The 72089-nt window shown below is 38.4% G+C and overlaps 2 protein-coding genes across 3 annotated transcripts; one reads left to right on the top strand and one right to left on the bottom strand.

Moving 5' to 3' along the window:
- Positions 1–14942: 14942 nt before the first annotated feature.
- On the bottom strand, positions 14943–22597 carry htr7 (5-hydroxytryptamine receptor 7). The gene is made up of 2 exons (XM_011484254.3): positions 20474–22597; positions 14943–19637 (listed from the first exon to the last, which is right to left on the bottom strand). Exons 1-2 carry the CDS (start codon positions 21052–21054, stop codon positions 18734–18736), a joined length of 1485 nt encoding a protein of 494 aa, XP_011482556.1. The 5' UTR covers positions 21055–22597; the 3' UTR covers positions 14943–18733.
- A 2762-nt stretch (positions 22598–25359) lies between these two features.
- arfgef3 (ARFGEF family member 3) lies at positions 25360–61518 on the top strand. 2 transcript variants are annotated; one of them, XM_023963249.1, is made up of 42 exons: positions 25361–26199; positions 27924–27975; positions 29910–29991; positions 30124–30264; positions 30780–30848; positions 32672–32788; positions 33140–33185; positions 33991–34075; positions 34305–34409; positions 34725–34846; positions 35895–36142; positions 36304–36416; positions 36532–36664; positions 36946–37529; positions 37690–38042; positions 38415–38581; positions 38667–38832; positions 39346–39453; positions 40336–40551; positions 40982–41092; positions 41835–41985; positions 42058–42372; positions 44521–44654; positions 44940–45085; positions 45497–45676; positions 45769–45910; positions 46010–46132; positions 46447–46550; positions 46657–46801; positions 46876–47004; positions 47173–47349; positions 47644–47758; positions 49084–49186; positions 52675–52806; positions 53290–53420; positions 53863–53871; positions 55758–55976; positions 56100–56271; positions 57766–57867; positions 57939–58327; positions 58405–58906; positions 59165–61518. In XM_023963249.1, the coding sequence occupies exons 1-42, from the start codon at positions 26115–26117 to the stop codon at positions 59354–59356; spliced, it is 6915 nt and encodes a 2304-aa protein (XP_023819017.1). In that variant the 5' UTR covers positions 25361–26114; the 3' UTR covers positions 59357–61518. The 2 variants fall into 2 exon arrangements, with proteins under 2 accessions (XP_023819018.1, XP_023819017.1); XM_023963250.1 differs by lacking the exon at positions 53863–53871 and having other exon boundaries at positions 25360–26199.
- Positions 61519–72089: the final 10571 nt, after the last annotated feature.

Genomic DNA, 72089 nt, shown 5'->3' with positions numbered 1-72089 from the left:
GGTCCCCACTTTATTGGCTTACTTCTGGTGGAGTGTACTGATAAAACTAGTCACTCCGGTCCTCTGTGTGTTGTTTTTCTTTTTTTTCTTTTCGTCACCTGTTTGATTCCATGTGTCAAATGAATGATCGCTGTCAGGCCGACTCTATCAGCACCATGCCCACAATTAACCTAATTCGCATCCGCTCGTGGTTGAAACTGGTCTTTACAGATTTATTTTATTGTTTTTCTTTTGTTTGATTTGATTTTTTTATTTTTCTTTATTTCTTAATTTGTTTCTTGTTCTATGTAACTTTAATTAATGAAATTGTGCCGAGGTCTGGACTGGTGATGCATGCGTATCCTTAGTGGTGGCTGCTGAGGGGCACAGAGCCGTTGATGAGTTTTGCCCTCCCTGACAGCTCAATGAATGTTTCACACAGACGGTATAAGTTTAGCCCTGGAGGTTTTCGCATCAACACTCATGTATCACCTACCACCTCTGATATGCTCATTTCTTCAGGTTTGTACCTTCCCCTTATAGTGTTCATGACGTGTTTGAAATGATAAAAAGGGAGGGATGTTAGAGTTAAATAATTATCATTTGCTTGCACACTATAATCTCTATAAAATGTTAGTCTCATTTCTATCTTTCAGTAAGAAAACAATGACTTGAAAAGCTCTGATTATACGAGAATATGATGTTCCTGTTGTTTCTGATTAAATGACCCACATTCATGTCTGCAACCTTCAGTTTTCAATAAAAGAAGGCTCCATGCACTAGGATGGCGGAACTCCTCTGTGACAGTTCGCGCTGTCACAGACCGATTCTCCTTCTGCAGAAGTCTAGCAAAAGTTCTCATCTCCTGTGTGGTTCTTCTCTTTATTAAGGAAAAAGTCAGAACCCTGACAGTTCAGTCTCAGGCTTTAGATTTAGTGCATACTATTTTATAAAGGCATTTAGTCTGGACACCTAATATTCCTTCGACTCTATTTGTCCTCATTGAGAGGATTTGTACTTTTTATTACTCGGGTTTGCATTTAATCATGTTGTTTTCACTAGGTTACAACTCTCTAAGTTTAAGAAGGCTGACAGAAAAAGATCTCAGATTTCATTACAGGGGAAAAATGTTTCCCAGAATACAGCTGCCTTTAACTTGCACAGCAACTTTTGCAAGGCATGTCTTTGCAGACACTTGTTGGCGATCCAGAGAAAGGAGACATTTTTCAATCTAAATCCTTAGTTTCCTTCTATCTTTCTTTCATATTTTAAAAATATTTAACCACCCATCTTTCTGTCAATTCTTGATTTAAAAACGGAATTTCTTGCAAAAATACCTTCAGAATATCAATTAAAAAAAAACTTATCTTGAAAGTTAGCTTGTTTTTGTGTTTTTTGAATTGACCAGAAAGGAGGTGAGCAGCTTAATCAAAAAAAGCTAAACAAAACGTAGATACTTAGCTTTTGCTTGCCTGTCCTTGCTGGTCATCCGGTGTATTGTTTCCATATACTGGTTCCTGGGTCCTGTTCACTAATATCTTTATCTCTTTCCTGGTTCCTGAGGGAGGTTCTCTTCTGTTTGCCTGAGGGAGGGGGGAGTATTTGAGAGGTATTAAAATAAACATTGACATCATAACTGAAGCCAAAAAAGTATTACCATTAGTTAATTTTTTGAGCCTTTGATTGATTGATTGAATAGTTTGATTGTGAGGTAAAGTAACTTTAACCCTTATTTTTATTATATTTCTGAAATCACAAAACGTAAATGAAAATTGCATTAATGGCTTTGACAGACAAACAACAGCTTTTCAAAGATGATTGCTGCTTCTCAGAATTAAGGTACCTGAATTTTTCACACCAAATAAGCAACATTCTTTCTTTTTAAAAGATTTTATCACAGAGAGAGGCCTTAGCACTCACATCATATATTTCAGTATTTTCTGCTCACTATAGAAGTTGAAGCTTCTAAAATGGTAATTTATGTCACCTGTTTTGTCCAAAACAGGTTAGATCCCAGAATTCCAATGTTAACCAAAAAGCAAACAAACACACTATGAATAAGTGCAAAATGAGAAAATTACTTATATAGAGGACAATAATGAAAACTATTGTGTCTACAAATGTCAATTGCAGCAGATTGTGCTGTCACAACCTTGGCTTTTGAAAAGGTCTATGAACAAAACAGGGAAAGAATCAATCAGATTCATAATTCTTATTCAACAGAATTCTTATCACACACATTCACACAGCTACTGACCCAGTGTGAAGTGCGGCAGCTGATGTACGATGCTGGTTTAAGGATGATCTTTCTTTTCAGATGATATGATTGTCTTAGTTTGTGGTTCTGTAAGAGGGTGGTTTGTATTTAACCACTTTATCCTACTAACATAACAATATAGATGTCTGCTTTTATACCGTTATTCCTGTCAAATAGAAAAATAATATTTTAACTCAATAATTGAAATAAAAGCAGTTGTATGAGCATGTGAATAGCTAAAGACTGGAGAGGAAATTGCATCACAAACTCCTTTTAACCCTTTCAATTACCTTTCAATTTAAGTCTTCAACCGTTTATGCAATTAACATAATTCCAGTGGATTCTGAAGCACATATAACTGAAGCAGAGATACGCAACACTTTATTGTTTTGAAAATCTTTACCATTCAATGTAATTCTGTTGTGGAGAAAAGCGGCTTTGTGTTGTTATGCAACACTTTATGTTAGTATTGTGTCGCATATTTATGCAAAAGTCACTTTTCTCTGTGTCAGAATCCGCTGATCGCATAAATGGTTGGAGAGTTACCATGTTTCAAAGAGCGTGTGTTATTTAGGACAATGATGAACATGAGAGACCTCATCTTTTTCAATAGGACAACTTGAAGAATCGGGGATTATGAAATGTTTTATATCTGTTTTATATTTAAAAGGGGAAAAAACTAAAGCAAATATTTATTTTGGAGAAACTCTGACAGTCAACAGTCAGGGTCATAAGGAGGTTAATGTTTCCCTTTGACGTGGGAGTGCTAATGTGCATCTTTGTCATTTCTTTATGAATGAGCAACCCAGATAATTAAATAGAGATTCAAAAATCAACAAAGTACCAAAATCAAAAGATTATAGAAGTGCTGCAGATCTTATTATCTCTTCTGCGCTAATAAACAAGAGGAAAATCCATCCATCCATCCGTTTCCTGTACTCGCTTCATCTGGTTTTCGGTCGAGGCAAACATTACTTTCTGTCTGTGCCAGTTTTGGAGAAGTCGGAATGACGCTTTGGAGCGACTGACAAGCGATCTACTGCATCATTCATCATGCTGTCCAGTAAAAGACCTTTTTCATAAAAAAGAGATGAACAAGAGAGCTTTCGGAGCATGCAGCTCTAACCTTTCTTTTTCGGGAAAATTGATTTTTTCTTGTGAGTAATTGTTTTTCTCAAGGACGACATGATAATAAATATGTCAAAGTGCCTGGAATTTGCTCTGTTAGTGTGAATCTGTCAGCTGCTTTTAGAAAGTATGTCACATAATCTGACTTTGTTGGCAAAAAGGCAAAAAAAAAAAAAGAAAATCCGCCGCAATGAGTAAAAACAGCATCCTGATCATCTATTGCGTTCATACGCTTCCATCTTGTAAGCCTGTCACAATCAGCAATTACTGTGTGTAATCATCATTTGAGATCATTCTGATCTTATTTGCATAATAACCATCATTTTCTTTTATGGAAAATATCTCAAATGCTGTATTTTCATTTTTATGTTTTATTTTTTTTGGGTGATGACAAAGTGACAGATTGGCATCTGTTTGTGCTGCTTAGTTTTCTGCTGCGTGTCACACATCTCCTTCAAGAGTTTGGAATTTGTTTAGCTTCTTCTTTGAAGAAACTTAAAAAAGTGAAGCACAAGACCATGAACTTCTTTGAAAAAAAAAGCTACAAGAATATAAGCAATCTGTAAATGCAGGTTCTCAAATCAATTCTATGTCCTGTTATGGAGGTTATACGGTAGTTACAGTGCCATAAAAATTAAAGCTGCCAAAATCATTAAAGACAAGTATTTGCGTGACAAATCATTATTTGTCACATTTTTAGTTTCAGGCTCAGTGAGTCACTTTCTTTGTCAAATCATCTATTACTGTAATGGCAAGCTTAAACACTAACAATAAAACCAGTAGTTCAGACATAAAGATACTGCTGAACATGGAGAAATGAAGGACCACAGCTATAAAGTAAAAACCTGCTGACCAGATCCTATCCAACAGGGATACAGGGATGGATTTCATTCATATGCTGATGTAAATGTTCTTTCTTTTTCTTTTTTTGTCAATAATAATGTATGATTCCCCCTACATATAAAATAAAATATAGATGTTTTGAGTCGTTTTAAGCGAGCAAAATGCTAAAATGTACAATGACAATGATAAGCTCACACATTCCAAAATTTTATAGAAAAAAAAGTAAGTTGATAGATACAAATTAATGTCAGATTTGGTGAGGAAGCCGAAATGGCAGACAAGATGGAGGGATAGTTAGAATAGGAGAAAAAAAAATCTTTTAGTTCTAGTTGAAAACACTATTATTTGAGCTTTTGTATTCTGGAAATGGTAACATGTTCAGGGCCAAGGTAAGTTCAGTGGAAAATATTTAGAGAAAAAAAAACCATAGCCTTCAGTCAGGAATCAATATGAAAACCAGTTGAGATGTTTAAGGAAATTTTTTTTTTAATGTCAGATCTATTCAAACTATGTGTGTTTTGTTGATTTCAGTATAGCTTTAAAAAAAGGCTGTCAAACATTGTTGGATTATGTTTTTAGAGTCTCTATTTTTACTCCTTTGCAACCTGTGGTCTACCTTAACCTCTTAAGATTGGAGCTAATATTTGAGATAACCTATAAACATGGAGTAACATGGCCCTACTTAAGCAGAATTAACTACTGTATTAATAGAACCCCAAATGTGATGTTCCCACACTACGTCCCAAGAGGTTAAATAGGCAGAATTACTTTGTTTTAAGGCTACCCAAACTTAATTTTATATGGCAAACTTTTTCATCAGAATTCTTTTTAAGAATCGTATTCATTGTAATTATGTCTCCCACATTTTGGCATAATAGTCTCTCAAAAGATGCCCCTCTTGTTATTGTGTTCCTTCTTTTGCTTAGCCTCTTAAAGCTGCATGTGGGGGCTGTTATTGTGGGCTCTTTTCTATGTCAGCTAAATTTTCTATACGCCATTCATTCACATGAGTAGGAAAGATAAAAACATTTTTTTTGTTGTTCAGTCAGCAGAGTGAGGCGTTTCATTTTGCAGATAATGTGTTACTGTTTGCTTCATTAAGCAAGGACCCTCAACATTTACTAAATATTTTGTGAACCAAAAATGAACAGGTTTGGTGAAATTGTTTAAGAGCAAACAATCAAAAAGGGTTGCTTTCAAACAAAATTGATATGGATGTCAATGTGTGTAAATGCAGATCAGGGCTCACAATAGAGTCCTAGTGACATTAAAAATATGGTTGGTTTAAACATGAACATCTAGGAAAGCAATCCACATTTGACAAAATTGACATTTGTGTTCTATGTGATTTTAGCCATGAGTGATGTGAGCACAACATGGTTTTGTTAACTTTGTAATTACATAAATGTCTTTAGGCACATCACCATTGACCTAAAAAATAATAGTTTTCTAAATATTATGAATTGAAATTGGAAAAGAAATTGAAAATAATTTCTTAAAATGTGGATCTTGAATAGATTCTGCTGGAACGAGCTTTGTTTTGTTTCTTAACACTCGTCTCAGGCTGTTAAAAGAAGGCATTGGTGAGTGAGAACGCCGTTTGGACCCCATCCAGTGCAGGTGGTTTGGAAGTGTTTCACCAGTTGGAGGTGTTGGATTGATGACACGTTGGAAGGAATAATTAGCAATAAAACATTACAAAAAGACCTGAATGAGGGCTGTGAATGAGGCAAAAATGTTTATTGCAGTTTAATCTCAAATAACTGGAGGTAAATGAACATTTTCTGAATTAAAGATTTTTTTCAGTTTTACAAAAAAACATAAGCAAAGAGGAATTGGTTAATAAAAGAGGGCTTTTCATAAGTTTGTAGCTCTGGTCTTTACTTTGGTTTAACTCTGAAATTTTACAGTCATAATTTTATTATTCTAATTTACATCCAAAGGCTAATTAATTTTTACATAAGTGATAAAAAGTAATGCTTAAAAACTTGAATCTATCTTGTTGCTTCTTAAAGTCTGATCTTGAAGAAATTTAGTGTGCAAGACTTTCAAACCAAAGCCAAAACTGTTTTTCTTCCTAATTATTTTGCTGGATGCTACTTAGTGCAGACAAGCCTCAGATCCCTGGAGACATCCAATATTTTGCTGCAATTTTAATGGTTGACGGATCTCATCAAAACCTGTGGTACTATATCCTCAAATCTCTAGGGGAAGTACTATTCATAATTTGAATATAGTCACTAATCAGCGTCAAATGGAAAACATTATATGATGGTCATTAAAGACTCTTTTATAAATTTCTCTGCGGGGGCCCCCAGGCACCAGCATAGCAGGCAATCACGCATGGATTGTTTGAAAGAATTTATGTTTCTGTTCATATGTAAATTTCTGAAAAAGAAAACTTTTCGTGTAGCATTCAAGTTCAGAATGTTGTGTGTGTTTATTCTGAAAATAAGAGGAAAGTTGAAGATGTTTTTTATTTTGTGGGTAAAGATGATTGAGAAAGAAGTTTCGTATTTTTTTACTCTCTCTGAGGAGAATAACATTGTTTTTTTCAGGTCTTACAATAAAAATGGACATATAAACTACAGAAAGTCAAATCAACTTTTTTGAAACCATTTTACATTGAATAAAAGGAGTCTCGAACACTGAACAGAATATTCCTTTGGAAAAAGGCCTCATGACCAAATGGACCTACATTTTTATTCTTTAGCACACCATCTGCCAGTGACCAGTTGTCAACATTCCCAGTTCAGCCACATGACACTTATGTTTATCATTTCTTGTCTGTTGCTCAGGACTTTAAGTGTGTGCATGTGGGTGTGTGTTTGTGCGTAAGAGAGCAACTGTGGCAGACCTGAGAAGAAAATGTTTTGTTTATTGTGTCCTTTTTGATGCAACAATTTTCTTTTTGAGTGTAACGCCTGAATGAAAGTGCTTTATCTGAGCACCTAAACGTTTTAAGGTCTTTTTGCTTTCCGTTTTTTTATTCACAATAAACCAACCGACACTTTCTGTCCCAAAAATGAAAACATGTAACCCAATAAAAGCTAAAGGGAAAATTTTCAAGAATGCTGAAGACGTTTCACATTAACTGGCTAATGTTCAAGCGCAGGTGACAACGTGGCATTTAGCCGTTTAATCAAATCTCCACCTCCAGGGTTTCTATAAAGCTTTGAAACCAAATTTATCTCACAAGTCCTGAAAACGATTCTGCTTGACTCATGCACGGAACAAAGAGGGCAAGTGACAGCACAAAAATCTGTTCTGAGAACTGAACAATTGTGGTCCAAATCCAAACAGAGATTAGAGAAAGGTCAGGGCACACCAAAGGTTGGCAGGCTCAGACAGGGTCATGTTCAGAACACCTCAGCTGGTACACACCCAGGCAGGCAAGTGAGAACAATGACAGTCAGCATGAATGTACAGAAAGCAAATTACTTTATGGTAACAAGGTCAAACTTTTGTTTTAATGCTGAGCCTTGTAGGTGAGGTTCTTGAAGAGAGTAAGTTCGTAAAATCTAAGTAATTGATCTGGTTGAATTAAGACCATAACACCGTAAGCATACACCTCAATTAAAAATGTTAAGCTTGTTTGAGACACACGTTAGGTTGCTGTCTTTGTTACAGGAATTAACCTACCTGTAGTCCAATTGGTTTTGATTGGCTGATCCAATCAGAGGTCGTTACCTGCAGAGGTCAATTACAATATAATCAGGGGCAGATCTAAAAAATGAATAGACATAAAAAGTGATTTTCTATTTTTTTTTTTTTTTACCTCTAATGAACCTTTAGAAAACTCAAGCTCTCAATTATGTTCCCAAAATGATTTCTTTTTTTTTTTTTTTTTTGGCAGAAGTTATTTAATTGATATACTTCTCTGCAATACACTCTTTTTAATGACTATAATACACAAGCAGTCACAGAGTGTTATGACAGAAAGTGAGGAATTAATTCATGCATATAGTAAAACAGAACGTGACTTGAGAAAGGCAACCAATGCACTTCATTAACACCAAAGTGTTACGTTTTTTCTTGAAACAAAATAATGTCTACTTCCAAAAGCAAAGCCAGAAGCTGATAGGAAGAAAAAAACTCTGCCATCCATTCAGCTTTTGAAGCATTCATTGGCTTGAAGCCCATTGAGATGACTATTGTTGTAAATACTGGGCTATATGAATAAAATTGAATTAAATTGGTAAGGAATGAGGAGTGACAAACTTGACCAGACCATCTTCTGCATCTACTGCCTTTCTTTAAAAATGTCAAAAATCCACACTTTTTGTAATCCCTCAGCAATTTCCGTCTCAGTGCCAGACAGAGCACATTTAAATTTAGCAAATATCTCTTATTGACTCGTTGCCTCACGGCTCATTATCAGACCAAACAGGCCAGCACAGAGCAGCTTTTTCAGGTTCACATCAATCTGTAGAACAGTGCAAGGAGTGGATAGAAGAAAAAAATGTGAAAATGACTCTCAACTTTTTTTTATGTGGGGTTACTGCTTTCTCGGCAGTTCTTGAGTGTGTTATTCCTCCAGGCTAACACAGGTACCTGTTCATTCAGAAATCGACTAAATGACAAACTAATATTTCTTCAAGCTTCAGCTCTTTCTTGCAAACACTGGATGATTTATTTTCTTTTATTTGACATACAGTAGTTTGGCCTTATGGACTTTTGGTAGGGAAACTGCTGACATTGCAACAATAATTTACTGAGGTGAGGATTAGTGTAGCAAGCAGCTCATCACAATGTGGATAAAGTTCAGACTGCTGAAAAAAAGAAGAGGGGAAAGGGTAAAGAGAATTTGTAAAAAAAACATTAAAAAAAGAAACACTGTTTATTTGAGCTTACATGGTGGTGCAGCAGTACACTGAAAACTACTGCGTGAACCACGGTATAGGAGAGGAGATGATTTTTGGAAGAAAATGAATTGAATAGGATAAAACAAGAAGCAATGATACCTAAAAACAAAAGAAGACACGACAAAAAAAAGAGCAGATCTACGCAGAGACAATAAATGTGAATGGAAATGTCTGGGCATTGACAGAATAAGTCAGAGAATAAAACTGGGACAAAGACAAAATGAAAACAGATAAACAATTACACCACAGGGAAACATGACAATGTGCAAAAAAAAGAAATATAAATAAAACAAAAAATATCACAAAAGTGAGCTAACAATCAATGGAAAAAGATCTGAATGATGGAGAATGATATAGTCAGGTGCATTAGAAAGGAAGGAAGACAAAACTGACATCAGTACGTTAAAGTGCATGCAATCGTTTGGAAATTTTAAAGTATTATAGCAAACCCAAAAAAACAAACGGATGTTGACTTGTTTCATGACATTTCTTACCTGAAGGCAAGTACAAACGGACCAATTTGTGGTAAAGTTTGAACAAATAATTGTAATGGTAACAAGAAAAACGTGAATGCTAGTACATTTTCCACCACCCTGTGCCAATCGTGTGTTAATCTGTGCATAAGTGTGTTTGTGCTTTGAAGAGGGGGAAGATGTAATGATTCAGTAAATGACTCTTGAAACATAAAGCCACAGAAATTATGAAAGGAGTCATAAGGAAACTTGTGTAACAACATTTTGTGATGCATTTGGCTGAAAAATGAAGAGGAGGCAAGCTGCACTTTTTTATTTTCTCTTCTTTGGGGGTTGAAAAGAGCAAATGGAAAGTCTGCTGACATTTTTCAACTATGTCAAACAGAAAAGCTATTTGTTTGGGTGGCTTTTTTCAAGCATTGCTATTTTTACAGAACTTTATAACATATGGAGGAGTTGAGGGATTAGATGCAGCAGTGGAAGTGTGATCAAGTGACATGGAGAAAACAAAGTTCTTTAGAATAAACCAACTCAGTGTAGAACACAATACCTTTTCTTCACAGTTTTCTGTAAGCCCTGTGTACATCTTTACAAGACATTCACCTGTGTGAGTAATTAACGTGTTCAAGTTTAGGTCGTGAATAGAAGACATCCATCCATCCATCTTCCTCCGCTTATCCGGTACCGGGTCGCGGGGGCTGCAGACTGAGCAGAGATGCCCAGACTTCCTTCACCCCCAGCCACGCGGTCGAACGCCTTCTCCAAATCCACAAAACACATATATATGGACTGGGTAAGCGAACTCCCACAATCGCTCTAGTACCCTAGATAGGGTGTAAAGCTGGTCCACTGCTCCGCGACCAGGACGGAAACCGCACTGTGGTCCACTGTTCCTGAATCCGAATAGGAAAATTCTAATGACCGAGCATTCCACTGGTATTTAAATGCAGCACTTACGGACAAATTTGTGAGACGTGAAAACAGTCTCACGGTATATCCGTGCGTAACTTTGGCTTCGTGTGTGCATAACAAGGGATTCGTGCATGTTTTTAAAAGATTTGTGTGTGTAAGTTGTCATGATTTGATTTTGTTGTCTTGTTTTTGGTCCTTGTTCTGTCTTGTTTCTGTTTCCTGTTTTATTTTGAAAGTCTCCTGTCTTGTCTGTTTTCTTGAGTTTTACTTCCTTTGGTCCCCATCAGCCCTGATCGTGTCCACCTGTGTCTTGTCTGCCCTGTCTGTATTTAAGTCTTGTCTCTGCCTTCCTCCTGTGTTGGTCCATTAGTTACCCCTGTTATGGTGTTCATGCCATGTTCCTCGTCCATGTTTCATGCCACGCCAAGTAAGTTTTTGTTTCCTTTGTCATCCTGCTCTGCAGCGCTTTTGTTTGTGGTTGTAATTAAAACCCACTAGCCCTGATCCTTGCCTCCTGCCTCTGCATCTGGGTCCAACCGGCTCTCGAGCCACCTCACCGTGACATAAGTAGTTTCAAGCTGTTGTAATCTTAATTTGTGCATACGTAAATTGCATTTTGTATATTTTTCATTTTATATTTTTTTAACTTATACACAAAACGTATTATGTGAGTAACAAATCACGCACAAATCCAAATTTATGCACAAATCCTAATTTACGCACGCACAAAGCAAGAATATGCTTGCAAAAATCCTAATTTACGCACAAATCAAGAATTACGCACGCACAAATCCAATTGAGTCTAATTTCTCTCCATAGAGCTGGCATCTGGCTCATAACTGCACACCTGGATAGCTCCAATATTGCTCGCCATTTTTGCTACACCACTAATGTTAGGTTGGTGGTGTGAGGGGCTGTAAGCTAGTGGGACAGCGTACAAACATAGAGCTCTCAGCAACAGGGAGTGGAAAGGCAGTCCCCCTTACAACTCAAAGGAAAATTTTAAATGAACTACTGCCGATCTGCAGAAACCATGTCCTAGAAAATGACAGCTTTTTTGGATTGTGGCTAAAAATGCCATAATATTTAAAAGACCTCAAATGATGATGGGAGTGGGTCTTTAAATACAGAGGTGGTCTTCTTTCCAAATTAAATAGGGAGTTGGTTTCACAGAAGAGGACCCTGCTCAACTCTCTATTCTAGTTTTGGAAATTCTTGAGACGATGAATAATCCTGCAGACTAAGAACAGTGCTCTACAGTTGCAGGATTTTTTATGTGAACCAAAAAAAGGGGGATTACGTGGTGTCCATCTTTCACTCCAAACACAAGTATTTTCCCCTTGCAACCCCTGACTCCAGAACACTGTCAAAATTGTGGCCAAAATCCCTTTTATTTTGCTGCCACCTTCTCATACACTGACTCATAACCATCAAGTTTTTTTGACTAATCATATTAACATTGCTAGTTGGCTCACAACACAATAATTAACACTAAAAGCCAATGATTCAGTCTCAGATAAAAGGGATGTGCCGCTCTCCAAATGCTGCTCTTCCTTAGTCAGTCCTTCATTCACTTGCTGCTCTAATCATCCTAATTGCACTTTTCATCCTATTTTATCTGCCTTTGTTGCCCAGCATGCCACCACCTCCTGCTCCATAGCTCTTCCTGCAACTCCCACTCCTTTTTTCAATTCTTCGTCACTTTCAATTCTCATGTTTCTGTGCCCTCCCTCTTCCTTCTCTCTTTCTCACTCCTCGTTTATCTCTCACCAGGCACACACTCCACTCACTTTCTGACTTCCCACTTTCTAGCCCACATCAAACATCGCAAACTGAAAACAAGACTCTACTAAGTGTTTTTTTCTTCCAATAAAATGGCAGAAAACTCAGTTGGAGCTATCTGAGGGATGCAGCATCTCCCCTGAAGTCCACTACTGCTCCACATACAGCAAAATTCAATCTGTATTGTGTTCTATTTTTGAGCATGAATCTATGAAGCCTGAATTGATAGCTGTCTCTGAAATGTAATGCCCCGAGAAATAAACAATACAGGTCAAACACCAAGCTACTTCATCATAGATATATATCACAGCTCTCTCTGATCAATAAAACAAAGACATGCATGTAGCTCTCAATCACATGAAAACACTAAACTGCACCAAGAAGTCACAGTGTAAATGTTACCTGCAGCCATTTATTACAGTTTACGTTGTTTCAGTTGAAGCGTCCAACTTTTTCCATCAAGACATTCTGGAGCCAAGATCCTCAGGAACAAACATACAAATGTAAACATGAGATTTTTGGTGTTGTTTGTTAAAACTATTTTCATGGCACAACTGTCACAATAAATCCATCTTTGGAGTATCACTGGTTTCTATTTGTTAAAATCCTTTTTTTTTTTTTTTTGCCTTTGAAGTCAAAGGCTCTCATTCTCTTTCCTCACTGGCTCTTTTCTGCCAAAAAAAACTTTGCATACATTTGATTTTGTTAGACAAAATTCAATTCAGCTGTCAGTGCAGCTGCTTTAGGAAAGTAGCTTGGATTTTTCTTATTTAAGTAGAAATGGAAAAAAAAAGATGCCATCATCCTTTGATCTAACTAATGGCAAAAAGCATGTATTGCCAAAGCAACATTATTAAATTGTGTGTTTGTGCTGATTAAAGCTTTCTTCCAATGGACATCAATCCCCACATTACTGTAAAAATGCTCAAAAGAGTTCGTTTTCAAGCCTCTGAGTTAGTCTGACTTGCAGAGCTGCTTATGTGCCCTCCTTACATTTCAAGTGATCTCAGTTGGGGGTGGTCATGGACAAGAAATCAGCACAATATTGCTGCCAGGCACCGCAAGCAATTGTCAACTCTTGAAGTTCCTCTAGGTTCAAACAGTTGAGGCAACAAAAGTGCCAAAGGAGCACTTGAATGGTCAAAAAGTATTGTTTTACCCCCCTATCAATTTCTTTTAGTCCTTGTCAATGTGCTGCTACAAATGAAAGTTGATTAACCTTCACTTCTTCACAGTTGCAACTTCTTGTGTGGCAGCGGCAGAGTGAGTTGAGCACCTTTGGCTCATGCTAAATTGGTACTGGTGCTGAAAGCATCCAGTGCAGAAAGTATTTCTTCAGTTAAATGAGATTCAGCTCCCTCAAATTGCAGAAGGATATTAGGAAGTTCCTCTGTTGAGCTGCATGTCAAACACTATGGATGCCACAGCTTTATTATTTAAGTGTATCCAGTTTTACATTTAGATATTTTTGATTAGTTATACAATTTAAAATTTAATTTCCAGTGAGTTTGTCTTAAATTGAAGTGGATTTTCCCAGTTCTTTGTCACATCTGAATTGCATTTTTAGTTAGCACAGCTGTCTTTCATTTGTCATTATAGCATTGTGTAATAATAAATGTTGACATGCACTTTAAACTGGGGATACACCAAACAACTTTTACATTCTCATAGATTTTTGAAAGACTGCAATACACATGAACAAATTGCTAACCAGATTTTTGTATGATGAATTGAAGAACACCTTTATAAAATGGACCTTATGAAGAATCATAGACTATCTGATCTATCATACCACGTAAGCTAGCCGAACACGGCAAAAGGGGCAGGCGTGGTGCAGCGGTAGGGGGGTTGTCCTCTGATCGGAAGATTTCAGAATTGTCGAAGTGTCCTTGGGCAAACCCACATTACGTCTGGTAGTTATAGGTTGGTGGCAGCGATTGGCAGCAGAACCACCATCGGTGTGTGAATGTGTGAATGGGACAGTGAATGTAAAGTGCTTCGGTCCTGTAATGAAGGTGGAAAAGCGCCATACAAGAATGCGCCATTTACATTTGACCATTTATTCAATCACTTTCTCCACCATTTTATGAAATAACTTACATATGACCTCATTTTCCTTTATATTACCCAGCAGATTTTAAGAGTTTTGTGTCATAATTATAAAAAACTTAACCAGTATATCAATACATACAAAATAGAAAAGATTTAGATATTTGTTTTGTACTCTATCCTTAAAACCCACTCCCAAAAAATTGTGCTTTTGGTGTTTTTAGCATGTCATTGCCGCATTTTTCTTATGATGAAGGACAAATGTAAAGAACATTAAGATTAAAATTGTGTTTCTGAGTATTTCTTTATTCAAATTGTTGTGAACCGGGAGCAGACAAAAGAAATGCTGTATGAAAAAGAGCTTATGTTATATAGAGATGCGCTGGATGTGCCACATGCTTCCTGTTCTGCTCCGTGGCGGGAAGGGAGGGCAAGGTTGATCCACACCAATGGTCCCACCCACAACTCAGAGGGAAATTTCTAATAACTACTGCCGCTCTGTAGAAACTATCTCCCAGAAAATGACAAATGGCATAATCATAATTTTAAAAAACACTGGGAGGCCTTTTAAAACAGATCAAAAGATGATCAGAGTGGGTCTTAAAGTTGTCTGCCTCTTGTTTGACAGTACCAACAACATTTGTACATACATCATAATTCAAAAACAATTTTATTATACGTATGCTGTAATTACAGGGTAATTCAAAAGCACTAAATCAAAAAGGTGTAACAGAGTAACATTTAAAAAAAGAAAACTGACTACATTTATCTGTGATAAACCGCTATAATTGAGCTGTTCTCTGTGTATATCTGTGTATTAGTGCACCCCAGACCGACAAAGTGCAGCTAGGTGCAATTACACACAGTTCCTTCTAACTGGCACAGAACATACAGTCACATTTGAGTCTCAACCTTGAATGCAGCCTGAATGACACTACAGTGCACTTTCTTTTTTGTTTACAGTTGAACACCTTTCTCTCGCAGTTCACTGACTTAACACTAATAAATTATTTTCTGAAATGTAGATTTGTTTGCATGATCAACTTCTTCCTGAATTCAACTTCTTTGTCTATTATTCTTTCTTTATTTATTTGTCTTGTAAAATATCTTCTCAGTCACTGTACTTCCAACTGTGCTTGCATTTCTTTCAGACTTGTCCCTTTTAAACTTGTTCAACTCTCTTGGTTGGAGAGTGTGCTCCTGCTCACATCCACTTGCAACAATTTGCCATATTGTCTATGACAGGACGTGGAAACCGGCCATTATGGCACCAATCCCAGAGCAAGGACTGCTCAGAGGCTTTGAAGCATGACTGCACAGAACCACGACCACAGCAAGCCTCAACAAGATACTTCTTAACAACATTCATGCTCACACCTTTGACAATGGAGCGTCTGAAGCGCTGACAATACTTGGCATGAAGGGAAAAGTTTGAGTCAGAGAATACAGCATGTCTTGTTCCAACACAAGCTTCAATAGTGTGTATGCATCTTTAATTCCACACAGAGCAGTTTTAATTAGTTATTACAGACTATAAAAGGGATGGTCACAGTGCTGACGCTTCTTGACATTTTGAAAGTTACAGTAAAGGAGCAAAGTTCCACATCCTTGGATCAAAATTCACAAAAGCTATACGGAAATCATGTGTTGCACTTACATTGCAAACATTATATTATAAATGGACCATTTGCAACATCGGGCTCAGCATGGATTTGCTTTAATTTCTTTTCAGCAACCGAGCATCTTCTTTCTTTTTGTTGTTTATTTATTTTTACCTAAACTCCTTCTTATTACCTTTCCTTTATTAATTCTTTGAACCACATGCTCTAATCTGCTCTTCTTTTTTAGCATCAAAATGTTAGCAGCTCAGTTCACATCAGATTATTGCTCTGAAATGTAACGTTCAGCCTAATTTCTCTGTTAGCTCAGTTTGTGATCACAATAAACAGGATAATACTAGATGACAAGGACATGCCCCTAAACTGCTGCCAAAACCTGACAGCCTGCTGGTGACCAACCGTTCATTAACACTGCCAATCATGTGATGGAATTTACATTTATGTTCCCCATAAAATCTTTCAGAAACCAACTAAAGAGCTGGTCAACCAAGGACACTAACACCAGATATTTACAATAGCTGTGTAATAAAAGTGGAACAAAATATTAACAACAAAAATGTCTTTGTGCTGCTGCCAAATATCATATTATCCAAAAAAGGACAATGGGCTGATCACATTTTGCTGCTTTCAGTTGTAATACATAATGGCTCCTGGTGGTGGCAGTAAACACAAATAAAAATGCTGCCACATTAAATTTGAATGATTTCTGAAATATTCCGGACACCCAGCAAAGACTCTTATATTTTATATAGTTATAGTATTACAAGTATCCCACATTATGTGATGAAATGTGATTTGAACTCTCCTAATGTGCATATAATAACCTGGGTAATTCAATACAGGAGAGGATAAAAAGCTTTGCTTTCTATTTTTTATTGTGAAAAAGGGGACTAGTTTGGAGCTAAAACTAGTTCAGGAGACCTCAAGTCGTTCTGCTTCATGTCTTGCTTTAACTAACATTCTTACTTGAACCACATTTCCAGTAAATTGTAAGTTTGATTCAGTTTTGCACAGTTTATTGTTAAATGTTGTGGGAGAAAAAACAATAGATATTTCTGGTGCAGTTTTATTGGAGTACAAAGAAAAGATGTATAGTAGAGTTAAGGTGGAGCTTGCAGTGTGAAAAAACCTGCCATTTGCCAAACATTAAAGCCAATGCTTAGGTCAAGCACAGCCTTGTGTTTTATTCAAGTCATTCAAGTTCATGAAGTTTGAAAAATGCCCTCTTCCCAATCAGGTTTCTCAATATTTTCATTATTTGGACTAAAACAACGTTTCACAATGATAAATGTGAAAAATATTTATGAAAGTTGATTGCCAGCGGAAAAAAAAATACTGGATAAGTGCCTTTTCTGCAGGTTTTAACTGGCAAAAACAACAAAAAAGAGGCAGCTGATTCTCATATCCACAGGTTCGCTGCTTTATTTTGTTTAATCATTTTGTGAAATCATTGTCAGTGTGTTGTTGATCTTTTTTAAAGTAATTCTTTCCCACAGTTCGACATTAAAAGTTGAAAAATAATAACTATATATTAACAGTTCAAACCACAGCATTTTGGAGATGCTAGGCATTATTAAAATCACTTGGAAAAAGAATAACCAGATGATGGGATCATTTTGAGAGCTCAGACATTGAAACGTAAGTAGCTCCTGCTTTAATACTGCAAAGTGAACCATAAAGAGGTCAAAGGACCACCACACACTGTGCCAAAACCCAAACGTTAGGTTCAATGTGGAAATTTAACAATACTGCAATCCGAACTACAACGACTGTGCAGAAAACTACACAAGCACATTCAAAAAGTGTTCGCAAGAGTTCAGCTCCAGCTTGTCGGCATTTGCATCAACAAAGTGTGTGCCTTTACATCATCTTAGTCTACGTGTTGTTCTGCTCGTCAGTTGCTGGTCATACAAAAAAAGAAAAGATTACTTAATAAATAACATTTAAAAAAAACGCATCCACCCTTTGAGGCAAATCTTCAGCTCACTCAGCACAATGATAGGCTATAGATATAAAGATGTTTGAGGTACGACAAGTGTTAACAATTGTTACAAAACAGCAAAAACACTCAAACACACATTATTCTTTACATGTTGATAGTTTTCATGTTTTTTTTCTGTTATAAGAGGTCCACTTGGTGTTCTCTGAAGAGAATAAGTGTTCTACATGTTAAAGTATCATCACTGTGACAGCAGAACGTGGACGCTTTTAGTGTTGCAACCACATTAGAGTCACATAAAACTCCTCCATTCCTTTTCTCTTGGCACAAAATTAAATTAAAAAAGCAGCTGTAAAGGTGAAGAATTTCATTGTGTTTTAGAATCGGAGTAAAACATCTGCAAAGAAAATTTTGTCCAGTGTTCTTTTGTCCACGTTTGCCTTTGATTGACAAAGTTTTCTTAGGATGACCACTTGAACTTTGAGAAACATCTCTGGCCGTATCCTAAACTAGAACCAGCTCAAGAACCTTGGACCATATTTGGCCCTCATTATATCTGCCAGTGCAATGACTGAACCATTTGTGCCAAAGGTAGATCAGTTTTTCAAAAATGGGTCTGAGGTGAAGCAGACTGTGGCTTCAGCTGCACCAAATCTTTACGTTGTTGGAGTTCCACTTGGTTGCAGGAGTCAACAGCAGCTCCGTCCTTCATTAAACTCTCAGTCCTTGCTTATGCATTTTAATGCATCCACTCAGTAGCGTCCTTCCTCTTCTCGCTGTGGCATTCATCATATATGTTCAGGAAAATAATCAGTTTGGCAGCGCCAGTCTTTGCGCCGCACTCTGAGGTTGACTAACTGTTTTCCCATCATTGATGATTGACAGCTTCACACTTCAGCATCTGGCTTCTCCACTAGTTTCAGAGCCTCATGCATGCCAGCTGCCGACAGCTTGCGATTAATGTTTCTGTAGCGGCATCTCAGCAGGTTGCTATAGGTGGTCCTCAGATCCCGGTTGAAAAAAGCATAAATGAAAGGATTAATGAGGGAGTTGGCATAACCGAGCCACAGCAGAGTTCTTTCCAACCAGAGCGGCACACAGCTGCACTCCACGCCGCATATGAACGGCCGAGCAGTGGACACCAGGAAGAAAGGCAGCCAGCAGAAGGTGAAGGCGCCCACCACAATGCCTAGAGTGGCTGCAGCCTTCTGCTCTCGTTTAAAGATAGACTGGTTTTTCCTCTTTCGCCGCTGGTGATGCTCACCACTCTTAAGTAGACGGGAGACTCTCGTGCTGCACTCCTCCTCCACCTCTCGCTGGAGCTTCAACGCAGCTGCCACACAGTCTAAGCTCTCCTCTTCCTCCAGTTCCCCCTCTGGCTCAGCCTCTGTCCCTTCCACACTTCCCGTTTCTCCTGACTCAGATAGCTGAAGAGCTTTGTGTCCTCCCCTTCCCTCTCTGTGGGTCGCTGCAGCCTGGGAGTCCCCTAATCTGGGAAACCCAGTGATGGTGTGTTTGGCTGCACTGAGTTTGGCTGCTCTGAAGATCCTGTAGTACATGATTAGCATCACCGACATGGGGATGTAGAACGCCACAGCTGTGGAGTAGACTGTGTAGCCGAAGTCCTGACTGATGAGGCAGACTCTGCCATCGTTGACGTTCTGGGCCCAGCCGAAAAGAGGAGGGAGGGTGATGGATGCAGAAAGCAGCCACACCGACAAAACCATCTTGGCCATGCAGCAGCCGTTTTGCCGGACAGGGTATGTCAGCGGCTTTGTGATCCCCAGATACCTGCAGAAACATTCAGCCAGATATCAGTGCGAGGCTAATGTATTACACACACACACACAAAAAAAAAAACTAATTCATTTGTATCATTTAAATTGACTTTTGTATTAAATTTTGGACTCTGGGCGAGGTGCCCTGGGGCAAAGAGCTTAACCAAGGCCTGTGGTTGCCATATGCAACTCCAGATGGAAACTGGGCGATTTTATGAATGAAACTCTCTAATGAGAAGGACCATATGTCTTGAGCAGACGATGGAGTACAGACTAAAGCTTACGGCCACAGTTTTTGACCACAGGCAGCCACAGTAATCTGTGTTATCCCCACGCAGACAAAAACCTCACCTCAGACAGCACAGAATGTCATCCAACAACAGCTCTGGATAAGCTCTGATATTCTAAAACACTAAAAGCAACCTTATGAAAAATAAAATAGCCAAATAATTAATTTAGATTTAAATAAAAAATAGATGTTATGAGTTATTTGCAGTCCTTTGTTAGACTATGGTTTGAAATTTATGAATGTGCAACCATAAAAGAATCCAGTGATGCTATGCTAAGAGGTCAATCAGATTCTCCACTTCTCAGAGAGTGACCTTGAAGGAGACCCTGAACAAAGGAGAGCCATCCCACAACTGACAAATAAAACAGAAAAAAAGAAGATAAATGCAGGTTTACTGTTGGGTGTCAGAAGGAGGACTATACTATTTTGGAATTGAATTCTTCACATTGATCCAAAAGTTTAATAAATTATGTGAAAAAAGTTTTCTGAATTCTTTAAATCAACATTTCCACTCCAATTTCGGGGAAGATTCCAGCTTTAGGATGAATAAAACTTCTCACCTGTCAATGCTGATTACGCACAGACTCATGATGGACGCGGTGCAGCACATCACATCCATGGCGATGAAAACGTTACAGAAGAACTGCCCAAAGACCCACTGACCGCCGATCAGGTCCGTGATGCTTACGAACGGCATCACGGCCAAAGCCACCGACAAGTCCGCCACGGCCAGTGAAACGATCAGGTAGTTGGATGGCTGGCGCAGTTTCTTCACAAAACACACCGAGATGACCACCAGCATGTTCCCGCAGATAGTGGAGAGCGTGAGCATGGTGAGGACTCCGCCTATCAGGACCTTCTCCACCCGGCCGTAGCTCAGAATCTGCTCTCCGCAGCGCGTCCCGTTCGTCTCCATGACCTGTGGCTGACTGGAGGTGGATGGAGAAGTCGCTGCTGCCGCTGCTGCCGCAGCCTCTGCGGCGCCCTGCGCAATCTTCAGCAGCCGGGGCGCAAGAGCCTCAGAGATCATGGTGTTGGTGGATCCTCTCAGATCTCCGTCACCGACTTTGTCGTCTATCATGAAGGACGACCTCATGTTCCCACTACCAAAAGTTCCGTTACTCGCTCCCACAACCACCATCCTGCTGTCCTCTGTGTCTTTTCATCCATGGACTTGGAGAGACGTCCGGAGCTGGCATGGGCGCGCGCAGATGAACCAGGATTTGAGTAAATGAGTTGTAAATATCTTTCACCCTTAGATTCAGAGTTTAGATACCCTCTTTATCCTCATATGAAGCCTTAGTTGCTCTGTTTAGGAGCAAACTGCTCTTCGTAACGCACGTGGCACGCCGCGAGCACATTCTCAAAATACATGACCTATAAATTAAAATGTGGTTTCTTGTCTGCTGTGGCATTCCTGCTTAGCATCCTGTCCTTGGATGAAGCGAGACGGAAACTTGAAACCCGCCTTTCGCGCACTTATATCACAACAGTGCGCGTATGACGTCAAAAGATGCTTTAAAGTATGGACGACTGATTCTTTCATATTGAGCTACCAAGTCAATCTGCTTTTTTTTAAATTCATTTGAGCTCACTTTGGGCAGAAACTACGCACGGATGACCGTGCGTAATTGCGCAGAGGAACTGTTCTGCGCTTTTATTTGCCCGTTTTTGTGCTCTTATTCCTTTTCATTTTAACACAAGAGACACAAAAATGAAGATCAATTTCTGAAGTTAATTGATGAAGTCCAATTTCGACTTAGAGATGATTTCCATAATTAAGCTTTTAATTGGAATCTGGAAGGTTTTAGACTTGAGAAATTTCGCGTAATAAAGATAAGGCATATTTGAAATTTGGTTGAGCCTTTATATAATCGAGGAAGACCAGCGGGAGTGTTGCCACAACCCTCCACACAGGCACACACTTTCACCCACACACACGTGTGTGCACACTCAAACCCACCGTACAAACCCCATCAAACCTCTTTCAATCATGATCCCAGCTCTGCTTTGACCTGACTCCTGTCAGATATATAGCAATGAGGATTGGGGGCCTGACCTATAATTCAGCCTTCTACACCTTTTCTTCTCTCCTAAATCTGAGCCCAATTACTTTTGGGAACTCCAACACCAGGATCTATTGCCAAAGCGGTAGATGGATTAAGGTAGTACCACCCTCAAGCGGTCAATGGCTGTTACTGCATACCGATCGTCGCACAAGCAAATGATTCCCTTCATTTCAGTTGAAAATTTTGTGCCAGCCAAAAATAAAAAATAAAAACAAATGTTAATATAGATTAATTAATATAATCATGGCCCTTTATTTAGTGTTCCTATACCTAGAAAAATACAAGAATATTGTATTATTACATTTTTGAAGTTGGCAGATAAATTACTTTATCCAAGACCAAGTTTTAAAACACAGGAAATAGTTGGTAAGAAAGTGTTTGTGTGTGTGTTTTTTTATTGTGCTGTTTGAGTGTGTGCGTTTGTAAATTAGATCTAATTTTGGGTTTGCTTTTGACAATATTCAAAGCACTTTCTTCCTAATTTGTGTATGTATTGATGTTTTAAAGCATAGATTCACAAATGCAAATCTTCATCACACAATTCTCATCAAATCACATACTTAGAAAGATTGCAGGAAAAAGACACATATATTGTAACCTTTCATTTTTAGAGTTAGGAGTACAGAGTACAATCAAACAAATAAAATAAAAACAAAACTAAACTAATTGTTTATTAGTAAGTCTATTACTAAAAGTAATAGAAGTAAAATGACAAAAAATCTGCAAGACAAAAAAAAATATACAGAAATTTAACACTTTCCAATAAGTACTATATTATATATTTCTTTAAACTGATAAATATTTATAAAATGCCTATGCATTCTGGATTTCGAGTCTACGACATTCTGTATATTTATATTTACTTTTCATGTTCAATGCATTTTTTTAAAGTGTGGAAACATCTGGTTCATTTTGATATGAATCTATTTTTGCTTTGAAAACATTACACCTTTATCTCACAAACTTTTTTTTTAAACAAATAATTTGTTTTTAATATTACTCATTAGGAGGTTCCCTGTTATCAATCTCATGCACACAACTGTTAATAATTGTGTTTTTCCCAGTGTTTGACAGAATAACCAGATGCAACAATACATCAAAAGAAAATAACCTTTTTTTATTTTTTATAATTTTCTTCAAGAGAGCCCATGTTTTTTTTTTCTGCATCCTGTGAATGGTTATGATACACAAGGGCTGTACATGTTTAGCATGTTCGGAAAAATGTGGTTGCAATTGTCTTTATGGGTTAAGAGAACAACTACCAGCCTGTTTTTTTTTCCTCCAGTGAAAGTAAAAAGTTGGATATCCACACAAGAGACAATATTTTGTACATTTTAAAACCTGAAGTTATATGAGGAAGTAAGAAAAAAATATATATATGTAAATAATATATGAGCTATATAAAAACACCATCATATTGTATTCACTCTGCAATTTGGGGCACTTTCAAACCCGGATATTCATTTGAAGCTTGGCTTTTGTGCAGTTCTATAATAGACAGCTGTCCTCTCTGATTATCTTTCCAAAAATCTCACTCATTTCCTAATTAAAGTCATGCTCGAACAGTGGCTGACTCCTTTTTATCCATCTCATCTCTGTGCAGACTTCCCTCTGTTGATGTCCCAACCTTCGTGCATTTTTAATGTCATGTTCTATTTGTTACTTCCTTGTTTTGTTACCCTGTCTAGTAATATAAAATAATGTGTACAAATACGCGTGGGAGGGGGATTGCATATTAATGGGGAAATTAAACAATAGGTATAATTAATTTCTCTTCTTTAAGCATTTTTATAGTTAGGCTTTTGTCGTACACATAATACGAATTTTTGATTGCTTATGTGAAAACAGTCAGTTTTAAAACATCTATGGGTGTAGATCATACAGTAAAATTCTGCCACCAAAACTCCTATTCCACAAAATGATGTACGAACATGCCATAATTTATTATATGAGGTTTTGTTCTTTAAAAACGCTCACTTTTTTTTTTTTTTTATTTCTGGTTAAAAAGTCTAAGTTGAAGAAAAAATGCATTTTTTGCTACCCCTCTCAGGAGTCAAACTGCAAATTACTACACCATATGCAATATTGCTTCCGTCGTATAGCAGATGCCATTTTTGACCAAATCGTCTGCATTTTACAGAGTCAGAACAAGCACATAGAAACCATGGAAAGTTGCCTGTGTGGTTGCAGGAACTTGCAGCCCCTAGTCCTCTATCCAAGGACTAACCCGCCTGAATCTGTCTTAGCTTTTGACATAAGATTAAAGCAGGCATGTCTGGGGTGGCACAACAGTATACCGTAACTTAAAGGAAAGTTGGGTTGGGGTGGGGGGGCAATAAATAAAATTGATATGTTTGTCTGTTTAAGATGGAACAGTCAGATGAGATGATATTTCTGAACTAATGTCAGCTTAATGGAAAGGAACTAAATTATATTCCAGCCCCAACACAGCATCACTAATGAAATTAGTATACGACCTTATAAATCTGACAACGCATAAAATGTCAGTGTTTGCACCAGCAAAAATGTGGATACACGTTCAATGATCAGGATCAAGGGATCAAGGGCATAACAGTTGTAAAAAACAAAAACAAAAAACAGAGTACTGAGGACAGTCTGGACAATCAGAAACAAAAATAACATCAATATTGGCATTTACAATTGGAATTGTATATAAATGGCTTTTATTTTTATTTTGAGACCGTCTGATAGCTGTGGGGAGGAATAAACAACAGTGGCTCTATTTCTTATGATGGGGGTGTGACAGTCTGTTGTAGAATATGTTGCTCAGCCTCCACGGTATGGTGAAGGAGCTAGAAGAGACTATCCATGAAGGATGACGGTTTCACCAGCATCCTTCTTCCTGCTAACTCCTCTCTGGTGTCCAGTGTGCAGACCAGGACAGGCAGCTCTCTTAAATAACTTTTAATTTCTCTTCCTGTCCCTTTTACTGCCCCCCATCCCCAACACACACATACTGGAGTGTTTAGAATTCCTGAAAGACATCATGGTCAACTTCTAATTTAATCACAATGACTGAATACAGTATTGTTAGTTAGGGTGAATATAGAGAAGTTGGTGTATTTCAATGTGGGTGTCTGTCTGTTAAGTGATAAAATAAACCAAATTTCTCTTTTGTTCATCTTTCGCTATGCTATCTGTGCTTGTAAGTAACTGGAATAGAGGCCCCTCATTGAAATCAAGATATTTCATGTCCAGGGGCCAAACCTTCTCTAAAATAAATGACTTACATACATGTAAAACAAAAAATGCACTTAGTTAAATTCCTCAGAGGTCCATTCATTTGTCATGTTACAGTCTATTTTATAATCAGGAAAGTATCTGTTTGACAGTATTTTTTTTATGTTTGTTAATGAAGGTGTGTCTGTTCTGTTGGTGTGAGTGGAGGTGTTTGTTTTACCTTACCCTGCCTGTCTGTGAGGTGAGGGCTAAGCGGTGACTGGGTGAACCAGTGCGCATGTCTGCAGAGCTGTAATCAGCTGAGAGCTTCCTGCACCTGTCGCTGCTCAGATCCGGTGAGTCCAGTCGCGGTTTGAAGCCTCCCTTCTGTGACACGCTCGTCTCAACCCTGGAAACCGTGTTGCCAGATTTGTGAGAAACCAGCATTTTAGGCCCTTGCATTACTGGCTCCAATGCGCCAACTGACGGGGGATAGAGCAAACCGGATCTGGTTTCCGTGAGGAACACAAGGATCAACCGGAACGGATTTCATAGCAGGGCTGTAACCAACTGAAGAAGATGAGGTTTGGGTGTTTATTTATGCAGTGTGATGTCGGGAGGTTGGGGGACATCTCGTGGTGATTTTTCTTTACCACATGGCAGCTGATCTTTGCCGCTCCTGCTTGAAGCCGCACGCGGCAGGTTTGTGACCAGAAGCGCGGCCCCTTCCTCCTAGTTCTTCCACATCCAGAGGATTGACGGCCGGCCTGACATCATTGGCGATCTCTTTGGGAATGAATCATCGCTTTCTCCAAAGGGGAGTTCAGCGATGCTGACACTGTCGCTGCACCCGTAAACACCACCGCGCGCGCGGACAGAAAAACACCCAGCGCGGCCACAGACATTCTCTCTAGTCTCACCATTAAGCATTTGGAGTCCAATTGGAGCAAGGATGGAGGAAATCCTGCGAAAGCTGCAGAAAGACGCGTCCGGGCACAAGCACAAAGGCATCCGCGACGCCTGCGTGCACGCCTGCGGTGAGTGTGCGTCAGTCCTGAGGCGCTCCGGATGCTGGATCTATGATCTACCTGCTGCTGCTTAGGAGCCACAGCTGCTACAGAACCTCATGTTATAGAAACCATCCACCTTCCATATAGGAACAATCGATACGTTTAAAGAAGCTAAAAAAAGTGTTATTGTACCAAAGGAGGGCTTTTTAGATTTATATATCATTTTTTTACACCAAACACCAGCTGTATGTTTAACTATATTCAGAATATACATGTCGCAAAATCAATAAAAAGAAACAGTTCACTTAAGTATGAAATTACTTTTTCTTAATAGAAATATATAAACTCCAATGTAATGTATAGATAAAGTTGTACAGTCTTTCTTTATATAGTATTTCCACTCTTGCATTTGTTTCTTCCACTTGTATAGAAAGAAGGATGTGATAAAAGCAGGTTTATATGTGGTCTTATCCCATTATGCATCCCATTTATTTGTAATACAGTAGCTCTGCTTACTGTGCAGATTTTTTTGTTATTGAATGACTGTGTAGAATTTGTAAGACAGGTTGAAAATGCTTAACAGCTGTCTGAAATTTAGCTGACTCATAAGTGCACCCTTAGGGACCTTAGAAAAAAAAAAAGCTCAGCTCAATATATGGGGATGCCGGTTCTGTAGAGAACAGTTTCCTTATTGACAAGACGCTAAATCAGAATCAGTCTGCAGAAAAGCTTTTGCTTCAAAAGCTCTGTGATGCCACGTTGGCTGGTAGCTGCAAGGGTTTCCTGTCAGACGTCATGGACACCAGATCAGTAATAAGAGGTGTGATGTGCCGCCCTGACCTTTCAGCGCAGGGAGACTGGAGGTAGATGATGATGATGATGATGATGGGTTCAGGCTGTGCTGATGGAGAATCAAACACTCTTTCACAGAAACTCGGCACCAAGACCGGTGTAAATTCTGCTGGGTGTGTCTAAAGTGGAGACCCTTTGAAGCCTCACATCCAACCTCATTTTTATGCTACTCTGAATGTTGATAATGCTGGAAAAGTCTCTTATCAGTGGAGTGGCACATTGGCAGGCTTGTTCTTTATCTTTCAAACTACACCTGGACTCACCCTGACTTTAGTCTGAGTGCATTGTGCAACAAAGGGGTGACTTTTGCCTCACCCTGAGAGGAGGACTGAACTGTAAATTGTTGGTTTTTCATGAAAAACATTACATGCAGTCAGTCATGCTTTCTTTTGAACGAAATTGTAAACTTAACAAGTTAACTTTATAGAAAATAATATCCTTTTTTAGCCACTAAAGTACATTGTTTGTACAAAATTTAACAGCTCATGTAAATTACTCCCATATTAAAGTTTATCATACTTTTTATGTGAGGAGGAAGGAGATTTAGGTGCAACAGTAAGTCTGTTGACTTAAAAAAAACCGCTTTTTGTGGAGCAACAACATTTTCTAGAATTAAAATGTGCAACATATTACTAATAAAGCCTTTTAAATTGATAATTCCTATTGAAATGAAGCTTTTTGTATGTTAAATTTAAAAATGTCAGGTTAATCGTTCCTATTTTTTATAGCCCTGGCTATATTTTTTTGAAAAGTCTATACTTTAATAATTTGGGGGTTTCCACTAAGAAAAGTCTCTGTAATTGTTCTTAAAACAGAATGGTTCTCCTGTTTTGTGTGTTGCAGTTGCTCGTTTTGTCACCTTCTTTCATGATCTTTTTTTTCTTTTTTGGAAACTACAGAGACTCTGGAGTCTCAGAGAGGATCAAGTAAAATTTCTTCTTCTCAACTTCGGTGAGTTCAACCATTTTATTCCCACTATAGATCTCATTGGGTTTTGATTGGAAACACATAAATGACTGTGATGATGTGGAATACTTTCTGTATGCGTCGCCTTCTACCTTCTTGTTTTATGTACCTGTATATGCTAAGGGGAAAAGCATTTATCTTGCCAACTTTCTTCAGTTCAGATATGCTGAGACATCCGAGAAGAAGATTCATCTGATCAGTCACCAAATTGATTCTCTTGCCCATCCTGCACTGGTTGGATGGGATTCTCTGAGTTCCTTGTTTCCATTATTTATTTAATTTTAGTCCAAGTCTCTATAGTGTCCAAAATAGAACTTGTAATGATTATTCATGCCCTGTTTTCTTCACGTCTGGATAACTGTTATGGTCTATTTACTTGGTTTAGGCAAAATGACCTTTACCGCCTCCAGGGTGTTCAGATCTCTGCTGGTCGTCTTTGAACTCAACGCAGCAAAAGTTCACACATTGCTGCAGTTTTAGCAGCACTCCACTGACTCCCAGTTCAGTTTAGAATTCATTTAAACAGTGTAAATCTCTGTGTTCAAGCTCCACATCCTGTGTCCATCACACATTTTAAAAGTAGGGGGTTCGAACATTCCATGTGATGGATTCCTAACTCTGACAGGCTCTCCTTCTGTTCCTATTCTTCATTTACTCACCAAAAGCTGTAAATAAAGCAGTTTATTCATTCAAGGTTCATATTTCATACTGTGGGGTTTTGTGTTGGTAAGTTTTTGTAATTTTATCTTTATTTTATTTCTTGTTTTGTCCTGTTTTTGTGTAGTTTTTACCTGATGTGTAGGACTTTTGAACCGAATTGCCCGTACTTGCAACAAATACAAGTACAGGTACAACAATATCGGTCTGCTTCTATGGGGAGAAAAGACATGAGGAGAATCATTAACAGCCAAAAGAAAAAGCATAAATGTCCAGTCTGCTCTCACTGGTTTCTTTGATCCTTTTTGAATAAACTGAATAAACTTTGCTTGCTTGAACAGCAACAGTAAAATTCAAATTTATTCAAATGATCCAACAATTGCAGCATGTTCACAGTAAATGTTGCACTTAAGCTCTCAGCTCACACTTCACTTCTGTTATTTCAATTCCTGGGTTGAATTTTAGCATTTTTTTTTGCTGTCTAATGATCATTTTTAAAATAATAGTAATATAAAGTTGTGAATTACTATAACTTTTTTTTCAAACTTTGCTTTAACTTCTTTGGGTGCATTTTAAAACAATATTTTTACATCCTTTTTAGATTTGTAGTAAGGAATTAAATTACAAATCTAGTTTTTATCTTGTCTAAATGAGTTCTTATTTGCTTTTGCAAATGACTACTGAAAGCAAAACCAGCAAATGAGTAGTTTCTATTTTGGCCTCTGTCAGACTCCGTTATCCCTGATCTGCTGCAAATGTCCCATTTTTCCATGTCGGAAAGAATCTTACAAAGAATCTCTGTGGTCAGTGGAAGATGAGGACAGGCGCTCATATAAATCGACGCTGCCTCAGCTGTGATTTGATATCTCTTAGTTCAGTCTTATGAATCATCTCTAAGAAGAGATCAGCTGGGCTGAAGATGTCCTTTTCTCTGCTTACTTTTCTAGAATCCAGATTTGCAGTAAGCACCTCCATGGTTAAAAAGTAAAGCCTGCACATTTGAAAACAATTTAGTTTTATTTATTATTGCTTTTTGCTTGGATTTCCTAATTCTTTTAACCCATTTAAGCCATATTTTTGTTGTTGAAGAAAATAATTCCACGAAGGTTGTTTTTGTAATTGTATAAAATGTGATGATGTCAGAGCAGATCAAGGTTGACTTATCACTGAAATAAGACCTGAAAAACGATCTCTAGAAATGTTGGACACCCTGAACTGTTCTGTCATTGACGGCATTGATTCGTTTTTTTTTTCCTCTTCAGCGAGCGCTGCCTGCTGCCTCTTCAGATGGCTCTTGAATCAAAAAACACCAAGCTGGGCCAGGCTGCACTTGCTGGGATGCAGGTACTTGAAAATGCAACCCAACTCTTAAAAAAAAAAAAAAAAAAAAAAAAAAAAAAAAGGTCTTTGTTCCGAGCGTTTCCCTTTAAAGCTCAGTCTGAGGTGGAAACTGACTCTGTGTTTCTGTCCAATCAGAAGGTCCTGTGTGACGACAGGTTCATGGGGGGTGTTGCTGTGGAGACGGAGGTCCTGGAGAAACAGATGCTCAGCCAGATGTTAGAGGCCATCAGGGTCACCCCTTCTCTCCATGAAGATTTACAGGTGGAAGTAATGAAGGTAAACTTGCTCAACTCTTATTAAATAAAAATGTGCATTTTATTGGTCATTCCCCATGCTAACGGTGGCTTGGTTTTTTTCTTCTTCTGGGAATTATACTCTGCCAGAAGCATTAATGTCACATATTTGGCACTTTTTATGTTTGCCTATTGTGAATGTTGGCGTTTTCCAGACTCACTGAACTCATGACCTGCAGCTTTTGCTAGAGCACTTTGCAATGTGAAGTGGCCATGAGGAGGAGTATTTAGTAGTGTTTTTCATATATTTAATGCAGGACAAAATATTTTATAGACTAAAAGAAAAAACAGGTGGATAGTTGCTTGGATAAGCATAATCTCTTTCAAATGTGGCTTACAACTGGAGCAGTACTGGATTTATACAGGGAGTTACGGTAACTGTAATTCAAGATCAAGCACATTATGAAAACATTTCTACATTTTTAACAGAACAGATTGGTTGTTTTTACAAAATAGAGTGGGCTGTAATAAGATTGAATCTCTTTTCTGGGTTTGCAGGTCCTGCTGTGCATCACTTACTCACCAAATTTTGACATCAGTGGAAACTCCATCCTGCGGATCGCTCAGGTAGAACAACTGGAGTGCCTTCATTTTCTTCAGATGTTTTAGACTTTTAGTAGAGCAAAAAAAAACAACAACATTTTCACCAGTTTTGAAAAGTAGCAATTCTTATGTCTTATGAAGCTTCCATTGGATGTTTTATAGATTTGACATCCAGCTGTTTACATTTATTCACCAGATGTTCATAGTATCGGCTATAGTTTTCAGTTTAAGCTGACCTCTTACAATGTTCCCCGGTGAAAGCATTTAAAGACTGAAGTGGATGGGACTAAGCACTGAGCCCTGTGGTACACCATGACTGACTGCTCTATATAGACAAACTACTTGGTTGTCTAGAAAGAGCAACACAAAAACTGAAATTGCCACCAACTGACATGTTTTTGGGCCTCCATTGTGGAACAGGAACGATAGTCTGATAAAATGCAGTTTTAGGCTAGAGTCCTGTTTGAATGGTCCCTCTGGTCAAAAATGAAAAGACCTTTTTTTTTTTTTTTACTGATGTGTATCCAACAAATTCCTATTAGTGATGTCAGTGTGGTCACTTTGGAAAATTGTTGAACACATGACAGTGCTGGAGAGGTTTACAGAACTGTTATTTACACATAATATTTAATCATGACATCAGGACAGCAGAAGCCCCTGGAGGCAGGTGATGTTTGATGTCCATTAGCAGCTCATAAACTCGAGTTAATGCGCCTGGCCATCTGGTGTGTGTGCTTGTGTTAGATCATAACTCAGAGTGACTGAAAAGGTTGTCAGCAACACTCCATTATTAGTAAAACCCTATCCCATGCAGACATACACAAAGATTAAGTCAGCTTCATTCAATGATAGATTGAAGTTTGTATTTATAAGTCAAGTCTTTGCAATTGAATCATCTGTTAGATAATTTGCGCATCCTAAAATTTGTTCTCAGAATTTGTAAAATGTTGCCAACATATAGAACAAGATTGCTAAAGAGGTTACTTTAACTTAAAAAAATAGCTTAAAGCTGTTCATTACATTCTTACCTGAAGCTTTGGGGTTCGATGATGGAGAATGGATTTATTCTGATCAATCAGGATTAGGTGGTGTGATATGTTCCAGCAGCTGGTGTGATTTCTTTTTTAATGTTTTTAATCTAACCAAGATTGACTGATTTGCCTGTATTTTTGGCATCTTTGAGGATCTGGAGTTGGGAATAAACTAATTAAGCCACTGAGACATTCCAGAATGTTTAGTTTTTTCCTCTCATTGTGGCCTATACCTTGACTTCCGTAAAACATGATCGCTACGATCTTAACAAATCGGTTTTCAATCTTTCCTAAACCAAATCTGCTTTAATAAATGATCCACCGAAAGATTGAGTTTTTTTCGTTTTTGTACTCAGTTTCCACTTTAATGATCTTTTCATTTTGCTGTTTTTGTTGTAACCTCCAGGTTGAATGTGAGCTCTGAGTATCAATAAATTCTAGTGAGAAGCTACTTACTTTCACCTCTTCACCACCTTAACCACTTCCAGCCTTTGTAGCACTTAATGAAAAATGTGAACATTGGTATAGAAGGGAACCATTTTTCTTTTGGTCTGTGTATGTCGAATAGTTCAGATGTTCATGCTGTGATCTTTGGTGTAAGTGGAAACAGTGATGACGCATCACTTTACTCTCCCTGTTCCTCAGACATCACTATGGCAACCTGTTGCGCCATGGAAGCTTCACACGTATCTCCCTGACACATCTCGGTCTGGAATTCGTTTTCCAAGCCGTGCGTCACGACGGCTCCGTTTTTAAGATGTAGACACAGGAAAAGCTCCTCCTCTGACAGAGGTTTGCATGTTTCTGTGTGTACAGGTTTGTATCGAGACCTACATGTCCAGCTGTCACCAGCGCAGCATCAACACTGCCGTGAGAGCCACGCTAAGCCAGATACTCGGAGACATGGCGCTGCAGCTGCGGCACAGGCAGGAGGTCAGTCAGGACATGCAGACACAAAAGTAGTAAAACAAAAAAGTTTTTTTTGAAAATACTATGTCAAATTTAAAAAACCCATAAACATTTTTTTAATTTAAAATTTGTTTTCAGAAAAACAAATGCTGTTCTTTTAGTTTATTGCATGAGTTCATAATGTTTCTAATAAAACTTTGACTTTTTTCAGTTAACACAAAATCCATTCAGAATGGTTCCCCAGAGTGTACATGCAGCTCTATTTATTAGACAATAACACTCTACCTGGCAAACCTTTTTTGTGACGTGTTCTCATTGGTTTGGGAGACAAAGTTTGACTTTCGAAAGTCAAACTTTCTGCCATGTTCTCCCCAGGGAGCTGAAGGAGATGAGGCCACGGCCCCCCCTCTGCAGAAAAGAGGTATGCCCTTTCTTTCACTTTGCAACTGACAAACACACAAGCCAGGATGTCCTCTTCCTTCTTTACCACCTTGGTTTGGTGCAGGATTGTCTCCTTTGAGCTCAGTTTCTGTCAGTCTGCCCCAGGGCAGCTGTGGCTACATCAGTAGTTCCCATCACCAAGTATGAATGAGGAGTGAATGAATAATGGACACATTATGAGCCCTTTGAGCGTCTTGAAAAACACAAATAAATCTAATCCTTTATTATTATTATTATTAGTACGAGTGGGGGAGAGCTCAATTATTGAAACATAGAACCAAAGTCTCTGATATGTAATGTTATTAAGCAGAAATCTGCATCTTTCATATTCCCTAAACAGCCCGCAAAGACTTCTTGGAAGCATCATAAATACACCAAAATGGGGGGGAAAAGCAATGATTTGTTCTTTAGCGCCATCTTTAGACTTGAAATTAGAGGAGGAAAATTTAAAACAATCACATTTTGGTTTCTTGTAGTTAATTTGTTATATACAATTTTTGTGAGAGCTCGTAAGGAAAATGTAACTTTTCCTTAATTTTAGTACACAACACAAAATACTGACAAGTGTCTGTTGGAGGACAAATTACCGCTGGATTGACTATTCTCTGGGCTAAAGTGAAGATAGATGCTTCTTCTGGCAGTCAGCCAAACTGACTCTCACTGAAGGGTGATTCATTTCATCTCTAAAAAGTGGAACAAGACAGACAAGGAGAACTAATTGCTTTTTTATTATCTGAAATTCAGTTTGAGTTAAGCATTGACCTTGTTGGACTGTGCGTTTGCAGATATTTCTCCCACCAGCCAGGCTTTGTGTGAAGATGTGGTGATGGTTTTGACAGTCTTTTGTGAAAAACTGGAGTCGGTAGACAGGTGAGTTTCCAAATTTCATTCAATGTAGAACTCATTTTACTTGATCTTATTTTCTTGTCATAAAAGTAATACTTTATCTTTTTTGGTTTAAAAAAAGGGAGTTTTGCTGTATAAAACCTCCTAAGCTGACCCAAGATCATCATCTGACATTTTTATTTTCTTTTGCTACACATTAGCTGTCAGATGATGCTGACATTGTTCTTTTTTTTCTTCTTTTTTTGTTTTTCAGTGAAAACCAGTTGCTGCAGCTGCTTTACCTGGAGTGCATCCTCTCTATGCTCAGCAGCTGTCCTCCCACAATGCACCTGTCCAGAAGCTTCACTGATCTTGTGTGGTAAGATTGTGCGATTGATCAATAATTCTTCCTAAATTGTGATTTAAATCTAAGTAATCATGTAAACATTTAAAAAAGGACTCTTCGTTGTCTTATTAATATTTGCCGTACTTTGTAGAGTATGTATTGATCATTAGAATAAGAAAAGAAAAAAATAACTTTTTTCACAGGAACAAAAATGTATTACTCTCTGTGAACCTAACTGATAATCCAGGCCGTTTATTAAAATATTTAACTTATTATTAAATTTTCAGGGTTATTTATATTTAAATATCTCTTTAAGAGCATAAAAACTAACACTATTACTCCTCCTAGGAAGCAGCTGTGTCCATCCCTGGTGGCTATCATGGGCAATCCTGTCAATGACAAAACCATCACCTCTCATCACAGCCTGGGAGCACCAGATCGAGATCGGCTCTCAGAGAGATTCAGTCAAGGTAGCGGAAAAAAGACTAGAAACCCTGAAGATTTCCTGCTAGTACCTGCTGGTTATAAGGTCTGCAACAACAGACAGTTTTCATTTTACTGACTGTATAGCTACAATAACGTTTTCTTGTTGCTATAATGAAGTAGAAAAAGAGGGGACACGCACATTCATCAGTCAATTAAGTCTGCGCCCCTAAATAGTATTCCCACTCTCGGAAAAAAGAGTAAAAAGCGATCATGTCAGCCATCTTGCAGCCTTTATTCTGTTAATAATAAATGCACCGGTCTTTTCCATACAATGCAGTATAGCAAAGTAGATCCTAGATCTCTGAGTCTGAAAAGCTAACTCAGTTTCATGTCTTCCAAATGATATCCTCTTGTCTCAGTCATTCCTGGAATTTCCCTCAAAAAAGTATTGCAATCTTTGGGAATCAGGCTCCTCCTTTGTGGAATCAACTCATTTTCTGGATGCAGATACAATCTTTATCCTTAAAGTTCCACTCTGATCATCTTTTTATAAAAAGAGTTCCCGCTGGTCTTTTAATTATGATTATGCCGTTAAAGGCAAAATTAAAAAAAACGGTGTTGGTTTCTGCAGAGCGGCTGGAGTATGTTAGAAATTCACTTCTGAGCTGTGGGTGGGATCATTGGCATCTAACATTAGTTGTGCAACAAAAATGGCGAGTAATATTGGAGCTATCCAGCCGAACAGTTTGGAACACAATTTTCATAGGAGTGGGTCTTTAAAGCTTGCTTTAGTTTCGGAAGACATGGCTTCCTTAAGTTTTAGGGTTTGTTTTATGGTTATATAAGGGCAGATTTTTAATCACTCACCTCAAATTTAGAGGAACAAAAAAGGCAAGGGGTTTAAAGAAAGACAATGATTTCTTGTGGTTAAGTATGTATACACACAACCCACCTGCAATAAGTGGCAAGGACTATAACATCATGATTAATAAAGATTGATGGGTTTATGTAGCACTTTGAGACAACATTAGTTGTAAACTGACACAAATTGGATTAAATTGAATTTGTCTGACTTTTTTTCTCCTCCCCCAGGGCTTGGTCATGAGGTGGACACTCCGACTGGAGGAGTATTGGATCAGGGCAGAGGATCTGGCTGCTCCTCCAGTGCGCCCGCCAGGATTGCTCCTGTGGTGCGAACAGTTTGTTACATCGCAGCCGAACTGGTTCGACTGGTGAGCTGCGTGGAGTCGATGAAGCCAGTGCTGCAGTCGCTCTATCACAGGATCCTGCTATATCCACCCCCTCAGCACCGAACTGAGGCAATCCGCATCATGAAAGAGGTGGGATAAGAGATTTCTTTTTCTTTTTTCATATTTATCTTACTACTTTATTCCCCTTCTCTCAAACAAATAATTGTTGTTAGCTGAAGTATAATCAGTACATATGTCACATGTTATGTATAAAAAATTTTTGGGATCTCTGCATCTGGTTTTTGGGTTAGATTCTGGGCAGTCCGCAGAGACTCTACGATCTGGCCGGGCCTTGTGTGGCAGAACCTGATACCAGAAAACGCTCATTCTCTAAGAGAAAATCCCACCTGGACCTGCTAAAGCTGTGAGCAACTCTCTGTGCTTTAGTTGAACCAAAACTCCTTTGCAAAAAAGTTAAATATAAATTTAGAAATAATGCGAATTGTGAATTCTGACTTAGTATTTCTTTGGTGTGTCAGAGTGATGGACGGGATGACAGAGGCTTGTATGAAGGGAGGCATCGAGGCGTGTTACTCCTCTGTGTCCTGTGCCTGTGCACTCCTTGGAGCTCTAGATGAACTGTCGCAGGGACGGAGCATTCAGCCGGAGCAGGTATGACAACACTGTGAAGCCAAAGCAATTGGCTTTATTTTTTTGCATAAAGTTACATTTTCTTCTGGAACATATGGCTTTTTATGCCATTTTTATACTGCAAATAATGTGACTATTTTGTTCAAATATGCAGCAACTTTTATTTTAATTCAGAAGCACAAATAGCCAGAAAACCTATTTACGTATCTAAATCCGCTCAGGGAGTATGATATGATGTTTAACCGCAGAATGAGTTGCACTAAGCCACATGCAGTAAATGCCACAGCTGTTTGTTGCTGCAGGCTCGGCTCATCCTCAGACGGCTGGATGACCTCAGAGATGGATCAGAGTCGACACGCGAGTCAATGGAGATCAATGAAGCTGACTTCAGGTGGCAGAGACACATCCTGTCCTCAGAGCAGCCCCCATGGGATCCCAGCTCTTCTTTTGCCAGTGTGGCCGCTGCGGGGGCAACTGAATGTAGCCCTGATATCAGCATCAGCATCACCACAGAAACAGGCCAAACCACCTTAGATGTAGAAATGGGAGATCTGGGCCTCCATCAAGGTCCCACAACTCCAGAAGAATGTGAAGAGGACACTCGCCTCCCCTCGCCCATTTCTTTTGGTTGTCAAGAGGTGTCCAAATGCGAACCGAGCCTTGGATTGGATCAGAGAAAAAAAACGGAGAAAGATGTCACACTGGGGCCTGACGGACCAGGAGGGAGAGAAAGAGGCCATGGGGAAAGAGGAGGTGCAGTTCCTCCAGATGTGGTGCAGAGGAGTCACACACTTGTCTTCCCTGACATCACAAACTTTTTGTCTGTGGAGACCAGAACTAAGTCCCATCATGGAGGGGGTTCACGATATAGCGAGAGCAACTTTAGGTACAAATGACGCTTAATTTTCTAAACAGGCATTGTTTTTGCAGTTCTGTAACTTTTTGTTACACTATATATATTTAATCACTTGATTTGAACAATAACCCTCTTTTATTTTTGTATGTGTTGTATTTAAAAACGTTGTGTATCTCAACCCTTCCATCAGCATGGAGGAGCAGGACCTGTCCCGGACAGAGTTTGACTCATGCGATCAGTACTCCATGGCTGCTGAGAAAGACTCCGGTCGATCCGATGTGTCGGACATCGGTTCTGACAACGTTTCACTGGCCGATGAGGAGCAGCAGACGCCTCGGGACTGCCCCGGCCACCGCTCCCTGCGCACCGCAGCCCTGTCCCTCAAACTGTTCCGTAGCCAGGAGGCGGACCAGCAGAGTGCCAAGCTGTTTGTTCAGTCTCTGTCTGCCCTTTTACCCAGGCTGCTGGGTCTGACCAGCACCGCTGAGGTGGACCTGTCGCTGCAGAATTTCTCCTCCAACTTCTGCTCTGGACTGCAGGCTGGTAAGAGACGAGCAGACAGCACCAGCTGCTCATCAATGTACAAACTAATAAGGACCTTTTGCTTAGGTAGTCGAGGTAGCTGTGGTTTTTGATCATATAACTAATCTTTAATAAAAAGTCACTTTTCCTTTGTCCTCAATTTTTTTGTCTCTTTAGGCTTTCTTTTCATTTTGCCTTGTCATGGTTTAGTCATTTTTCCACCAGCACATCCACCTCATCAATTTGGCACTTTTTTCCCCCTGATTTCTCTTTTTGTCTTTCTCCTTTTGGTTTCATTATTGAAAAACATAAAATGACTAATCACTATCCTGCTGTGGATTGCTTATCAAAATATCTTATTACGTCTCTGTTTTTACTCTCTGTTTTCTTCAGGTGGGATTCACTCTCCAGGTTTTGAGGCGAGTGACTCTCTGAGCTGTCAGTCCCTGATGAACGCAGACGGCCTTTACCTGGTGTCCTACCACGCTCTGCTGCTCAACCTTAAGCTCTGCTGCTGTGACTACTACAGACACAGAGCACTCATACCTGTCCTCAATCTGGTGAGCCAAAGTCTAAATCAAATCCTTCCAATCCCTGAATATGAGGAAAGCTACAACACTTTCAGTGTCGTTTCTGCTTCTGCAGAAGGACTTTGTGGGACTGATCCAAAGTAGCGGGATCCTTGTAGTTCTGTCTCAGGCCTGGATTGAAGAGCTTTACCACCAGGTGTTGGAGCACAACCTGCTGGCGGAGGCTGGATACTGGGGCTCCCCCGAGGATCACAAGCTGCCCCTCATCACCTTGCTTACAAGTGTGCACACAAGCTAAAATCTCTGTCTTGTTTTAAAATGAGAAAAGATGGGGCCGTTTAAAAAAATATACCCATCAACATTGACAAATTATGTTGGTTACTTAGCAAACCACAAGATAGTGCAAAGGCAGCAGATTTTGAGGTAAAATTAGAAAGTGTGAGAAATACCTGTGTAATACACAGGGACAGGTTATGTGACTGCAAATAAGCTCAGATCATTGTTGTTATCCACAGTGTGTCACATTTGATCTTAACCCAGAAGAACCCCCAAAAAAGTGTGTTTTACCACAAACCAAGTGGACACCAGAATCCATTTCTGATGTGTTTCTGTTACCCTGATGTCACCATGGGTTCTTATGGGTTAAAGTACCCCTTCTTTTGAAATACTTGAGTTTACCTAACCTTTTAAATGAGATAAAGAAAGTCTTAAAGAAAATCAAGTATAGTAAAATCGTATTCTTGATTTCCGTTCTTTGCACTGCATCCTCCGACTTTATCCTTGGCTTTTTTCAGACATTGATGGACTGGGCAGCAGTGCCATTGGAGGTCAGCTGATTAGAAGACCTTCATCCCAGTCCGCACTGGGCTGTGCCAAGAATGGCAGCGACACTGTGACAGCAGGTCAATAACCCTGTGAACTGTTCCAAATTTGCAAAAGTGATTGACATCTCAAAAGATGTGTTTGTAAATTTCAGTGATTTATCTCTATCTAGTGTAAGAGTTTCTGTGTAAACCTCAGGACTAAAACTAGATGCAAATTTGGAAAAACTTGTGTCAATCAAAAGTCCAAAAGTTAAAAAATCATCAGGTCTAACTCCTCTCTTCGTCTTTGTTGTTGCTATGGTTGCAGGCTGATTGAAAAGTAATAAATAGTCTGTACAGGTTCATCTTGTACTGTTTTAAAAATTGTGATCTCAGTGAAAACCAGCTTCTGCAGCTGCTCTGCCTAGAGTGCATCCTGTCTATGCTTGGCAGTTAATTATGAAAACATGTGATCACAAATGAGTTTTACAAACCTTACAATCCTGACAAATCTGCAGTCAGTCAGTTTGTGCTAAAACACATCCATTCCTCTGTTGCAAAGTTTTCATGATGGCAAATCTGATATTGTCAAGCAACAAGAAAACGATCCAAATCACATCAGAGCATCTATAACAATAGCTATTAAAATCACATTAATGGAGGTGCTGAAGTCAAAGTCACTCTTAATCATATATTAAAGAGCAAAGTTCTCCATAATTTGAGGAGACTGTCAAAATGATGACTTTGCTTTTTTGGTTCTAAAGAGATAGGAATTTGTGATTCAGTTCACAACACAACAGATACTTTATGTTGTTAAATATTGCATTTGGAAGGCTCATTTTTTCTCTCTCATCCTTCTGTTGTAATGCTTATTAGAATATATATTAACAAAAGATATAATATATGATGCTTATCACGTGTTTGTACCTCCCATTATTTAAGTAGGTAGAATCATCTTTTTATTTTTATTTTTATTTTTAGGAGCTGTGTTTTCACGCTTCATTCTCACTGGTGTGTGGAAGAACCTGATCGACGTGCTGTCCACGCCACTCACGGGCCGCATGGCGGGCAGCTCCAAGGGCCTGGCCTTCATCCTGGGGGCAGAGGGCCTCAAAGAGCAGAGCCAGAGGGAGAGAGACACCATCTGTCTGAGTTTAGACGGCCTACGCAAAGCAGCGGCGCTCAGCTGCAGCCTCGGTGGGTTACTGTAATCATATCAATGTTGCCACCATAAGAGGAGAGATGATGTAGACTTTCGAAGAAGATTAGTTTCTGAAGGAAGAGACTTAAACGTTGGCTTGATTATCCACCAGTCAAAGCATTTAAGTGGGTCTTTAGAGTTAATAATATTATCTTTGTTAGCACAAAGAATTTACTGCCCTTTGGTGTTTCCAAGCACGGAAATGCGTAACTCCACACAGATTGGAGGTCCAGCAATGTGTTAGAAAGCTCCAGTAAGGGTTTAAAGACCTTTTTGTATACATTAAACAAGAACATCTACCTATAAGTAAATGACCATAAAATATTTTTAGAGTTTTCATTTATCTTCTATTCACAAAATTTGTTAATTGTTTGACATGAAAGACTTGATGAAGCTCAGTGTGTCTGCATGTTGTGTGTCTTTTAGGTGTGGCAGCCAACTGTGCATCAGCTTTAGCCCAGATGGCTGCTGCCTCCTGTGTGCAGGAAGAAAAGGATGAGAAGGAGGCGGGAGATTCTGGAGATGCCATCTCACAAGGTGTTAAAATGACAACAAATTCAGCTGCAACCCATGATCCAAGCACAGGTTTTCACTTAGAAAAATTAGCCAAACATTTTTTACAATGAAACTTCCGTTTGTGTTGCTTTTTAGCAATAAAATGAAGCTTTACTGCCATCTTGTGGCGGTTTGGTGAATCTGCATGTACTTCTTTTTTTTAACATTATGCCAAAAATAAAATTCAGATTTAATAAATGTATTAAGACATTTATTTGTGTTGCTATAAACAAGTAACATACAACTTTGTGTTTTAGAGACAGCTTCGTAATGCTGATCATGCTCTAGTGTTTGTCCTCTGAATATCCATTTTTTTCTAATAAAATTACTAATAAAATATTTTGAGACAGTTTTAGGTTTTGTTAAAGAAAATTATTTCTAAAATCAGCAAGTAACTGATTTCCTCATATTTGATCAGTTCATTAAAACAATCAGGATCCAACTCAGTCTGCTAGTACCTTACTTAGCTCTAACTGTAACTGAAAATCCATGGTTTGGAGGAAAACTCATGCTACCTCACATCACATTTTTCCATGTTTAGGGAAGTTTCCAATTTTTCGTTGTAAATTCCTTCCAAAAAATCAAGCAAATAACTATCTATTCCGCTTAGAATCTAAAATGTTAATCTATGTCTGTGGTCTGCTTTTGTTAAATGTGTTGAGGTTTTTTTCTTGTCATAACAGTTTGTGTTTTGATATTTTTGGGACTTTTTTTGTTTATTTAGTGAAGCATCGTGTTGAGCAGCGACTGGAACAGATGAGTCGTCCTCAGGGAGTCCGCCTGCACACCGCTCATGTGTTGTGTATGGACGCCATCCTAAATGTAGGTCTGGAGATGGGCAGCCACAACCACGACTGCTGGCCACACGTCTTTAGGTACACATATCACCAAAAAAACGGAATTATTGACTATAAACTGAAAAGCTAAAAAATGTACATTTCTTCTAGGGTGACTGAGTACATCAGCTCGCTGGAGCACACCCATTTCAGCGATGGCTCCTTGCAGCCGTCCTCTCTGACCACCATCACCCAGCAGAGCCAGCAGGCAGCTGCCATTGACCAGGGGCTGGAGCTGAGCTGTGAGCCCAGCCCAGAGGCCGCAGAGCTGAGTCTGAGCCAGCCCGTCATCCAACCACTGTCCATCCAGGAGCTGCTGAAGGAGAGCAGCAGGGGAGGACGGGGCCTGGACCTGAAGGGTGGCAGCCTAATGACCGGAACCAGCGCAGCCAAGGCTGTTTGTACGCTTTCAACACAAGCTGACAGGTAGAATATGTGACAAAAATATAAAGGGAAGTCAAATTAAAAATTTCTTTTAAATAAATTTGGGGTGAGAAAAACTAAATACTCTGCAATACTGAAAATACTGCAGTACTGGTTGCCAGTTTATTCTAGTACAAATAAAATATAAGATAATCAGTCATTAGAAGAAATTTCTGCCAAACCACCTGTGTAAATCAGTGTGGCGACCCCTAAAAGGTGATCAACAACATCAACTAATTGGAAGCATTGTCTTAATTAAAAGTGCTGCAACGAAAAAGTCTCTAAGGAAATGTTAAGAAGTAGATTTAGAATAATCTACAAAGGAAGTTATTTTTAAACTTTTGCACTTTTTAACATTATAAGTGAGACAGCTGTGTGTGTAGGGATGCATCGTCGATTCGGGAAGCATAAAATCACAGAGATGAAGGGTGTAGCTTGGGCTGCTGCAACACTAATAAAGCCATTCTGGCCTTTTTTTCTGCTGATCTAAACCCAGTATGGGGCTGCAAAGACTTGCTTTACGCTTTAAAAAATTAATCACTGTTTTGTATTTGTTGTTGTTGTTTTTTTTCAAAATCTTATCTTTGCTTTATACTTTACCCTAACTAAAATTAAACCGATACTATTTAAGTAACTTTTTTTTTCTAAATTACCGTTTAGTTTTTCTTCAGCCAGAGAAAGTCACTGGAGGGAGCCTCATGGGGCTCCTGAGTAGCTGGTTGCAGACCCCTGAGTTGGCACGGTTCAGCAGCCCCGGCGTCACCTTTCATTTGCAGAGCACAGTGAGCAGGAATGAGAGAGTTCAGGAAGAATTATTTCTTTAAGGTTGACCACTCTGTAGGCAAATGTAAGGGCTTTGAGATAGAGCTGGTGGCCACAGGAAGGCGTCACCACTGTTCAGACACTAAGCAAAGCTGACGTGTCATATTTTAAATGACAGTAAATTTTAAATGAGACAGTAAAAAGGAAGCAGTTTTTTGTCATCAAAAAATGCTTTAGCATAAAAGGAAACGGTAAAAGAAAACATGGTGATAAAATTGTACTATATTCCTAATCAAGCTCAATTATCTATTTTATTACGTATTTGAAGTTGTAATTTCTGTTTTAAAGTTTTTTAAATCTTTTTTAAAGGATTTTTTTCTTATTAATTTACATTTTTATGGAACCTGAATTTACAATTTGGCAAAAAAATTTGAAAATATGAATTTATCTTTTTGCTATAAGTAATTGTTAAGGGCGTTATTTGGATTTACTTTGGTTATATGGCTAAAAATCAGTTTAACAATCGGTAATGTTTAAAAAAAAAAAAAAAAATTGTTGCATCAAGTAGAATATAAGTTTTCCCATTAGGGAAAATCCCCACTTTTAGTTCTTTCTACCAAGATTTTTACTCAATATATTTATTTGTTATATTGAAATTATGAAAAAAGTCATCTGTTGCTTAAAAATTCAGTAAAATATTTACCATAAATCACCTTTAAGATTTTTAATATTCTGTTTTAGGAAACCAGTAGATGGCAGCACTAGTGCACAGCTAGCATATGATCAGTATTTGTGTACAACATTAGGTTGGATTTCAGTACCTCTTTTGGGTTCTAGACCCCTGGAGAAAAAAAAAAGTGTCCTCGACTTGTGCTTTGACACACACATCTGTCAACATGCGCACTCACACACACACTCACACACACATAGTTGAAGTGAGTGGAGGATTTGTGTGTGGATTTATCCCAAGGATCATCTCTTATGTAAGCAGTTATCTGGACTGCTTTTGGAGGGAATCAAAAATGTTCCCTCTGATCTTTTTAAACAGATGGACTGGACACGTTTAGAATCTGAAAGTGGTGCCAAAACATAGTAAACATTGTTCACAAAGCACCCGCCTTAGCGGCTAATGCTCCTCACTTTCTGCTGAATGCTGACGTTTTTTATTTTCATTTTTTTTCGATTAAGCACGGTTTCTTGTAAGTTGATTATGTATAACTCACAATCAACTTTATAAAACAATAAAATTCTACAATTCAGTTTTGCAGACAAAGTTGACAGATCAATTTCATACTGTGATCTTTATTTTAATCTATAGTTTATATGCAAAGACTAAGATTAAAACTCTGTGTGTTTGTGATCATGTTTGCACAATTATGTGTGTTTTAGGTTGTTTGAGGAAGCAGCTAGCAAGCTGAACCTGGTTGGCCTGGTTGGCTTCCTCCAGCAGCTGAGAAAAGCTTCTCAGTCTCAGCTGTTTGACTCTGTTACAGATACTGGAGACTATTCCCTGGCAATGCCAGGTAAATACACACTAACACACACAAACTCCATGTTTCTGTCATATCTCTGGAAACTGCTCTAGCTTTTGAAGCTCATCCTTACAGAACCAATCATTTGCTGATAGTTTATAGTGATTATTTCTGTAAAAAAAAAAAAAAGTTAATCAAAATTACTTAATTACTGAGGACTTTTTATCTGCTTTTTGTTTTTTATATGCAAATAATGGGTTAAGGAATTTTTATGCAAAATGTCATAAAAGAGGTCAAGAAGACTCGCCTGTTTCTTCAATCTATTTGCGTCTGCAGGAGAAGCCAAGTCCACTCTGGACCGGCGCAGCACTTTGCATCTCTTCCGTCTTGGTGAAGCCATGCTGCGGATCGTCAGGAACAAGAACCGACCTCTGCTTCACATGATGAGGGCCTGGAGTGTGGTGGCGCCACACCTGGTGGAGGTGGGGGAGCCGTTAAGTGTTCAGGGTGGAAGGCAACATTAAAGACCAAATCCAATCATGTTCTGATCTGTCTTCAAAGCTTTTCCAATGTTTTTTAATTATGATAATGCTGTTTTTAGCCAAAATAAAAAAAACTTGTTTTTCTGCAGTTTCTGCAGAGTGGCAGTCGTTTTATTAGACATTCACCTCTTAGTTGTGGGTGTGACCGTTGGTTCGCCGCTCCCCATTGCTGAGGACTCAAAGCAGGGAGTGTCATGTTATATGAAGGCCTTTTCTTGTTAATTATGAAAGCTTTTTTAAAGTGGTGCATCATAGCTGACATCAGCTAAAATCTCTTATCAAAGCTGAGGATTCTATCTTATGGTTCATCTCCTGCATGACTTCATCACAACAAGCACGTATTTTTCTCAGGCTTCATGTCACAAAGAAAGACACGTGTCCCAAAAAGCCGTGTCCTTCATTCACAACGTCCTGACGGAGGTGTTGACGAGCTGGGCGGAGCTTCCTCACTTTCACTTCAACGAGGCGCTCTTCAGGCCTTTTGAGCACATCATGCAGCTGGAACTCTGTGACGAGGATGTGCAGGACCAGGTAAAGTCAAATCTGCAAAAGCACAGAAAAAACTTTTGTGATGCTTTACACTCATTTGCTTGAACCCAGGGCATAACTCTGCCATCCTGCAGGTGGTCACATCAATTGGAGAACTGGTGGAGATGTGTTCCCCACAAATCCTGTCAGGATGGAGGCCTCTGTTTAGCGCTCTGAGGACTGTCCACGGTAGTAAAACTGAGACTAAGGACTACTTGCTGGGGGAATACTCCATGGGTAAAGAACATTAGCCAAGGAAAAGTTTGGAAATCACTACTTGTTGAATCAGATTATTATTTTTTATATTTTTTTCTCTCCCTTCATCTTTCCGTGTAGGGAAGTCTCAGGCGCCAGTGTTTGATGTCTTTGAAGCCTTCATCAACACAGACAACATTCAAGTTTTTGCAAACGCTGCCACCGACTACATCATGTGTCTCATGAAGTTCGTGAAAGGCTTAGGTTGGTCTCGGATTTTACCCGCAGAATTCCTCCCAACTGTATTACGTCTTCACTTCTTATGGATTTATTCCTCTCGGAATGAGAGCTCGGTTTGAAATTAGGTGCTTATGGTGTACATGCAGTGTTGGCATAACAGCTTTAATAGCTAAAATCAGTTTCTTCAGTTTGGCCTAAATCTTCTGACAAATGTGAATCGTTTGTTTTATTGATTCAAAATGACAAATCTTTGTTTTATAAGGAAGTAAAACATGTTTTTCTTCTGTTAACATTACAGTTTGTCTCCTAATTGCTTTCCATTGCCGCTGTTTGTGTAGGAGAGGTGGACTGTAAAGAGATTGGCGACTGTGTTCATGCGTCTGGCTACAGCTCCACAGACCTCTGCCTGCCTGCGCTCGACTACCTGCGCAAATGTTCACAGGTACGGCCCTGACTTTTGTGCTAACAAAAGAGCATGTTTATCTCCCTTGTCTTTTTTCAAAATCTAAAAAACTTGTGTTTTTTTTTTTTGTTTTTTTTTTTTATAGCTGCTGGCTAAAATATACAAGATGTCATCCAAACCAGTGTTCCTGGGGGCTCGGCTTGCCAGCCTGCCAATGAGATCTCAGGAACGATCCATCAGTAGCGAGGATGGGTTGGACAGTGTCCTTCAGGAGTTTGATGATGAGACAGGTTTGTGTGTTTTTTTAGCTGCAGACATTTTCATCAGCACATCATCTTCTAACAGCTGCTCTGCTCTTCTGCAGGTTTGATCCAGGTCTGGATTTTGTTGTTGGAGCAGCTGACAGCTGCCGTGTCAAACTGCCCCCGCCAGCATCAGCCTCCGACCCTGGAGCTGCTTTTCTCTCTGCTGAGAGAAGTCACTGCTGTACCAGGTGATGCTTCACACATCTATGACAGGAAAAAGAAATGGACTAAAAATAATAGAATTGATGTGAAGCCTATTGTAGATGTTGCCATGTTGGCCACATATAACCATATTTATACAGCATCACTGGTCGCTGAAAGAAATACCTTACAATCTAATGCCCTACTCCCTTTAGGTCCAGGGTTTGCCATCTTCTGTGTCATTCAGCTGCTGCTTCCTGTGATGTCACGATGGCTGCAGCGTAGCCACGGCGACCATTCTTACTGGGATGTGGCAGCTGCAAACTTCAAGCATGCAATTGGTCTGACCTGTGAGCTGGTGGTGGAACACGTCAACAGCTTCATCCACTCAGGTAAGACATGTCGGTGGGGGCAGGGAGAGCTACGCTATGCTTCTGAGCCTCTTCTGTTCTTTTACTGTGGAAATGTTCAGGTTAATTGTTTGTGGAATCGTAATTTCACTGCTGTTAGAGGGAAATTTTAACCCAGGCCTATCACTGGTTTGATAAATTACTTGTTTTTGTGAAGGAAAAATGGAGCACGATTGATTTGAATGAGGAAGGCTCAATTACACTGAATGTTTGTCTTCCTCACATGCTCGCACCCTCTTTATGGTGTGTTTGTGTGGGATTTGATATTTTCTGCAGATATTGGTTACGAGTCACTGATCAACCTGATGCTTAAAGAGCTCTTTAAACTGCTGGTGGCTTGCGTGTCTGAACCTGCTGAGACCATCTCCAGAGTAGGCTGCTCCTGCATCAGGTAATTTCATTTGACACTTCTTGAGGTGAAAAGTTTTCATACTAAGTACACTTTAGTCAAAAAATAAAAAGAATGTAGCCATTAAAACTATAACTAAGAAATATTCTTACTGTGAGTTAAATCCAATTGTAAAACACAACTTTAGTAGTCTTTTTTTTTTTTTTTCCAAGTACCTTCTCTGTTTTGGAGAATATTTCTATGGGTTCACATGATTTTAAGCCTGAATCATTACATAATATGTGCATTTTCTCTACAGTGGATTTTGTTCTTTAAACGAGAATATAGCTGAAAATTTTGAAAATGAAAAAACTGAAAGCACTAACTGGACTCTCGAAATACTAAAGAGCTTCCTTTTATTTGCCTTTTGAGGATTAAATTCTTCTTTGATGCAGATTCTGCTAAATCTTTGTGTTCATCCATAATGTTTGAACAACTTTCCTCAGATGTTCGTTTGTTAGTGTTTTACAAAACCTTAAGAGCTCTACTGCTGACTTTCACCAAGTAACGGCAATGGCAAAGAAAAAGGTTAGATTTATTATTGTGACTTTTACAATAACATGGAGAAATATTTCATTATAGAAAATGTTAAGTCCGTTTGATCCCATTTAGTTTGTTAATCCAGTGAAGTGGACTGAAGTGGAAAATGCTTTTTTTCCCTTTAAAAGGAAAGTGCTGTCATGTTATGGCTGGAATCTCCTGGTTGTCTTCTCTTCAGTGTGAGAAATAACCCAAAAGAAATACAAATACTTTGAAAAATGTGTTTTTCAAATTCCATTTGATGAAGGGTAAATAAATTAACTAAATAGAAAAGCATGATGGTCTTTAAACAACTGTTATCATTGTAAAAAATATTTTTATGAAATTGTCCTATTATTATTTAATTATTTGTAGGAAAGTTGTTATGACACATTGTTTCAGTTGACTGTTTTCTATTGTTTGTCATTTATTCCCAAAGTGGAGGCTTCTGACTTTGCATTTTGTGAATTGTTATACATCTACTTCTCACCTGTAGAGTATCCAAGTTACTCTGATTGGTTCTCGTGAAAACATTTCAAGTTTTAAACATCACACTGATGATCTAATTCTAAAAGTTCCCTCCATGAATATATAAGCTCCTTATAATATTTGTTTGGTAAATGAAGAGGGTTGAAGCAAAGTTAAGTATTTACCGAGTAATAATCAAGTAGCAAAAGTTAGTAGTGTTTATCTGTTTTTTGCCAATTAGTTTACAGTTATAAGCAATGTTTTAGCTTATATTATTTGAATAAGATGATGAGGCTACAAGTCCATTCACCATTCCAGCTCATTGGTTTCTCTTGCTGAAGGTACATCTTGGTCACAGTGGGTCCAGTGTTCACAGAAGAGATGTGGAGGCTGGCTTGCTGTGCTCTGCAGGATGCTTTCTCTGCTACATTAGAGCCTGTGAAGGTACGCACACGGACAATTTCATTTGAATAAAAAGCGTTTTAGACAACTGGAAATGTTCTTGCATAAAACGTCTCTTTGGAATAATGAACCAAATAATCCCTTTAGCATCTTGGAAGTCATCTGCAAGCCTTTGCTGCCGTGCTGTTCGGCCACATTAAGGCGTAACACTACTGTTTGACTTCCTAATTGGAAGTGAAATGTGCTCATGTGCTCTCAGACCCCGACAGTTCTCTGTGGGTGTGAATTACTGTACGCTAAAAATAATAACTTTTGCTCACAATATTAATTTTCTGCCTCCTTGCTGTCAAATGGGAGGATGAGCTTGTTGAGATAGAAAGTTAAAATAATGTTCGATAAAATTTTGGAAGGGACGTTAGAAAATTCCATATAAATAACCTATGATTTTTGAGGCAGTGGGTTTATTTCCTTTCTTTATTGTTTCTAAAAAAAGTTTACAAAAAAGGTTCATAATAGTTAAAAATCCCAGCTTACTCCTGAATTTAGTCTCGGCTTCTGTATTTCAGCCTTTCAGAGAATAACTGCTCAGCAGAGATGCTGCATCGGGCCCTTCACTGGGTGTGTGAGTGGGGGCATTTCTGCAGCAGCTGCATGCTCGACTGCAGCTAAGCAGCTTTACAGCTTAGAGCTTGTGTGGTTCAGACACAGAAGTGATGAGGATGACGACAATTTTACAAACCCTGACATTTTCTGTTTCAAAGATTCCCAGCAGACCATACTCACTTACGTTAATGTTCGGGTTACTGTGGTTTGTGACGTTTTCAGTGGCCAGAACCAAAACAGATTAAATCAAATCTAAAAAAAATGGATCAAGGGTTTTTCTAAACATGACCTTGATTGATACAAAAATCCTTTTTTTTTTTTTTTTTGCATCATATCGAGTTTTTAGAGCTTACTACTTTGTTTTTATCCCTAATAGCTTACATGGTGCACTATTTATGTAACTTCTTTTGCTGCTTAAAAATCCTTCTGTTGCACATCAGAGCTTTTTATAAGATCTTTGCACTACTTATATAACAGCAGTTAAAGGTATGTTTTTTTTCTACTGAGGTTCAGAAACAGTTGTACAAACATTTTGAACTTTTTGTGTTTTTTTAATGCCAAAATATTGTAATGTTTCCTTCTTTTCAACAGTTTAAGTCAGCAGTGACTTTTATAGACATTTTTTCATGCTTTATGCAACAATTATTGGTGAAGTATCCGTGTTAAAAATATTTAAAAAAATGTTTTGACAACCTCTAGTGAGCTTCCTTCCTCTCTGCATTTTTATTTCATCACACAGTTGTTGGGTATAACCACATGTTGACTTTTGTGTGCTTTTGACTGGCAGATGAAGTCTTTCACATGCAGCTTTTCATGATCACACATGGGAACATGTGTCTTTAGACTGGCTTTAAACCACAGCTGCTTTTGTTTATCTCAGATGCATTCAGGTCACACTATGCTCTGTAATTCTCTGCAATAGAGTACATTGATCAAAGGATCTATTAAGCAGGTGTGGATGAGTTTAACACACTCCCCAAAATGATCAGTTCCAGTTTCGGGCTTTACCAGTGAATGCTGAAGCTGCAAGGAATCATGGAATAGCAGTGTCATTTTCTATCACAAAAAAGATTAAACATTGCCTCAGGAAAGTATTCGGCCCCCTTGAACTTTTTGACTTTTTGCCACATTTCAGGCTGTAGACATAAAGATTTAAAACTGTAATTTTTTTTTTGAAGAATCAAGAAGTGGGACACAATCATGAAGTGGACTGAAATGTATTGGATATTTCAAACTTTGACAAATAAAAAACAGAAAAATTGGGCGTGCAAAATTATTCAGCCCCCTTAGGTTAATACTGCGAAGCGCCACCTTTTGCTGTGATTACAGCTGGAAGTCGCTTGGGGTATGTTTCTATCAGTTTTGCACATCGAGAGACTGAAATCTTTTGCCCATTCCCTCTTGCAAAACAGCTTGAGCTCAGTGAGGTTGGATGGAGAACGTTTGTGAGCAGCAGTTTTCAGTTCTTTCCACAGATTCTAGATTGGATTCAGGTCTGGACTTTGACTTGGCCATTCTATCTAGGGTTGAACGATAATATTGGATACCCATAATGTGAAGAAACTGGATCTGCTAGATAGGACTGTATTGATAAAATTATTAAGTTCGTACCCTGTCAGTTTCTTGCACACAGAAATGAATGAATAATGACTCAGACACAAAACTTAGCTTCAGTGAAGATTTACTCCGCACAAGAGGCACAAATTTGTACGAAGGGTTACAGACAGATGAACAGGGTTGCTGCATCAAAGTCCGAACAAATAAAAACAGGAAAATGGGCTTGGTATATAAACCCTGCATTTGCATATTCAGAAGATCACCCGATAGACCGTGGTGTGAAAAATCCACCCCCAGGTTGTTGCAAGTTAGATGTTCGAAGGTCAGAGAGCTTAAAGTGTCAGATCTTTATCACAGACATTTGCCAGAGCGCATACACCAGCACACACAAGATGAAAGGGGAGGATGCTGAAGGAATGTTACGAGACAATAGTCTTGGTTGTGCTTTGTAATAGAATTTTGAGATGATGATAATACATAGTGAATCAATTTTAAACCATTAATGTGATAAAATGTAAAAGGGAGTTTCTAACTATTTTGTTTCTAATTATTCCTAACACAATATCGGATACCGCTAATTATCGGCTGATAATGGACAGTATGACGTCATGCCGATAATTAATTTGCTGATAAAATGGAGCAATAACTAAAAGGTTTAACTGCCTTCGCTTTCTCAGTCACCACTCTGTATTTACTTGTGCCAGCAAAGTGTCACCCACCCATCCTGCAAGCTTCTGTAGCGTCTAAGTGACATCACTTCTCAGCGCCTGCGTTAGAGAGCTCTGTTTACAACATGGCGCAGCACTCACCCGTGTGGGTTTATTTTACCGTATCTGAGACTAATGACTCGCTCGCTGTTTGCAAAATGTGTTTGGCCACAACAGTATCTCAGATCTGCCTGGTGTGTTCCTTGTTCTTCATGATGCTCTTAAATGGACCTCTGAGACTATCACAGAGCAGGTGCATTTATACGGAAACTTGATTACATCCAGGTGGATTCTATTTATCATCATTAGTCATTTAGGTCAACATTGCATCACTTAGAGATCCTCACTGAACATTTGGGGAGATTTTGCTGCACTGAAAGTAAAAGGGCTAAATAATTTTGCACGCGCAATTTTTCAGTTTTTATTTGTTAAAAAAGTTTCAAATCTCCAATAAATTTTGTTTCACTTCATGATTGTGATCTACAAAAACTTACAGGTTTATATGTTTATCTTTGAAGCCTGACATGTGGCAAAAGGCTGAAAAGTTGTTTTTACTTTAATTGCAAAACAAAATCTTAAAAGTCCATTTGCATTTCATACTTATGCTCTTTACAAAGGTATCTGCTCTTCTGAAACCCGTTTCCTGGTTCTGCCTCCCTGTAGAACCTTCTGGCATGTTTCCACAGTGGATCAGACAGTTTCTCTGGAGATGCTTGTGAAGTGAAGGTTGCAGCTCCGTCTCGTTCACCTTCAGCTGAAGCAGAATATTGGAGGATCAAAGCTGTCGCTCAACAGGTCGGTCTGAAATAATGATAATGAAAAGGAAAATGCTGTTGGACACTATTTGATACTATTTTCTTCTTTATAAAACAAGCATTTCATGAGCAAACCTAAAATTAATCCTTTTTTTGCAATTGACTTTGTATTGAATTTGGGATTTAATTATATTGTTTTATCAAAATATTTTAAGATGTGCATTTTAAACAGACTGATTTATGTCAAGCGTGTATTTCTTTGTTTGCTGGTTAATCATGGCAGCATCTTGCAGCTTAATAGCATTGTTGGGTCTTTGTTTAGCTGAGTTTACAATCAATGGAAGGAATATTACAAATCCTAGCCCAGGAATGAATACTTTTGGAAGTGTGGCCAGGTTCCAAGTCAGTCAGTCAGCCAGCAAAGGGAATATCCCACCAAATTATGCATGTGGAAGGTAAGAGCATAAAAAAAAGAAGGTGCAATGAAACTGAAAGTTTGGGTCGCTTTGCTCTTTGGCTCCAGGTCTTCATGCTGGACACCCAGTGTTCTGCAAAGACGCCCAACAACAAGGATGGCTTTGAGCACGCTCAGTCCTGCGTACTCATCATCGAGCTCCCCTCCGACCAGCAGTCCAACGGACACGCTCAGAAGAGGTGGACAGCAAACATGCACTGAAGCATATTGGGTGTTGTGTTGAGTGTGTTGTGTGAGCTATATCCACAGCTTAATCAAAACTCATTCTGTATTTATCCTCTTTTCCTATTGGTAAAGCTGAGTTGCAGTGTTTGCTTCAAGATGTATACATCTTAAGTGATAATGTGTAAAGCTCAGTTTGGTCTAAGGCAGAGGTGTCAAACTCCAGGCCTCGAGGGTTGGCTTCCTGCTGGTTTTTCAGAAGTCCTGCTTTACCTGCTGCTGGTAACCGGCATCAGGTTTGTTTAATAAGGAGCTTCAATGCCAGGTTGGTTGGAAAACATTGGACACTGATCCTCGAGGCTTGGATTCTAACACCTGTGATCTAAGGTGAAGAATAAGGTGATTTTCCGAACCAGTTTTAATACCTTTTTTTCTTTCTTTTCTGCTGCTGTGTTGCAGGAAAATTGGGTAAGACTGTTTTCTTTTTAATAATCATCATTGTTATTTAAATGACTTGGCATTCAGTGACTTTATATCCTTCATGTTATTGAATCAAAGTTAAAATAAAGACTTAAAAAAAAAACATAAAGAAAGTCTGTTACAAACTGCTAAGATGCATATTTCTTTTAGAAATTACCACTACATAACTGAAAATAAAACAAAAAAAAGATTTTATTTTAATTTTGCATCAACATTTTAACTTAATCATATAAATGTGTGGTTGTAAAATATGTTGTCAGTATATGTACAGAAATGAAACGTAATGGTTTTGGAAAATATTCAAGATCACCTTTCTTTTTTGCCTATGTTACATTGTTGTCATTTACTAAATGCCACACGTGTTGTTGTTTTGTTTTACTCTTATGTACATGAAAGATGTTTTTTTAGAACAAGTTTGCAGGAGTTATATTAATTTTATTGCAGGAGCCCCTTATTAGCTAATATAAAATGGAGTCTTTGAGAATTCTCTGAATTTCCTCTGCACACACAGTTTTGATGGTATATGCTGGATGACAGACATTTTCAGGTCTCCTCAAATATTCTCAATTGGAATTAAGGCAGGACATTAACAGAATTGTTTTGTTGTTTTAGCTTTATACTCAAGGTACCCTTGGTCTTGTTGGAAGCTAAATTTCTATTTCCAACTACTGAGTTGTATAGTGTAGGTTACACCTTGTGAATAATTTATATATTTTTGCAAAAATACTCAATGTAGTTAAAGCTAAAAAAAATCCATACAAGGTCTCATTAGATCAAATGATTTTGTCTAACAACTCTACCATATAGCACACATTGGTGAGGGACTGAAGTGATGATTCAGTAACTTTCTCCCATGTTCAACATAAAGTTTAGCCATAGATTTGAATTTGAATTGAAATGAACTTTACTTATCTCAGTGATTAAAAGTGAAGAGCTTAAGTAAAAGAATGTCACAAAAAGGGTCTAAACACTAATTTCTTTTTCTATTAGATTTTGAACAATTTTTTTCAACTGAAACAGTTTCTTAATCTATAAAATACAATGACAATAAATAAATAAGCTCAGTAGTTTGAACAAAAAACCTGCTTTATGTTTAAAGGTCTTATATCATGCAAAATCCACTTTTATGAGCTATTAGGTATATTATAATGTTAATTCCTCACAAAAAATCAACCCCAATGCAGAGAATCAGTCCTTCCCAACACATGAAAACGAGTGGGTCTTCACCAGCTGACATAGAAAAGGGATGAATATCCCTTTCCAGGAAGAGTCTGTGCTGCCAGACTAACACATACACACACTTTCTCCGCGGAGCTAGCTGTGATCAGCAAAATGGGGTGAAAACATGGGTGAAACACAGACACGCTGCTGAGGCCGACTCTAGGTTGCCGTCATGAAATGGGCGCCACCCACAAGGAGTGAAAGTCTGTGCCTCAGAGAATGAGTTGTCTTACTTCCGGGTTGGAAAATGAGCTGCAAAAATAACTAATATTTCATTTTAATAAAATGTTCTTTAGTGTGTCCAAGGTAATATATTATCATAAATATGAATATAGTTTACTCTGAAAGGCCTTAAGAAAAGCATGACACAGGCCCGTTAAAATGGATCCAAATACTTCGCATTCATACTATCTTTGTTAAAACTTGATAAAATCTCGGGTATTAAGTGTGGTTTACCTGTGTTTCAAATGTGACATTGAGCTTAAAAATGATTTAGTTGAAATTATTGCTTTTATGTTTGAGATGGACTTTTTTCTAAAATATGTTATCATAAAGTTCATCTGGTGGGGCTCTTTTCCCAGATGCATTTATACACAGACGGGTAGGCAGACTGTAGTAATGTATTCTGACAGTGTTTTTTTAACAATGTGCAGGATCCCGTTCCGGACCATCGTGGTGAGCTTGCTCTCCCACCAGGTTCTTCTGCAGAACCTCTATGACATCCTGCTGGAGGAGTTTGTCAAACAGCCTGAAGGAAATGAAAGAGTCACTCCTGTGACCTCTGACCCCAGGAGACCCACAGCAGGCTTCCTGCGCTACATCTCTATGTCTAATTTAGCCATGATCCTGGATTTGCTGCTCGACTCTTACAGGTTATTGCAACACAAAAAAGTCAAATAAGACTCATCTATTTACCTTTTGAATCTCTGAAGGTAAATTGAAGGAATGCAGGATATTTTTACATGTAGCTCATGGGAGCTCTGATCTGTTTGCAGGACGGCTCGGGACTTTGACACTCGTCCTGGGCTGAAATATCTGTTGATGAAGGTCTCTGGAGTTTGTGGAGCTGCCAACCTTTATCGGCAATCTGCCATGAGCTTCAACCTGTACTTCCAGGCCTTGCTTTGTGCCACGCTGAGCCAGGCTGAAAGCATGACCGCACAGCAGGTGGGAAATAAGCTTTTTACACATTAAAACGATTACAGTTGTTTTATGAAAATCCTGCCATGAGTACATTTGGTTGTTTTGTTGGGACTTCTGCTCACTTTAGAGCACCCATGTTACTATCAACAGCAAATTTATTCATGACGCATTTAAACATTTTTTTATTTTATTTTTTTATTTTATAATTTGTGCAAAAAAATTATTTTTCATTTTAAAGATTTTCTAAGGTCATATTAAAATGTCACCTTTTGGTCAAAATGGAAATACCGTAGTTAAAAGCCCCACTTCAATCATCTTTTAATCTTTTACAAAAGTGTTCCATTGGTCTTTTAACAATCTTTAACCAAAACTAAAAAAACCTGTCATTTTCTAGGACATAGTTTCTGCAGAGTGGCAGTAGTTCATTAAAAAATTTGCCTCTTCATAATTAGCAATTTAAATGTTATTTGTGTGTAGTTCAGCATTTTATTTTTCTATCTGGTGTCTATTGACAGTAGTATGCTTTACTGCACCCACCTATTATGCATGGTTAGTGCAGTATGATGGGAAATTGAGTTTGTAAAAGTATAAGTCAATTTAACAAATAGTATATGGATGAACTTTTAGCAAGATCTATCAAACACTTCAAATTATAGTTATGATCTTTCAAGAGTCTGCTTGTTTTCACACACAGGTATGTCTTTCCCCTTTTCTTTCCAAAACTCTTAAACAAATAGTTTTCTCTGGTTTTTAGGGATAATCTTGGAGAAAAACGGATTTAAAAAATACTGATGTATGATGATTTAGTAGTAAATATAGAATATTTAGTACTGTCTATAAAGAGTTACTGATTGAAACGTATTTTTCTTCCTTTTTGGGATTGTTTTTTTTCCAAATGTGTATTTTTTTATGTTTTAAAAAAATGCTGAGAAAATTAGTTTAGGGATACATTTGCAAAAAAAGGAATGAAAAAAGGATATTGATCAAATGCCAATTTTAAAAGGAGGGGGTGGGCAGATTTAAGATTCTTCTCAACTAGAACTGTGATCGTTGAAATCCGCCATTGAGATTTAGTTTTTTATAGCTCAGTAAAAGAATGTGTTACAAGCGTGTCGTTTGTCTCAGAAAAATTAAGCGTCAGACTTTGTTCTAGAGATGAAGACTGGACCGTATCTTGGCTCTAAAACAAAACTGTGTCTGGAAAATTAAAAATGCAGCATTCTCTTGCTTAATACCTTTAGAAAAATGCCTCTATTTCAACATTTTTTATGTGTTCCTCGAATATTACATCTACGCTTTTATGTGTTTGGTAGGTGTAACCAAGACTTTCAGAGCAGGTATTCAGTGTGATAATTGTCTCTAAAATAACCCACTAACATTCCAGCTCACCTTTTATATAAACCATTTGGTGATCACATTTTAACCTCTAACTGAGGACCATGTAGCGACTGTAGCTACAGCTTCTTCCATGATTTCTGTTGTCTTTGCATTGCTTTTGAAGCCTTCTGTTGTTTTCAGGTGAAAAGGATCCTTTATGAAGATGAAGAGGGGAGCTCCGACTCATCTCATCCTGGTTCTGCCTCCTCGGAGGATGAAGACATTTTTGAAGAAACGGCACAGGTGACACACATTTTACAGACACAGGACCATTCTGTTTAAAATCAGTGTGTAAACCTTGTCTCCTCCTGCAGGTGAGTCCTCCTCGTGGCAGAGAGAAGCGCCATCAGTGGCGGCCTCCCGTCACGCCACTCGGTGTACAGCCACTTGGGAGTGCAGACTGGGCCTGGCTGGTCAAACGCCTCTACAAGGTGTGCATGGATCTGTGTAACAGCTACATCCAGATGCACCGGGACTTGGAGAGCACGCTGGAGCAGTCCCCTCTGCTCAGAGGAGGTGCCGGAGGGGGGACAGAGGCTGTGTTCTTCCTGCCTCTTTTCCAGTCTGAAACACCCACGCCAACATCCCCAGGCGGACTCTCGATGAGTGGAACGCCTTCAGAGGACGGGGGTTACAGATGTCAGTCAGCAGACCTGGGTGCAGTGTCGCCAGGAGACATGTCTACCCCCAGCCCAAGATTCAGGTTTGTAATATAAAATAATCTTAATCTGTCTAATAAAAGCTACTGGAAAAAAAAAACTGTCTCTTCTGTTTTCACAGCTTCACGGGTAGCCTGCCACACCACTTCCGGACAGGAGGAGAGAGGAGGGAATCCAACATCACAGGGAGCTCAGTGGGAGGGACTTCTAGTAGCTCTGGGCCAGGACGAAGAAAGGAATGGTGGGAGAGCGCCGGAAACAAACTGTATACCATCGCCACAGACAAAACCATCAGCAAGCTGATGATGGAGTACAAGCGGAGGAAACAACAGCAGCAGCAGCCGCAGCAGAGTCACCTCAACTTGTACATGAAGGAGCAAGGGCGAGGAGGAGTAGGGGCGGCAGGAGGAGGAGGGACTGTTGGTGCAGCAGAGAGGAGGGCCCCAGAGGAGCCACAGACGCCCCCACAAAGGCCACAGCAGCTGGTTGATCAGCAGGGTCCCCATCTGAGGCATTCAGTCAGTGCTGGCCCAGAGGTGCTGAGGCAGGAGAAGAGGCCACGGTCAGGATCCACCCTCAGCTCCCACAGCATCTCACTGAGGGATTCTGAAGCTCAGATACAGGTGTGTATCAGAAACAACACTTCCAAAAAAATTAAAAGCTGCACATTTTCTTTTCTATAAGGCAGGTACTGAAAAAGTACCAGCCTCTGCCTGTTTTTATTTTTTTATGGCTTAAAACGGCATAATTATAATCTAAAGACCACTGGGAACGTTTTTACAATAGATGAAAAGATAATTGTAGTGTGTCTTTAAGCTTTCTTTGTTTTTCTGAAACTGCATAACAAGTCGGTGTTTTGAAATTGTCTCCTTTTCTTACAGGCGTGGACCACTATGGTCCTAACACTTCTGAACCACGTTCTGGCTCTGTCAGATTCCTCCTTTCTGGCGCTGCAGCCAGTGCTGTACCCCTGCCTGAGCCAGCTGTCCTGTCATGTAACTGACCCTCGCGTCCGGCAGGCGCTCCGAGAGTGGCTGGGCCGGGTCGGCAGACTCTATGACATCGTTGTGTGACACCCCTGCGAGGACCTTGGAAAAAAACTTAAGGAGGCAGCATTCACTGAAGGATGTAAGCACACGAAGTGAGAATTAAGTTTGAAAATCCAAGCTGGAAGAATATGGGCTTACAGACAGCGATAGATTTCCAATGGTACGTTTTCTCACAGTTTCTGAAAACTGGGTGGCAAATTTGCTAATGCTTTAATCTTATTGTCCCAGTACAATCATGATGTGTGTTTTTTGGTATCCAGTTGCATTTCTCAGAGCTTCGTTGCATTTCTCGGATAGGCACAATCCACCCCTGTTTATAGAAAGCAACGACATTTCTCCTGCTGAACATCATTCATTCTCTTCTCGTCAGCGCTTCTGTATTCTGCAGGAAGGAGGTTATTTTTTTTACCAGCTTTTCCGTCAAAGTAAAGCAAGTGTCCTGGTTGTGAAAAATGGCAGTTAATTCCTTCATCAAAAGGAGGTCACAACATCTAAGTCCGAAGATGTGCTCATTTGATTTATTTGATTGACAGCATTTTCTTTCTCTGTCCAAGTGAAGCTTTAGGCCTGATTCATAATCTGATTGTTTGCATTTCTCTCTCAGTGAAAGATTATTTTCCAGATGCAGTTTTAAATCTCCTGCAAAGTCAGCATTTCTCCTTCTGAATGTCTTTATCAATAAATCTTCTACTATTGGGTATTTATTCAAACTTATGTGTGTTTTGATGATCTGTTCCAGCTGTTGATTCATGTATGATTATGTGTGTCAGTGGACACTTTGTTTAAATGATTCTTTTTTCCTATTGGAGACATCTTGTCTTTTATGATTTCTTCTGCTGTAATTGGCAAACAAACATAAGATTACTGCTAGTTTTGCTGCTTTGAAGCAGCACCTTTTAGAATTGTATTACTGGAGTTGTATTTTGAAATTCAGAATATTTAAAAAAGGCATAGATTCTTCTAATAACTCTGGGATAATGAAGTGTCTTCTTTTTATAATCTTAAATTTGCACCTTAGCCAATTAAGCCACAAGGTTTGAACTAAGCCTTTGAATTTTCTACCCAAATTTGAAGTCGTCCAAAAGTAACAAATGTTGAAGTTCCTCAAATGACCATTAGAGGCTGGTTTCATATGTCGCCACTTACCCTAACAGCTTCATCATGAAGCCATTTGGATAAGAAGACAATAAGTCCAGATGTCATGACCCAACTTCAGGACATGGAAGAATAAGAATCTTTGACATATCTCAGTTTATGGTTTTTTCCCTTTATTTTAAATGAATGACAACAGAAATGACTGGATTTTTGTAAATAAATCAGCTGTTTTAGCTTTATGGAAGAAGGTCTAGTTTGTCCATAATTATGGGTGAGCTTTTGCTACTAAAAGATGGGTGGGCATAAAAACGTGAAACGTATATTCCTGCTTGAGTTAAGATGGCCTTTTTACCTTTTAGACTACAAACGTCAGAAATTAGTAATCCAGTTATTGTTTATGCTTGAGGCGAATGTATTTATTTATATTTCAAAGTAAATGATGAATCCATAATTAATTTCCAATCCCCGCACTTTGGAAGGACCAAAATGAAGAAAGAAAAAATCACAAAACATAAGAATCTAGAAATACAAACTCCTGCACAGAGTCCTGTTAATTTTCTAACAGAACTGTTTTTTTTTAATGAAAACTCTAGAGAATACATTATAAAATCCTATTCCTCCTATAACCATTAAGAACATTTTAATTTATTAGTATTTTAAACAATATGGCTGCAGTAAAAAATAAATTTCAGGCTGCTCTGACCATCTTTTTTATGTTCACTTTAGCACAAGTTGTGAATGATAAGAGTATCAAACTGATGCTGAACTCATCATATTGAGGGCAGGGAGGATGGGGCTTGTGATGCTTTTAAGAAGATTTACTTTTTTTTTTTTTTTTTTAACCTACATTGACCACCCGTGTTCTGTTTCCTTCATTTTCCTTCTGGCTTTGCCGCTGTCCTCTCATTGAAAGTTTTCTGCTTTTCTCACACCAACACTGCAGTGAACCACATATTCATGTTGAGAAGATGGTTATGGATTCACCATTTAAAATCTACATTGATATTTTGACTGTCAGTTGTACACAGCTCTGGTGGCTTGTGACCAAAATGAATAAAAACCAAAGTGATCCCAGGAAGATGCACTAAAAAGCCTTTATCTTTTTCTTAATACTCAACTTTTGTCTTTGAAGTAAGATCTTTTAGAAAAACATTTGTAGTGTTCTATATTTTCTATTTTTTTTGTGAAAAAAAGAATCCTGTGTCATGTAGTTACAGGTTAATCCATCAGGAAGCAGATACATCTTAACAAAACTTTCTACATGCAAGTGTTTTGTCTTTCTTTTATATGTCTGACAAAAAAAACGATATTAAACCGTTGAGCTCCTGGAGTTAAAAGAAATATTTGAATTTAGTTTCATATTACAATTTTTGTTATTATGAAATTATGAGGGATTTTTAATTTTAAAAAAACAGCCTTAAAGAGACTAAATTTGAACTAAGAAATGCATCAATTTCAAAAAAGCTGTTTCAAAAATTATTTGCTTTAACAAAAAACATTTTTATATTATGCTGCTGTATTAAATAAAAGAATAGCTAAAGTATCTCAAAAACTTTGCCCTCTTTTGGTTTGCCCTCCTCCCCAATCCTTCATTAGTATCCCTATCAAATACCAAACAGATTTGCAGAAAGGGGTTAAGCACTGAAATTGTTCTTCCTACGTTTTCCCAATGTCCCCAGGCCTTCTTTTGCAATTTACCACAATATACACTGAGTCAGATAAATCTGAAATCCCAAATCTTGATTTTTTTGTTCATGTAATTATAAACAACTAATTCTGTACTAACTACCCGAGTCAGATAACTTGCTAACCTCTGGAGTGAGTTCTGCGTTATGCAGCTACATGGTCATTTTATTCTATCCTCTTTATTTGGAGGAGAGCCAGTTTGGCTTAAAGGAATCCTGCTCATCCATGATCTCTGGCTTAAGTGCAAATGGCGATAAGGCTGATGCTCTGCTGGCCCGAATCACATCGTCTGATTCTGTATGACAGCCTGGAGGCTACTTGGTTCTCATGTTCAGCCATGACGATCTTTAAATCTTGCTTTCACCAAGAAAAGTCACTCTGTTGTCTCAATTTCTTTTCCCCCCTCAATTTCACATAATGTTACTGCATATCCAAAAAAAAAACATCCATTATTTTTTCGGGAAAGAAACTTAACAAATCCAATCAACTAAAAAAAAAATGTTTGTATATTTTGAGTCTCTGATAATATTTGTCTTCAATAATGAAATAACCATGTTTAGAAGCAAAAGGAAGGAAGACTTAAAGAAATATGAGAAAGTCTTTCTTCCAATTCTTTTCTGATTAGGAGGCCAAACAGAGTTGGCATCACCTGCTGGCTTTTCATTTCAGAGAAGTACAGACTCAAGTCTACATGTTTCTCCTAAAAAAAAAAAAAAAAGGCTTTGAACTCTGTAAGCTGCTATTTTACAGCCATCTGAATCCATACTCTGAATATGGGTTCCGGGGAGCCTTACCGATAGCTGTCCTGTCTCTGTATGACCGGAGCAGGAGCATCTGGTCCAGATGCCTCCTGGACGCCTCCCTGGGAAGGTGTTCAGGACATGTCCCACCGTGGAAGACAGAGTACACACTGCAGAAACTGTGTCTTGGCTGGCCTGGAAGCCTCGGGGGTCCCCCCAGTGGAGCTGGAGGACGTGGCTTGGGAGTCTGGGAATCTTTGTTTAGACTGGTTCCTCCACAACCTGGTCCTGGATGAGCAGAACAAAATGAATGGATGGAGAATCATGTGATAAATGTAAACTCAATGTAAAAACAAAACAAAGTTTACCATTTGCAGTGTTCTTGACAACTTATCAGTGATGTTTTTAGGATAAGAAGATAAGTCTTTATTCGTCCTGCAATGGGTTAATTTCAATTTCAAAGGCATTTTTTCCCAAAATCTCTTGTTAACATGGCGTCTAATTTTCATTCCAGTTGCATTTTGTGAGCCTGCAATCATTTAACAATGCAACTTGTTGCAGTGGAAATGTTCAAAAGGAAAAAAAAACTAGAATTTCCTATTTTTGTAAGCATTAACCCACTTCTCATTTCTTTAGAGCAGAAACTTGCACCTTGATTTCAGCGTAGCAATCATTGTTATAAACTTGCGTCTTTATTTCTTTAAAGAAGTCATTTTAGACGGCCTCATTACTGTGAATGAGCATTAGCATGTCTCGCTGCTCGTTCGTTCCTCGCAGTTTTACTTCAGTTGGCTAAATCCCTCCCTCTGTCCCTGACCTGCTCTCATTTAAACGCGAGCAGTGGGAGGACAGATGTTGTCAGCCATCAGTGTGATCAACAACACGGAGAAAGGATTTAGTTGCTGTTAGGTCCTAGGGCTGCATCTGTCAGCTAATGTGTCTGTGAATGTCAGGTTTCTTCACCAGCACTTTCACCATATGTCCTCTTTTGCCCCTCCTCTCAACTTTCCTTCTGGGGCTTTACCTGCTTCACTTTCAGGTTGATTCTTAACTCCAATGTTTAGTGATTTTGCTTCACTTCTTTTTAAACAGATTTGAGCGAGTGCCTGCTAACAACAAGGTCAGAATCGATGCATTGTCATATGTTTCATCACGTCTTTGTGGGATGTGAAGCCCTCTCCTCTTAACCACCCATCTATCAGATTCTTGCACTGTCCTTTTCCTGGAAAGGTTTAATCTCACGCTTACTCATAATAATCAGTACAGTCAAGTGTAGTTTGAGGACTTTAGTGATGGATTACTGAGAAAGAAAGGGCCTTTGACCCACTTTGCTCTGAGATCAGACAAATTGATCCGGGACAGAACATGGACCTGCACAGACATCCTGCGTAGACTGTGCTATAGATGAGTGTGAGACTTCTGATTATTTATTTGAGCCTGTTTGTCTGAGAGCGGACAAAGTTCCTGCAAAGCTGCTTTTTTGATTGCACTATCCTTACTCCATCTGTGTCTGACATAGACGGATCAAAAAGTGCGAACATGACCCAGACATGTGACACAGTTTCAGAGGAGAAAGGTTGCTTTGCTTGACAAAAAACGGTTGAGGAAATCTAAAATCTGGTCAGTGGAAGCCTGCACTAACAATAATCACTATCTTTTTTTTAGTAGTTAACAAATGAACTTAATTTGGAAAGAACATGTAATGGGATTCATTGGTGTCTATACAATTTTTGATAACTGATCCAGATTTGAAGGGTCTGCTAGGTGGAAAGTAATATAAAACCTGGTCTTTCTAAGATGTCAAGTTCAGTTCGGGAGTGTCTTTTTAAGTTCTTCACAAATAAACACTAAAAAATACAAAACCTTTGCCAATAAGGCCCTGTTTAGGCCAAAACAAGATGTCCACAAATGGCAGCAATGCATCTGAAAGCATTTGGGATAGTGATTTTTTTTTTTTTTTTTTTTTTTTTTTTTTTTTTTAAAACACTTGTCCTGTCCAACAGCTGAGCACACAGATCGGAGCTGATTGCCTCTTGCGTTGGATATATTTTGCTTTTACAACAGAAGGTTCTGGATCTTCTGACACACAAGATGTGTAGTTGTATGAACGTCTTTTGTAATTTAGGCTAAACTTTATTTATATTAATTACATTTGTATCTTTTTTTTGGGGGGGGGATACATTGGTTTTGACTTGGTTCGTTTTTTTTTTTTTTTTTTTTTTTTTTTTTAAGAACTTCAGAGAAGAAAATTGATAATACATTGTTAGGAATAATTAGAAATAGAATAGTTAGAAACCCCCTTTTTACTATTATTACATTTACCTATACCTTTTATTACACTAATGGTTTAAACTTAATTCACTGAGCATGTATTATCATCTCAAAATTATATTACAGCCTAAGACAGCACAAACAAGCTATTGTCCTCACAGTTTCTCCTCATCCTCCCTTTTTACTTTTTGTGTGTTCTGGTGTTTGTGCTCTGGCAAATGTCTGTGGGAACATCAGAGAGATCTGACACTTGAAGCTTTATGACCTTCAAGTATCCAGCCTGCAACAGCATGTGGGTGGGTTTTTCACACCATAGATCCCCAGACCATCTTTTGAATATGTAAATGTCAGGTATATATACCAAGCCCTGTTCTGAGTGTCTTTGTTCAGACCTGGTTCAGACCTTGTGATCCTGTTCCTCTGTCTGTAACCCTGTGCTGTTTTGTGCGGAGTAAATCTTCACTGAAGTTAAGTAACTGTCTCTGAGTCTCATTTATGCATTTCTGTGTGCTGGAAACTGAAAGGGGAAACGAACCAACCTAACTATTCTTATTATTACAGTCCTTTCTAGAAAATCCAGTTTCTTCACATACATTTACATACATTTAATGTTCGGTTATTATCATACATTTTTTCCAGTTCTATTGCAATCCATGGAGTATGGAAGTTATCCTTCTATATGAGGTCTTGTTGACATGAAAAAATAAATACACAACAAAAGGTAAATATTCTTTACAACTTAAATTTACAAAAGCCTTATTACTTAGTTAACCAAAAAAAAGTAATCTTATCAACTGCTGCACAAACTTAATATATTCAGCTTTAACAACATAGTAACGTTCATATACTGTACAGGACGATAAAGAGTAAATTAAATTCCTGTGGAACAAAGTCCTGTTTAATCCTGTCTGAGAGTGTGTATTAAGTATGTTCTTTCTAGGTCTGTATTGGTTTTACGATTCTTCCAAACCTCAGAAGTTTTTTTTATTTTGATCTTTTAGCAAAACCTGTGTTTAACAAAGTTTGGCCTTTTCTAGACTAGATTTATTCAAATTTGCTTGCACCAAATATTTAAAGAGCTCATTGGCCTTGTGAAGAGTGTCCGCCCTGAGACTGGTGGGTAGTAAGTTCAAATCCAGGCCTAGTCATAAAGGCACAAAAAATGGGACTCAATACCATGTTTTTAATACTTGACACTTGGCATGAAGGGGTTGGATTGAGGGGTTAAAACACCAAAAGGTTCCCAAGTGTGGCTGTGTCTGCAGCTCACTGCTCCCCCAGGGGATGGTTGAAATTCGGAGAACAAATATCACACACCTAGGGCGACAACTTAATGTGACTTTAAATGTGATTTTCTTTTTTTTTTATGTCAATAAACCTGGATACTTTAAAGAAGCTGATACACTTGAATCCTACACATCTAAGGCACACGTGAGTGGATGTGAGCATCTATAACCAGCTGTGTTGATCTGATCCCAGCAGCTGTAAATCCTCCCGCCAGGACCGGTGACATTTCTCCCCTCTGCTGGACACACGGACCGTCTGCTGCCCTCATTCCCCTCCTCCTCCTCCTCCACTCTGAGGTCATTATTTTAAAGCTGATCACTTAAACTGCAGTTCAGTGTCCATCAGAGCTGTCAGCGGATACTTGCTCTTCCTCTTTTGTAAACTCTTGTCTTCTCACTGCTGTGGCCCCTGTGGCCCCTGGCTCCGGCTGGGTTTTGGATACTTCTCGCATCCACCATGCGGTCTCTGCTGGAGAGCAGCTGGATGAGGTTTGGACCGGCTGGGCGGGACTCTCTGGACTGGTCAACTCTGCCCTCTGCTCTGCCTTCCACTGACAGACAGACAACGGTCAGTTGGGTTCATGCAAATTCTTTAAAAGTATTTAGTGATAAACAGAAGAAAAATCAGAGGGCACTGGTTGAGTTTTCTCAATGTGAATTCGAGTACAGTCAAATACTTTTTTTTATTATGAAAATGAATTGCAGCTATTTTGAACTTAAAATGGACTTATTTGATCAATAAAAAGACCGTTGGTTACTTTTATAATAGATATATGGCCCAATACATCATTATAATGGCAAAAAGATGTCATGCATGTAACACTTTTGTTGTGAATGTAACAAATTTCACAATTAATATTTTTAACATATTAATTCATAAATTTCTTTGAGTGCAAACAATCATTTAGCATTTTGAAAAGTCTATTAGCCAATTGTATATATTTTTGGTTTTTGTCAGAGTATTTACTAAATGTTCCATATTTTCAGGCTGGTTGTATATGTTGTTCAATGTTCAAAAATGAGTGCCTTTATTACTGATTGTCAGACACATTTAATCATCATTTATTTTATTTTTTTTCCACATTCAACACCTGATGGGTGAATCAATCCAGCTGTTTAATAGACCAGAGGCAGACATTCTTTCACCAAACTGCTATCACTTTATGTTTATGGAGTTAGAATGAAAAGAGCACGAATGGACATGAACCAATTAACTTCTAACGTATAAAATATGTAATCCTTCTTTTTTTGACCAATTTGAAACTGCACTTTGGACATTAAGTAATATCAACACATTTATTTCTACAGTTTTTGTATTTTGTTTTTAATTTTTTGTAGTAATTTACTCTCCACAACTTGACATTTTTAACATGATCCTAACAAAATACGCACCTGAAACTAAGCCTATAGTCATCTTTATTCTAAGATTGAAAATGCCTTATATTTTCACTCCTAAATGCAAAATAAATGCATAAAACTTAATGAAAATAAAATAAAATAAATTTGAACCCATAAAAACCCATGATGACATCTGTGTAACATAAAAATATCAGAAATGGATTCTATGGACCATTTGGTCCTGTTGTAAAATACACATTAGTTTATTTTTTTTTAAGAAAAAAATAAGTCCGGGCTCTTAGGGGTTGAATTTGTTTCGTCTTTCCAAAACACTTTTATTCTAATTTTACTTTTCAGTTCCTTTTTTCTTTTTTTTAATTTGTCAGTTTACAAGAAAGCGAATATTGATCATGTTTAGCTTTTTGACCTGAAAACTAGTGATTAAACACTGAAGTGAACTAAACAGATGTTTGTATAAACAGCGCCCTCTGTTAAACAGATGTTACCTCAACCCTACATTATCGTATTGTTCTCTTTGGAACATTTTGTCCACTCTTGGTTTAAAATGCAACCTAATAAAATAAACTTTTTGCATGGTTGTGCTGTTTTTAGAAAAAAATATCTGGTCTTAATTATTACAATTAAATAGGAAAAATAAAATGTCTATGTCCAAAGAGACACAATTATTTTTTTCATACAAACAAAGCAAAAAAAGTATTAAAATGTTTTAAGCTTTCACAAAATACAGTCTAAAATTAACTCTTTGGCTCACAGGGTCAAAACCCAGGCGAGGCCATCCTCAGTGTTGGATCCATCACCTACATCGCCATAGCAACCGCCTCCTTCCTACTCATCTTCCTCAGTATCCTTGGTTTCCACATCTGCCGGCGCAAACGAGGCTTCAGCTTAGACGGAAAGTTGGATTTGACCAACGTGATTGCCCTGGAGGACCTGCAGGACCCAGAGAAGAACTGCGAGCTGCTGTCCTCCCTCCGAAGCAACAGAGGGCAGCAGCTTTCCAGCTGCAGCTCCGAGCAGGATGTGACGGATGGCGTGTTCCTCATGGTCTACCTGCCCTCTCCATACGAACAGACCCTCACCAGGATTGCCAGAGCAGCCAGCACAAGCAGCTCCAAAGATCTGGAGCTGCCGCCAAGTCCTGGACCAGAGACCGGCTGCAGGGATGAAGAAGAAATATTTGTAAAAGACAGAGGAGTCACACAGGACAATGCCAAAGATTGAACTCATGCAAGAAGAGTGAAAAAAGTGAAAATCCGGGGAATAAAATATTGAATTTCTAAGTAACAATGAGCACTGTAACGTCTTCTAACCACACAAATTAGCCATGTAGATTTGGAGAAAACTTTGACCTTCTGGATTTGTGTTGTCTCTTCACAGAGCAGTTTGATCTACAGGTGAAAAATAACTGGGATTGCAATCAAACACATCTTAACCTGAAAAGAATTCCCTGTTTTCCTTTTTCTACCTGAGACTGAAATTTGGATAACATTTTTTTAATTGAAATATTCCTGTAGTTTTCATATCTAACATTTTTAGACAGCTGTATTTTCCCTAAAGTAACTTAACTAATTCAGTTGAAGTAAAGATTTATTTTACTCACTTTGTATCCATTCCAATTGCTGTAAATCTGCTGTACGTCTTTGTTTGACCTCTGATACTATGAGTAAGAATAAAGGGAAATATTCTTTATTATTGTCTTGTGCGTGTTTTGCATTACTTCTGCTGGTGTGTTTTGTTTTAAAGATTAATAATATCTCAAAGCATGTGTTGAAAAACCACATTAATTTATACTTAATTGTTTTTGTTATCACTTAATCTTAAAAAGTAAAAGTGTTAAAGCTTTTTTTTTACATGAAGCTCAACAACATGTTCAGACAGAAACAAGTTTTCAGCTAAGTGTTATTGTTGCTTTAACCATCCCATCCTAAATTTAGGGCTTTCCATTAAACCGGAAGATGTCACAAAACTTGAACCTGAGCACTTCCTTTAATTACTTTGCAACAATTCACACTGCATGACATGCATTTAGTTCATGGCCCTACCATGAGAAACCTTCAAGTCATTTTTTATGAGAAGCTGACTTTTTGATTCTCTTAACCCTTGTGCTATCCTATGGGGTCAAGATGACCATTGACGTGTTCTCCCTACCATGACAAAAGTGGATAACGGTGAAGAGGATTTCATGTAATCCATGGAAACCAGTGAAGATCACAAATCATTGAAGAAAAAAGTTAAGCGGACTGTCTTGTGGGGTCTAGATGACCCCACTCCCAATGTCAGAGTCCCTAGGATAGCACAAGGGTTATAAGCAAATTGTTTTCTTTTTATCTTTGCAGTATTTCAGGAATATCTCCCCTCACGATGAATCAGGGTAATAAGCTCATCCATTTGTTACTTAGAGATTAGACGTTTGTCGGTCTTCATTCCTTTGCTGTTTTGTCCCTTTAAAAAAAAATCCTCAGATAGTCCAGAAAAACTGCAGAAATGCCAAAATCAATTAAAAAGACCAAAGTTTAGCAATTTGAGCTTTTAATAATATGCTGCAAGTAAAAACAGCTTACATCGCTATATTCCTGTAAAGCTTTTCATAGAAAATCTTCAACTCATCCCAAAGACCGGAATGTTTAATGTTAAAAAAAAAAGAGTGCTGTATTCTTCATCTGCAGGATTACCAGTTATTCCTAGAATTTTCAAAGCAAAGCTCTGCTGAGCATTCAGCTAAAATGATCCTCTTTTCTTTAACCAAGACCTCATTTGACTTCAGTAGGTAACTGTTGGGGAAAACCAAGTTTCTCTCTGCAAAATAAAACAACAGAAACAGTGTGGAAAGACCAGCACCAGAATTCTGAATTTGCCTTGCAAGTGGGAGACAGCCCTTTGATCAGCTTTCAGAAAGCAGAAAGTATATTTCCTTAGGGATAAAAATAAGAATGTGTCTGTCATAGTAACTATAATATATGTCTCCATATTTCTTTAGTCACATTTCTATGAGTGATATTTCTGCCACCATGTTTCACTCAAAACTTTCTAAGTTGAACACAAAACTTTCTAAGTTTTTTGCTTAAAAAAATTTTTTTTGCTCAAATTTTTTTTTTTTTGCTTTCAAAAACATTATTTGCGTTTGCAAAACACATTTTTTTACGTGTGTTGTGTCAAATCTCTCTTTTGTCTTATCTTTGATTTTGCTGACTACTTTGAGCGCGACTCAGCGTGAAATGACTGCCACTGGCATCCCCAAAAAGAAATTCGCATGCGTTGTGTGTCATCACACTTTTTTCCTATCTTTGCTAAGTTAAGTTTCGGTTTGATGTGACAAGCTGCCATCAAAGAGCTGCTGATTGGGCCAGATTCTAACCAATCAAGTGTCTCTGTCTCATATTGACGGTACTCCGAGGCAGACTTTGACTTTGGACTTTGTGTCGGTTCTGTTCGAACGGGGTTCTGCCGTTTTCAACCACTCTGGCCCGTTTGTCTCAGAGTAAAACCCAGAAAGAGCAGCAAAGCAGCTAAAATAAAACAGAGTTTAGTATTTATTCATGTCTATGTAGAGACCAACGTGTTTAAAACGTCTGCAGCCAAAAAAAAAAAAAACAACAAAAATAAAAACGTCCGAGCTCCGACTCCATCCAGCCGGAAGAAGTTAAACGTTTTAAGATTTGTATCTGAACTATTGTTTTATTTTAATAAATAATTGTTGAAATATTAAGAGAAAATAGCATTTTTGATGACTAATATTTTTAAACTTTGGACAAACGCTCTTCTAGTTCTAGTATCTCAAGTTCTAAAACATGAGATACTGGTGAAAATTTACATAAAAGTTAAAAATGCTTCTGATAAATGCATTGAGTCTCCTGTGTTGAGCCATCATTCTTTTGCTTATTACTACTGTTCATCTGATCCCAAACACGTGTGCAGCATTAAATAGTATGTGCTTTAAATTTTTTATTGTTTTGTTTTAACAAACAGACCTTAAAGAAAATCACACTTTTCACTAATATTTTGCTCTGCAGGATTCACAGATCAAACAGACCTGTTGATTTAATGTCAGCAGATAAACTTTACAGTTTCAGGAGATCCTCAGCCATAAATTCACAAATCTGACTTCATAAAAATGAACGAATGCTTAAAAAAAGAAAGTATGAATTATTTAAAAAATGAAAACGTCTTCATCCAAAAATGAGCGTAAAAAGAGCTGGTTCAGCCTCTGAGCCTCGGCAGCAGACACCATGTTAGATTCATATGGCGATTTGATTGGTTAGAATCTGGACCAATCAGCAGCTGTTCGATGGCAGCTTGGTCGAGTAAGCCCTGGCTGCAGCC

The sequence above is a fragment of the Oryzias latipes genome, chromosome 15 (genome assembly GCF_002234675.1).
Source record: "Oryzias latipes chromosome 15, ASM223467v1".
NCBI lineage: Eukaryota > Metazoa > Chordata > Actinopteri > Beloniformes > Adrianichthyidae > Oryzias > Oryzias latipes.
This window is presented reverse-complemented; position numbering and strand designations above follow the sequence as displayed.

Excerpts from the sequence above, each read along its gene's own strand:
- htr7 (XM_011484254.3), bottom strand. The coding sequence starts at position 21,054 with ATGGTGGTTGTGGGAGCGAGTAACGGAACTTTTGGTAGTGGGAACATG. Across the intron at positions 19,638-20,473 it reads TGCGTAATCAGCATTGACAG|GTATCTGGGGATCACAAAGC; the intron begins GTGAGAAGTTTT and ends ATGTTTCTGCAG.
- arfgef3 (XM_023963249.1), top strand. The coding sequence starts at position 26,115 with ATGGAGGAAATCCTGCGAAAGCTGCAGAAAGACGCGTCCGGGCACAAG. Across the intron at positions 27,976-29,909 it reads ATTTCTTCTTCTCAACTTCG|CGAGCGCTGCCTGCTGCCTC; the intron begins GTGAGTTCAACC and ends TTTCCTCTTCAG. Across the intron at positions 36,665-36,945 it reads GGAGCATTCAGCCGGAGCAG|GCTCGGCTCATCCTCAGACG; the intron begins GTATGACAACAC and ends TTGTTGCTGCAG.